Below are 72,089 nucleotides of genomic sequence, written 5' to 3' on the forward strand. Positions count from 1 at the left end.
AACTGGGTGTGGGTCCCAATCAGCCAGAGTTTCGGGTGAGTTCATTGTGAAACCTGGCCCCACCTTATCATGCGAATTCCTGAGGTCAGATGGCCCAGGGTGTGAGTGGGTGTTAAGGCGTCTGGGAAGGGATCTCAAAACTGGATTATAGATGGCAGAGAGTTGGTGTTGTAAACCACCGCCTCTGTTCAAAGATGGTCGCTCACAGTGGACATAGATGGCTTCTTTTCACTCCTCTTTGAAGTCCAACAAGTCCAGCTAGTTATGTCACACTTTGAAAAAGCAAGAATTTCTCGCTTCACTTACAAATAACCAAAGGCACAAGTCTTCAGTTACTTATTTGGACTCCAGCTGGTAAGGAGTCTGTTGCCTAGTTAGCCTACCATTCAGGGTGCGGTTAATACTGACTAAAAGAATACTGCTGCACAGTTAGACTCCCAAGAGGTAAGAGAAATTTTTATTTTTTTTATTTTTTAAATTCCGATATTAACACAAGTAAATGTTTAAAATTACAATTAATAAGGAATTAATTTACACCACCAACATCTAATTTCTTGTCAAGGTGTCATCATTCTGCACTGACAGCTCTGTATAACAATTACGAGAAAATGTTTTTGTACTTTTGCGTGTGTTTAATCCTTGTTTAAACAAAAACATATTTAACAAACACATATTTATATTTATTAAAGACTTAAATGATCATAATATGATCAAACCAATAATATACAAAACATTTAGACATTGCATGATATTATAATTAATAAATCAGATTAAGTCATTTTTAATGTTCTAGAGTAGCAGACAGCGTCTTAATAATAAAGTACGTGAGAGAAGACTTTTATTATATATTATATATGTATGTTTATTATTCATGATGTCACTAACACTGTGTTGAGTGTAAAAGCTGTAACATAGGGCTGAGACAAGACTTCTTACTGGTTATAAATACATTTTTCATATGACAATCATTTGAATTAGATTCAGAAAGAATCAATTTTTTTTATCACTAACTAAAATGCTGCTGCACAGTCAATTCTGATACACAAATACATGTTAAAAATACAATGAATGCATAATTAGTTTACACCAAAGAGGTCAACGTTTTGTATGTTCTAATTGATTTTATAAGTTTTGAGAAGTCTGTTAATAAGCTGTAGATTCATACATTCTTAATTAAATTGGGAGTTTTCATCATCACATTTCTAAATTTGGATTACTATTTTCTGAAAGTAGTTTCTCACAATGTTAGTTTTTCCTGTTCACATTCAGGTATTTTTCTCAAATTAATCAAATGCATTTTTGAATGCCATTGTTCATTTCACAATAGACTGTTAAATAACAAGGAAATGCCTGCCAACAATGAATTGATTCATTTTTAAAGCCGAAAAAGTTGTATGCTGAATGTGTAATTGAGTGGTTCTTTGTATTTTGAATAATAGATTGCCCTGTTTAGCTTGTCAAGGTGTGGCCACTCTGCACTGACAGCTGAATGTACAGTGAATATGAAAACAAAGTTCTTGTACCTTTGCTCTTTGGAATTTCAAATAATTCCAAGTAAAGAAAAAAGCTCAACTTAACAAATACATACTGATATTTATTAAATACTTAAATGGCTTCTAATTGCAAACAGTCTGATAGAATAGAAAGATGAAATTATATGATTATAAATTCATGATATATATATAGTTTTAATGTCAGAAAATGACAAATAGTAAGAATCTTGATCACAGAACACAGGAGAGAAGATTCATATTTTGTTATTATTTATTCAATTTCATTATACATGCTGTCACAACATATGCCTGAGACCACACTTCTTATAATTTGATTATTTCTTAGTAATATATAAGTATAAACATTTCAGATGAAAAGAAAAAGTATTTCTCAAACATGTCTTCTGTAATTTTAGTTTATTCAAATTGTGGCCATTTTGTAACTCTTTTCTACACCTGTTATGAGTGAATGAAAACTACTGCCAAACTGAGACATAGAATAGAAAACTGAACCAGAGTCAACAAGTAAAAAGTCATTTTGTTTTGTTCACACATTTTTGTAAGTGCAAATTTTACTTCTTTGGGAAAATTTAAACAACACAAAACAAACAAACAAACAAAAAACTACAAATATATTTATGGAGGGTTGTGTTTTACAGGAACCAGGCACAGGGAGGATGGAACCTCTCACATTCCTCCTCCTATTAGCAGGTATTTGTTGGATTGTATCTTTCTGTCATTTCACTCTCTTGATATTTGTGGTTTCATGTGTTTGCATGTATGTGTGTGTGTGAGAGAGGGAGAGAGAGTGCAAATAGAGTGATGATGCCAATAGCAATTTATATTTAAAATATATGAAAGTATAGACTGAATTTGTATAATTTAGCTTTTTGCGTAAATTCAGATGAGAATAATAATCCAATTAATATTCTACAGGACTAGTGGGAGCAGCATCCACTGACAATTCAACAACAGGTAACAAAAACAGAAGCTGAAGGAGCCTAGAGCTGAATGGGCTAAAAGATTTCCCCACCCCTCACTCCCATTCCTCTGTTCGACATCCCTCCACCCCCCACCACAATTTGATGTAACTAAAGAAACTTTAGTGTAATTAAACTAATGTACATGCTTTTAAGACAGTGTTCTTTTTAATGCACAACTATGTCAGCATTTTACTGTATTCAATGAGTAAAATACTGAACAGCTGAGGTGGAAGAACATGTGGGCATGGGGGACTCCCATTCTATTAACCCAAACCCACTAACACTTCTATTTTCAGTTAGCACAAGCCCATCAGACGTCAACATAACATCAGTACCAAGCAATGCAACCTCAAACGAAATCCTACCACCACTAAACTCATCTTTACAATCATCAAACACCACAAGTTCATCTACAGTTAATCATGCTTTTACTGCCTTATAACTTCTTTTTCATTTAACCTCACCACCAATCAACCCAGTCTCAATGGGAAATGCAACCTCACCAATGTCTTTTCTTTTTACAATAATTACCTTTTATTTAACACAGTCGCATCTCTGGTAAACATTACATCAGTACCAAGCAGTGCAACCTCACCACCACAAGGTACAACTCCACCAACAGTTTTTGGAACCTCAGCACCAATAAACTCAAACATAACCTCATTACAACCCACCACAACATCATCTTCAGGTAATCTAATACAAATCGTGCACATTCACTATATGAATGACAGTTAATTTATTATGTTCCATAATCCACTAAAAATATTTTAAGTAATGGACTTTAGAACAAAATCAAAGTGAAAATGAACTGCAGTATATATTCCTTTGTCTAAAATGCTTTTACTCGTGTCTAAATTATGCCTCAAAATAATCGATGCCTCTGTATTCAGTGTCATTATTTTATTTTAAGCAAAGATCCTGATGAGCAGATATTGTAAACACAGGAGTAATAAAAGTTGCTGTCCCTCAACAGAAAACATGACATCAGCACCACCCTCACCAACAGCAACAGTCAGCATGAACATGACCTCATTACCAGTTAACCCAACTTCATTGAGTAACGTGACGTCAGCATCACCCTCACAGACAACACCAGGCATCATGACCTCGCCGCCACTCAATGCAACTTCACCAGAAAACATCACATCAGCACCACCCTTACCATCGTCTCTCAATGCAACCTCACCTCAAGTCAGCATGACCACAATACCACTTAACTCAACCTCACCAGGTAATGTGACATCAGCACCCCCTGCAGCAACAACACCAGTCAGCATGACCTTAACACATCTAAATGCAAATTTACCAGGTAACATCACCTCAACATCATCCTCACCAACAACACCAGGCAGCATGACCTCGCCGCCACTCAATGCAACTTCACCAGAAAACATCACATCAGCACCACCCTTACCATCGTCTCTCAATGCAACTTCACCACAAGTCAACATGAACACAATACCACTTAACTCAACCTCACCAGGTAGCGTGACATCAGCACCCCCTGCAGCAACAACACCAGTCAGCATGACCTCAACACATCTAAACGCAACCTTACCAGGTAACATCAACTCAGCATTACCTTCACAAACAACACCAGGCAGCATGACCTCGCCGCCACTCAATGCTACATCACCAGAAAACGTGACATTAGCACCACCCTTACCATCATCTCTCAATGCAACCTCACCTCAAGTCAGCATGACCACAATACCACTTAACCCAACCTCACCAGGTAACATGACCTCAGTACCACCCTCACCAACAACACCAGTCAGCATGAGCTTCACACTACTCAATGCAACCTCACCACAAGTCAGTGTAACTTCGTTACCATTTAACCCAAATTCATCAGGTAACATCACCTCAACATCATCCTCACCAACAACACCAGGCGTCATGACCTCGCCGCCACTCAATGCAACTTCACCAGAAAACATGACATCAGCACCACCCTCACCATTGTCTCTCAATGCAACCTCACCTCAAGTCAACATGAACACAATACCACTTAATTCAACCTCACCAGGTAGCGTGACATCAGCACCACCTGCAGCAACAACACCAGTCAGCATGACCTCAACACATCTAAACGCAACCTTACCAGGTAACATCAACTCAGCATTACCTTCACAAACAACACCAGGCAGCATGACCTCGCTGCCACTCAATGCTACATCACCAGAAAACATGACATTAGCACCACCCTTACCATCATCTCTCAATGCAACCTCACCTCAAGTCAACATGACCACAATACCACTTAACCCAACCTCACCAGGTAACATGACCTCAGTACCACCCTCACCAACAACACCAGTCAGCATGAGCTTCACACTACTCAATGCAACCTCACCACAAGTCAGTGTAACTTCGTTACCATTTAACCCAAATTCATCAGGTAACATTACCTCAACATCATCCTCACCAACAACACCAGGCGTCATGACCTCGCCGCCACTCAATGCAACTTCACCAGAAAACATGACATCAGCACCACCCTCACCATTGTCTCTCAATGCAACCTCACCACAAGGCAACATGACCACAATTCCACATACTTCACCGGGTATAGTGACATCAGCACCACCCACAACACTAGTCAGCATGACCTCAGTGCATCTAAATGCAACCCTACCAGGTAACATCACCTCAGCACCACTCTCACCAACAACACCAGTCAGCATTACTTTATCACCACTCAACACAATTTAACAACAGATCAACTGTCCTCAATACCACTTAACCCAGTCTCGTCAAGATGACCTCTATGCGACTTAGCACTACCTCAATAACAATAAACACAACCTTGCCTATGAACATGTTGTCAACAACATTAAACCATAGAACAAGTTGATATGACCTTAACATTACTTTACCCATCCACAGAACCAGTCAACATGACCTCAGCATCACTCAGTACACCCAGCATGACCTCACCAACAGTCAAGCCATTATCTCCAGACCTAACTTCGCAAGGAACATCCATACTTTCAAATGTCACCTTTTTTAGCACTACAACTACAGCTGCAGCTCCAACCACAACTACAACTGCCACGCCAACACTAGCACCTAAAATCAATTTAGGATTTAAGCTGCAGGAAACCTTTTCACCAGAACTTGCAAACAAAAGCACATCAGCCTATAAACAGTTAGAATCAACAGTGACTAAACAGGTGAGTTCTTGGAATTTTTTTAACCTTCCCAAAAAGTCTACTTATCCAAACTTCTTTGTTCTTTCGATCTGAATGTACTTAATCAACAGATATATAAAAAATATGAATAGATACAATTCTAACTGGTTACTCCAAATAACTAAGAATTTTATGATGTGCAAGGGAACGTATACATGAAACATAAAATGTATGAAATCTTTGTGGCATGACTTATTTTAAATTTCATTTTTATATGAGATGTATTTATATATCTTTCAATACAATTTATTCCTAGCTCAACGACGTCTATAGTAAAAAATTTGGACCTAGTTTTAATCGAACTGTCATCAATAGTTTCAGGTAAGAAACACAGCTTAAGATTACTTTCTAAAACTAAACATTTATTAGCTACTAACCATTTAATGATCAAGGAACTGACCTCACAGACCATTGTGAGGTCAGTTGACTAGTTTCAGTTGTTGTGCAAAGGTACTGTTTATATGGCTGCAGAAACCTGCAATCAACTGAGACTGAAGAATTCACTTGGAACAGTGACAAAACATTTCTCCCACTGAAAACTTATGTCCAGATGAAAAGATTCAACTTTTTTACTATACTGGATGATTGAGCATGCATCCAGACAACTAACCATTTACCTTTTATTTTTAACAATAGATTTAATAAGTTCATTCTTGCCTTCTTGATGTAAGGCTAATCAGTGATAAAGAATTGACAAATAAAATGAAAGCATAGAAAATCACTACATTTTTGCTTTACAGTCAAGGATCCATTGTGGTTGATGCTGAGCTGATATTCAATGATGTCAGCACATTACCAAATATCAGCTCTGCAGTTGCAACTTTGACAGAAGCTGTTGCAAGCTCAACTTTTAACCTCTCAGTTAACACGTCATCTATTTCAGCAAAAGGTCGGTCCTCTTGTAATTTGTTGTTTCATCCTTCCTGATCATTTATTGTCATAAATTGTAATTTTGGATGTCGATATCAAATATATAATAACAAGGAAAATAGTCACAAGACTGTGCAATAACTTATTTAATATTGTGATTTCCAGCTGTGACAATAGCACCAACAGAACAAATCACAACATCATCTTCAACAATGAATCCAAGTACCACACCAGGTATTACCATGAAATAACTATGAATTTTTACATGTGATTATCACAAGCATGTAACACCATCATACAGCCTCACCCTTATAACCATTTTATCCAGCCTCACCACCACTCAACACGACCTCTGTGCTAACAACATTTTTGTTTTTTTTTTCATTTTAATGTATTTATTTATGCAAGTTTCAAAATTTTTACACATTCACAAACAGCGGGACAGAGGAACACAGACAATAATGACAATAACAACAAAAAAAATCAAAAACAAAACACAGGAACAAACAAACAAACAAAAAAACAAACAAAAAAAAAACACAGCAACAAACCCCACAACAGGGTACACGGCCAGCACTTATTAAGACAGCAGAGAGAGGAAAAAAAAGCAACTGGTATACATGTCAAACAACTCAAAATCCAGTGAGTCCAATCCACAAAATCAAATTCACAAGATCGCTAGGAGGAGCCGATAACAATTATGCAATAACAGTTATGGGCAACAGCTCAGAATGAAAGCAGTTAAAACACCGTGGTCAGGACCCAGGGCGTGAACTGTCCTTCTTAATGTGGTCTATAAAGGGCCCCCATATCTTCCTGAACTTCTCCATGGAATCAGATGTAGAGAACCGAATTTCTTCCAGGTATAAACAGGAGACCATCTCCTCGAGCCACCTCTTGAAGCAGGGAGGGGAGGCAGATTTCCACTCCCCCAGAATCAGACGTTTGGCAATCACCATACCAAACATGAGGGCCTGTTGAACAGCAAAGGGAAGTGCCAAGGAGTCGCTGGAGCAGCCCAGGATCACCATAAGACAGTTGGGATACAGTTGCCTATCATAAACAATGCTATAGAAACTAAAAATACTAGTCCAAAAGGCTGTAAGCGTAGAACAGGACCAAAAAAGATGGCCAAGAGTACCGTCCACAAGTTTACATTTATCACATTTGGGGGAAACGTTAGGAAAAATCTTGTTCAATTTGGTTTTGGAATAGTGCAGTCTATGGACAACCTTAAATTGAATTAACTGAAGCCAGGCGTTAACAGAGCATAGTTTTATCCGGCTTAACACTTCAGCCCATAAATCGTCAGTGATAACCAAACCAGTGTCCCTTGTCCAAGCCTCTTTAATATGGCAAGAGGGGGGAGCCGAAGAAAAAAGGTTAACAAACCGAGAAATTAAGTGTTTTGAGGTGGGAGGTTCGTTCATTATATTGTAAAAGACATGCTGTATGGGGATGGTATCTAAATTTGAGAATGCTTGCTTGACATAATTCCTAATTTGTAAATACCGAAAAAAATGACTTGTAGGGAGATTGTACTTTGTCTGAAGCTGAGCAAAAGAGGCAAAATGATTGTCAATATAAAGATCCTTTATAGCAATCAATCCTTTGACAGGCCATTGTTTGAAAGCAGCATCCATCGTAAAGCTAGGATTGTGGCAGATCGGGGCAAAAGTTGACACTACCGGGAGGTTCAAGATTCTCTTAATTTGATTCAATATTTTTATGGAGTTGCAAAGAATAAAGTCATCATGTGTACTTTTAATAACCGATTTTGAGAATAAGATAGCTGGCAAGGATGCTCCAGTGTGCTCGATAGCAGTGCTAAGCTCCAATTCGAGCCATTTAGGGCTGGACCCGCATCCCACAGCCTCACCAACTATAGGCAGATTCCAGAAGACCCAGGCTCTGGCATTACAGGCCCAGTAATAATGTCTGAAAACTGGAAGGCCCAGACCACCCTTGTCCGAGGGCTTTTGCAAGTGAGACTTCGAGATGCGAGGGGGCTTGTAGGCCCAAACAAAAGGCATGATAATGGCATCCAACGCTTTGAAAAAGGAAGACCTGAGAAAAATAGGAACGTTCTGGAATAGGTACGTGAATTTAGGGAGCACAACCATTTTGATTATATTGATACGGCCAATCATTGAAAGTGGGAGATGTTTCCATTTATCTATCATACACTTGAGCTCATCAGTTAGAACCAAATAATTAAGCCTGAAGAGGAGTTTTGAGTTTGTGCTAACAACATTTAATGTGATATTGATTCCACTGAACTCAACTAGAGATGGCACGATACCACTTTTTTATGTCCAATACCGATACCGATATCATAAATTTGGATACCTGCTGATACCGATAGGAATCCGATATAGTTTATTTTTTAATCAATAAAACAGTTTTTTTAATATCTTGCTGCATTTTGTATAGGTTCATACTCACGTTTTAAAAACAAAACACTAAAGCTATTCTGTTATACCTGTATGCAAAAAACACACTGCACACAAAATATTTCATAGTTCAGCAATACTGAGCTAATAAACTTAAACCTACACCATCCTCCCTATTCTGGTATTTTAAAGAGTACTTAGCAGAAATATTAAACAACCTAACTAATAGGGTTGCAAACTCCCGGCAAAAAAAATAAAATAAAATAGGGAACTACCCCCCACCCTCTGCCTCGTGATGCATATTTGACGTAATCAACCTTAATTTAATGCACGTGTAAAAAAAAATGCACAGAAATCAATTATTTTTCTACAATAATTAAATAGATTCAGCATCTTTCTTCAACAGAATTGCAGACTGCACAGATGGAAAAGGTACTATAGCTTACTAGGGTATATATTAGACTTAATAGTTACTATATACAGTAATGGACTTCTATACATTTTACCTCTGATTAAAACTTTGGTTGTAAGATTCAGATAATTGTTTATTAATAGCTAGACATTTTAAATGAGAATAAGAAAGAAACGTATTCTTTGAGCCCCCCTTTTCCCTGTTAATGCCCTACCTGCCCCCCTGGCAAAACCTTGCTAGACCCGCCCCTGCACAGTTACCAGCCGTCAGCTGCGTAGAAGGGGACCCTGGTGTAGAAAGTAATCTTAAATAAATTCTAAGAACAGCTTATCAAGCTTAAACGTGCTGCTGTTGTTCAGCCGCTGGTTTCCTCTTTCTGGTGCAAAGTGGGCGATAAATAAACAAGAGAAACGGGGTTCGCAACAGAAAAGCCGATCAGCTGATCATTGATCAGTTTCATGATTGAAGTAGTAACAGGAGAGGGAGGGAGGGAGAGAGAAGAGGCAGTCGCTCCATATATCGGTTGTTAAGCTTAAAGTGGGAATGCTTTACAAACATCCAGAGATGAACTTACACACTTGCTTTAATTCTCTCTGGGATAACTTTCTCGGAGATGAAATGCCGGTTTAGTAGCGAGGATCCAAATGCTGACCGCCAACAAGTCTTGCACGCCACAGCCGCCCTATCACGTGACGCATACTGCTCCGACACGCTAAGGTTATGAGCTGAGTTACGCCATGTTGCAAGTTTTGTGAAGTGCTTTTGTGATATTTAATTGATCAGATTACATTTTTTATTTCTCTCCAATATCCGATCCAGTAATTTAGGTCGGTATCGGACTGATACCGTAATATCGGATCGGTCCATCCCTAAACTCAACCTCAGCCACACCAGATAACATGCCCTCAGCACCACCCAAATCAATAGCACCAGTCAGCACAAGCCCATTGGCACTCAGTACAACCTCACTACAAGTCAACATGACTTGAACAGCAGTTAACCCAGTTACACCAATTAATGTGACCATAGTACCATTAGCACCAAAGGCACCATTCAACATGACCTTACCAGTAGTCTCTACAACCTCACCACAAGTCAACACACCTTTAACACCACTTAACCTGACCTCACCAAATCACCTCACTATAATGCTCACCAACAGCACCAGTCAGCATGCTCTCACCCCACTCAGCACAACTTCACTACAGGTAAACATGATTTCAACACCACTTATCCCAAACTCATTTGCAGTCAGCATAAACTCATCAACACTAAGTCTAACCACACAAGTAAAGAGGAGCCTCACCTTTAACCTCTATCGCCAGGAAAATCAGTGTCTGCTAAATCAATCCATGACTATGAGGAAACATGTTTTTCTTTAATAAAATACAGTATGTACCAGTTTATAATAAAAGTGAATGTCCTATCTGTGGCATGTTCATTAAATTCTTTAATTCTCCATTTGTAAAATTAATATATTGTAACTGACATTTGTTCCAACTATATCTATCGCCTCAGCTACTGCCAATGGCACGAATGCTTCCTCAAATGCAGCGACAACTCTGGGCTCCAATACAACTGCAACCACAACAGTGGGTTCCAATACAACTGCAGCCACAACAGTGGGTTCCAATACAACTACAGCTCCAAGTGTGGTTTTCAATGCAACTGCAGCCACAACAGTTGGTTCTAATACAACTACAGCTCCAAGTGTGGTTTTCAATACAACTGCAGCTCCAACAGTGGGTTCTAATACAACTGCAGCCACAACAGTCGGTTCCAACACAACTGCACCTCCAACTGTGGGTTCCAATACAACTACAGCTCCAAGTGTGGTTTTCAATGCAACTGCAGCCACAACAGTGGTTTCGAATACAACTGCAGCCACAACAGTGGTTTCGAATACAACTGCAGCTCCAACAGTGGGTTCCAATACAACGGCAGTTCCAACTGTGGTTTCTAATACAACTGCAGTTCCAACTGTGGTTTCCAATACAACTACAGCTCCAAGTGTGGTTTTCAATGCAACTGCAGCCACAACAGTGGTTTCGAATACAACTGCAGCTCCAACTGTGTCTCCAAATACAACAACTACTTCCACTACAGTGACAACATTACCCACAACAACTACCAGCACTGCATCAACAGATCCTCCTACTGCAAGTCAAGGAGCCCTTGGTCTTAAATTCAGTCTCAACGAACCCTTCATAACAGACCTCTCAGTCCCAAGCTCATCAGCTTTTCAGGCTTTAGCTCAAAAAGTGACCAATGAGGTAAGACGGCAACACTATGTGCTGATATTCTGTTGGCCTACATAAAACTCACTGAAAATTGGCAATGGTTAAAATGCTGAAATGCCTCTTTCCCTGGTCTTCCTCTTCTTCTTTTTTACATTAATTTATTCATATTTAGTTTGGTTATTAAATCTTCTAAGTCCTGTTTAGTTTTGTAAATCCATTTGATTTGCAAGATGATATTTATGAAAGCCTCAGATTCATACAGGCAATGGCATGTGCATCTGCTGTAAAAGTATAAAACTACATTTTATCTTTCAGGTAAATGCTGCGTGTAAACGTGTCTATGGTTTATTCTTCCTTCGTTCCTTTGTTAAATCATTCCGGTAAGGCCAAAATTTGATAATGTAGTTTTTCCAGATATTTACTAGTCACTTCCTGTCATAAAAGTATTTCTTTCTCTCTTTACCAATAAAGGTCAGGATCAGTGGTTACCGATATGACTCTTGTATTCCAAGACAAAGCCTCAGTTCCTACAGTAAACAATTTAACCTTAGAACTCACTGCAAATATTAACACTTCTTCCCTGAACATTATACCAGGCAGTCTTAATGCAAGTAAGTATTTAACCAAACTTATTTAATTCTTTATCTAAAATAAATTAGTAATTCTTTATTGATAAATCACTGGTACAGTTACAGTTTCCACTTTCTTTGCTTCCGCAGCTGTGCTCAATATTACAACAACCCCAACCACTGCTTCTAACATTACTATAGCTGCAACAACTGCAGCCACAACAGTGGGTTCCAATACAACTGCAGCTACAGCTGTGGTTTTCAATGCAACTGCAGCCACAACAGTGGTTTCGAATACAACTGCAGCTCCAACAGTGGGTTCCAATACAACAGCAGTTCCAACTGTGGTTTCCAATACAACTACAGCTCCCAGTGTGGTTTTCAATGCAACTACAGCCACAACAGTGGTTTCGAATACAACTGCAGCTCCAGCTGTGTCTCCAAATACAACAACTACTTCCACTACAGTGACAACATTACCCACAACAACTACCAGCACTGCATCAACAGATCCTCCTACTGCAAGTCAAGGAGCACTTGGTCTTAAATTCAGTCTCAACGAACCCTTTATAACAGACCTCTCAGTCCCAAGCTCATCAGCTTTTCAGGCTTTAGCTCAAAAAGTGACCAATGAGGTAAGACGGCAACACTATGTGCTGATATTCTGTTGGCCTACATAAAACTCACTGAAAATTGGCAATGGTTAAAATGCTGAAATGCCTCTTTCCCTGGTCTTCCTCTTCTTCTTTTTTACATTCATTTATTCATATTTAGTTTGGTTATTAAATCTTCTAAGTCCTGTTTAGTTTTGTAAATCCATTTGATTTGCAAGATGATATTTATGAAAGCCTCAGATTCATACAGGCAATGGCATGTGCATCTGCTGTAAAAGTATAAAACTACATTTTATCTTTCAGGTAAATGCTGTGTGTAAACGTGTCTATGGTTTATTCTTCCTTCGTTCCTTTGTTAAATCATTCCGGTAAGGCCAAAATTTGATAATGTAGTTTTTCCAGATATTTACTAGTCACTTCCTGTCATAAAAGTATTTCTTTCTCTCTTTACCAATAAAGGTCAGGATCAGTGGTTACCGATATGACTCTTGTATTCCAAGACAAAGCCTCAGTTCCTACAGTAAACAATTTAACCTTAGAACTCACTGCAAATATTAACACTTCTTCCCTGAACATTATACCAGGCAGTCTTAATGCAAGTAAGTATTTAACCAAACTTATTTAATTCTTTATCTAAAATAAATTAGTAATTCTTTATTGATAAATCACTGGTACAGTTACAGTTTCCACTTTCTTTGCTTCCGCAGCTGTGCTCAATATTACAACAACCCCAACCACTGCTTCTAACATTACTACAGCTGCAACAACTGCAGCCACAACAGTGGGTTCCAATACAACTGCAGCTACAGCTGTGGTTTTCAATGCAACTGCAGCCACAACAGTGGTTTCGAATACAACTGCAGCTCCAACAGTGGGTTCCAATACAACGGCAGTTCCAACTGTGGTTTCTAATACAACTGCAGTTCCAACTGTGGTTTCCAATACAACTACAGCTCCCAGTGTGGTTTTCAATGCAACTGCAGCCACAACAGTGGTTTCGAATACAACTGCAGCTCCAGCTGTGTCTCCAAATACAACAACTACTTCCACTACAGTGACAACATTACCCACAACAACTACCAGCACTGCATCAACAGATCCTCCTACTGCAAGTCAAGGAGCCCTTGGTCTTAAATTCAGTCTCAACGAACCCTTTATAACAGACCTCTCAGTCCCAAGCTCATCAGCTTTTCAGGCTTTAGCTCAAAAAGTGACCAATGAGGTAAGACAGCAACACTATGTGCTGATATTCTGTTGGCCTACATAAAACTCACTGAAAATTGGCAATGGTTAAAATGCTGAAATGCCTCTTTCCCTGGTCTTCCTCTTCTTCTTTTTTACATTCATTTATTCATATTTAGTTTGGTTATTAAATCTTCTAAGTCCTGTTTAGTTTTGTAAATCCATTTGATTTGCAAGATGATATTTATGAAAGCCTCAAATTCATACAGGCAATGGCATGTGCATCTGCTGTAAAAGTATAAAACTACATTTTATCTTTCAGGTAAATGCTGTGTGTAAACGTGTCTATGGTTTATTCTTCCTTCGTTCCTTTGTTAAATCATTCCGGTAAGGCCAAAATTTGATAATGTAGTTTTTCCAGATATTTACTAGTCACTTCCTGTCATAAAAGTATTTCTTTCTCTCTTTACCAATAAAGGTCAGGATCAGTGGTTACCGATATGACTCTTGTATTCCAAGACAAAGCCTCAGTTCCTACAGTAAACAATTTAACCTTAGAACTCACTGCAAATATTAACACTTCTTCCCTGAACATTATACCAGGCAGTCTTAATGCAAGTAAGTATTTAACCAAACTTATTTAATTCTTTATCTAAAATAAATTAGTAATTCTTTATTGATAAATCACTGGTACAGTTACAGTTTCCACTTTCTTTGCTTCCGCAGCTGTGCTCAATATTACAACAACCCCAACCACTGCTTCTAACATTACTACAGCTGCAACAACTGCAGCCACAACAGTGGGTTCCAATACAACTGCAGTTCCAACTGTGGTTTCTAATACAACTGCAGCCACAACAGTGGGTTCTAATACAACTGCAGCCACAACTGTGGGTTCCAATGCAACTGCAGCTGCAACAGTGGGTTCCAATACAACTGCAGCCACAACAGTGGGTTCCAATACAACTGCAGTTCCAACTGTGGTTTCTAATACAACTGCAGCCATAGCAGTGGGTTCTAATACAACTGCAGCCACAACTGTGGGTTCCAATGCAACTGCAGCTGCAACAGTGGGTTCCAATACAACTGCAGCCACAACAGTGGGTTCCAATACAACTGCAGTTCCAACTGTGGTTTCTAATACAACTGCAGCCATAGCAGTGGGTTCTAATACAACTGCAGCCACAACTGTGGGTTCCAATGCAACTGCAGCTGCAACAGTGGGTTCCAATACAACTGCAGCCACAACTGTGGTTTCCAATACAACTGCAGCTGCAACAGTGGGTTCCAATACAACTGCAGCCACAACAGTGGTTTCCAATACCACTGCAGCTACAACTGTGTCTCCAAATACAACAACCACTTCCACTACAGTGACAACATTGCCCACAACAACTACCAGCACTGCATCAACAGATCCTCCTTCTGCAAATGAAGGAACCCTTGGTCTACAATTCAGTCTCAACCAAACCTTTATAACAGACCTCTCAGTCCCAAGCTCATCAGCTTTTCAGACTTTGGCTCAAACAGTGATTAAAGAGGTAAGACACCAATACTATGTGCTAACAAACAAACCTAAATGTCGGCTAGCATAATAATGTAAAATATATATATTCTTGGAACTATATATGATTTAAGAGACTTTCATTTCTTTCTTTAACCTTTATTAAACACTTGTAAACGCTTCACAATAATGTTCTCTTTCAGATAAACAGACTGGTTAAAAATGTCTTTGCATCATTCCTACGCTCCAGGGTTAACAGCTTTAAGTAAGGCTAAATTTCTGTCCATGACTTGTGTTTTTCTTAGATATCTGTCCTTCAACTGCTTTTAAGAAGTATTGCTTCTGTCTTTGTCATTGTAGGAATGGATCAGTAGTTGTCAACATGACTCTTGTGTTCCGAGATCAAAACTCGGTTCCATCACTAACTAATGCAACTACAGCGCTGACAAAAGCACTCCAAAATACCACACTGGACATCATACAAGGCAGTATAAGTAAGTTTCTGGCCACATATTCTGCAGTTTGAATTTATTAATGTAAACTACCCTATATAATGTTGTATAATTTTGCTGTCAGTGTTACACATAAAAGCAAGATGAGAACTCAAGTTTATAAGTCCAGAGAATTTTATGGAGGTACTTTTTTTTTTCTCAATATTCCAGGAGTGTCATCATCAACCAGTCTTCAGTCTACAATTGGCATATGGGCGCTAACACTGTTGACTGTGGCACAAATCATGATCAACATGTAGGCAGCACTCAAGTTCACTCCAGTGACTTCACCAAAAGTTTTTACTGTGCTATAAAACCGGGTGTGCCGACCAAAGGAAAAACAAAAGATATAAGAAGCTAGCATTATGAAATTTACCAAGATGAAGTAATTTGGTGCTCAGATGTGTGCTGAGTGTAAAAGATTAATATATATATATATCTTATAGTATTTTCCAGACACAAATTTATGGTGCAAAATATCTAATACTTTTTGGCAACGTATTGGCAGTTACTTGTGAGTAACACATTAGCTTGTTAGTGCACTTGTTTTCGTTGCTATTGTGGCATTTAAAAAAAATATATAAAAAACATACATATTAATTTACAATGTGGATTGCAAGATGCGAATTAATATCCAAACATATTATTGAGTTAAATGGTGAAACAGAAGATGTGCATATTTAATGATGTGAGTTGAACTGAAATGATCTTGATGCAGCAGACAAGTGATTGATTCTGTCATAATCATACAGTATCAGGTGAATAGTTTGGAAGGTGGATTTTAAATGAGAATCAGCATACTAGTCTAGCAAAATATTTACATACTACTGTCTTAATAAAAATAAGTTTTTATTTATTCAACTAAGTACTAGAATCTTAGGCTTAATATGCTTCTTGTGATTTTTAAATGCCATCTCTTTTACTCTGTTTTTTCACTGCATTTTTTCCTTTTAATATCAGAAGAAGGAAAAACTACTGCAAATAATAATTATTAGTGGTGTGGTGAATGTGATTTGAAGATTTGTGAACTTTATATTTATAAAAATAAAGATGATGACAATTACCAGGTTTGTGTACTACAAAACAATTAATGCGTTAAGGAGCTATTTTGAGATTAAAGTCAGAGTGTTCTATGTCAAGCAAGTGCCTAAATCACCATGTGAACTTTAAACACGTGAACATTGATATAGCACAAGGTTCAGTTGGCTCTGCATAAAAATAGGTGGTCGAAATTGTCTTCAAGAAGCTACTTTTATGTAGTAATGTTGTCACTGTAGTGGAAGTAGTGTGAAGTATATTTCACAACCTGTACTTTTTTACTTTTACTTGAGTAAAGGAGTTGAATCAGTACTTCAACTTTTATTGCAGTATTCTTTAACACTGGTATCTGTACTTCTACTAAAGTACAGACTGTCTCTACTTTTGACACCTCAATGAACAGGTATGAAATCTTTAACTGGGGCTTAGGTTTTGTCAAGCCAACTAACACAAACAAAGTGTTGCTGTATTGAACTTCTTTACCAAAGATGTGTCATCTTATTACTAGACCTATTATTTTCAGAGCCGATATCTGAGGATAGTAGATTATAGATCAAACTGGGATTGTTTAGACTGGCTGTTAGCCATAGTCATGAATGTATCCCTAGCTACTACCAGAATCCAGGAAAAAACAACAGGAGCTACCAAGAAACAAACTGCTGTTTACAAACTACTCTACTACAGGTAGAGGACCACAGGCTTTGATGTACTTTCAAATGAAGGAGCAAAGTAGCAGACAACAATCCATTTACACAATATTGTTTTTTAATTCTCCGTGTATCACACCTGCAGCTCAACCTCAATAGATATACCTGCTCTCACTGTACTGTAATGTGGCATTTATTTTAATATTCTAAATGTCCAAATAAATTCAATAGTTGTAAATGGGCTCTTCTTGTGGAAGTGTAACTCTCAGACTCTGCTTGTGTTTAGGATGGAGACTTCATGTTGATCACACTAATGGTCACTCATTAGCTGTATCCATGATTTCCAAAGCAAACTTGAACTCTTATAGGTCTGATGGTGAGAGAGGTAGAAGTACATGAAAAGCTGTGAAATCTCTGGTTTATTAAGGAATATATATCTTTTCTAGTGCTTATTTTCTGTGTATTTTGTTTTATGTATTTAAAAAATAAAGGCCTGTATAAAGGAAGGCCAGCTTTGACTCACAAACCAATTGCTCAGCCAGACTGGAACTGTGCAGAACAGAAAAGCGGAACTAAGCAACACACACACACACACACACACACACACACACACACACACACATATCAAGTAAGGGCAGAGGTAAAGAAGTTGCTTTGATCGAAACTGTGTATGACGTGAGTACCAAAATAACAGACTATATTATACACATCTGGCTTCAGATCTGCAAGTGGCTTAGCGCTGTGCACATCTCTCTTCCGGAAGATGATTGAATAAAATGATTATAAATACTTTGACCACTCTGAGTCTGCATCTTCTCTGTCCAGTAGAAGAATAAAAAGAACTGGGTTCAATAGGTTGTGTACAAAATTGTTTTTATTTACAAGTCACACTGCACACCAAGCTCCACAACTTACATTCTTATCTGTTCTGGAAAATGGGCTATATCCATACACTCCTTTTCTTAAACTCCAACAGTCAACACAAAACTAAAAAGATGTTGTAAAAAAGTATTTTTACAGGACATTATCCTGAGCATTTACTTTAGGTATGTCATATAAAATACTGGTGACTGCAAGTGCTTCCCCTTAGCCTTCTAGTAGATGCACTTACAGCCTCACACACCAACACTATTCTAACGGGCAGTGGCGGTCCTAGCCTGTTTGGCGCCCTGGGCGAACACTCCCTCTGGCACCCCCCCCCCCCCCACACACACACACAAAACATATTAAAGGTTGTACATTAACATAAAACTGTTGTACACACACACACATGTGAAGAGAGAGAAAGTGTGCATAGTATGCAAACGGCTACCAAACAGCCATCATAATTCGTCATACAATGAGAACAGGACAAATCAACAATTAACAATGACTAATTAATATTAAAATCTGTAATATAATGTATTGTTTGGAGTTTAGTCTGTCACTGTTACTATTTTTACCATTTCTTCTTGGAGCAACTGTAACTCACATTATTTCCTTAGGGATTAATAAAGTATTTTGATTCTGATTCTGATTCTTCGGGATGACCTGCCATTATCCAGTGACACATCTGCTTACCTGTATCTTTTGCTCGTTTCTCCTCCTCTTCTTTTCTCTTTTTTCTAAACTGAGCACCTGATGGCTTTGAACTTTTCTTGTCCATCTTCCATTGATTTTAATTTTGCACTCCAGTATGAACACCCATCCCTCAACTCAAGGATCACCACAACATGACCTAATAGACCTACACCTTAGTTCACAGATTCGCTTTGTCTAAGGTGCATTTCTGAGATTTCACACAACCCAGGATTCAAATCATGAATACATAATGTGCTTGGATTTACAACATTATAAATGAAATGTGCTCTATTTGGAAGCAGCACCCCCCCCCCCCCCCTTTTCGATGGGTTGTGTGTGAGACTTTAAATCGTCAAACTGTAAATTTTAAATTTTAAACTGTTATTGATCCCTTTACCCCAAGTCCTAAAGTGTATATTTATTTTCTTACTCTTCTTATATATATTGTTTGTTTACTTGCACTGCTGTAACTCGAGCCTCGTCGTCTCGTCTCTCTATATACTGGACTGGATGTAGCGGAGATGACAATAAAGTTTACTTTGACTTCACCAGCAAGCAGGCGCACCGAGGGCTCTCGCACTCACTTTTCATGTACAGAATTACGAAAAAACATCGGTGCAAATTATAAGTCTGTATTATAATGTCTGGTGTTTTCGTGTTTGTTGGTTTGTTTTTACTTTGTTTTATTGTGAATGCTGAAAATTTGAAGATTTTGCCAAAAATGCTTAAAAATGTTTAAAATGTCAAAAGCTTATTATCTTTCTTTTAGTATTTAGGTATGACCACAAAGCTGACAGCACCAACCAAAGATGAAGACCAGCAGAAAGAGACAAAGAAATCATCACAGTGATTCTACTGTAGAAACATAAACAGAAAATAGAAATGGAGGCTGATCATCAGCTTGTTACTTGTTGAAATTCAGGGTCTGGCTGCTGGGCAGGGGCTTAGCTTAGCGTTAGCATGCTGTCTGTGCAGATGTTTGCAAAGAGCCAAACTTGTGTTGGTAGCATAATGTAGCTGTTTTTCGCCTGCATGCAGTTTGCCTTTCATCATTGTGCTCTCCTCCTTTTTTGCCAAAAAATAAAAGTAATATTCATATTCACGCTCTACACCACTACTTTCCTCCTCTGCCACAGCAACTGAAATCAGCAGATGAAAGCTCAAGTGCAAATGGAAAGCATAAGCAGTGAGCAGACTAAATATTCCAAAGGATTGGACGACTAGGTAATGGTTCTCTATAAGAATCAGTTCTCGATTCCCATCCCTACCCATGGTGTAAATTTGAAAACCATAGGTGATTTTCAGAAAAGTTCATTTCTGATCTTGAGTTTGGGATTTTTAGTAGATACACCTTTGGAATCAGTTTCAAAATCCTATATCATTTACTTCTTGAGATGTTGCATTCAAAAGATTATCAGAAAACTTGACCTTTGACCTTATTGTTAAGGTCAACAAAATTCTTACTTATCCAAGATTTTTAGTAGATGCACCTATGGTATGAATTTGACAAATGAAATTGACAAGCTTGGCTGTCCATGTCACTGCCCACTGTATATTTATAAATCATGTTCAGTTCCTTCTAATGAACTCTTTCCTTATTGAACTCTCACTTTTTAGTCATTGAGTATCAATATGAAAAAATGTTATAAAGCATCAAAACAAGCAGGCTTCTAACACTAGCAGTCTTTTCTTAGATTTAACAGGTAAGCTTCTGGGATACACATGTTTTTAGTAGTGCAATTAGCAAATTGTTACATGTGAATTTGTCTTGCCTTACCATTTGTGCAATATAAAAAATTAGGCTATTTCTCCACAGAAAATGGCCTTAATCTTAGAGGAGATTTGAGAGAACAGTTGATGAAAATATCAAACTGTTTCTAAGGACATTTTAAAACAAGAAACTTTTATAATGTTGCCATTTAAAGTTTGATTAGGATTGAGAGAAACTGGTAATACTACTACTACTAATAATAATAACGATTAATAATTTAGGATTGTAAATCCTTTTATCACTAATGAAAATAAATATGCTTACATTTATCTGAAGGAACTGCTTTAAAAAAACAGACAAATAAGCTACATGCATAAATGTGTTGTATGTTCCTCAGCAACTGTGGATTGCAGACCGTGGGAGGAATCCACTCACCAATTTACTGTTTGGGAAAAATATAGTTTATTTAAACAGTAATGACTTTGTTGTTTGTGCATACAAAATGCATATTACAATAATAATGTATAATTTAATGATTGTTGCATTTGATTTATGTTCTCATTGTCTATATGTAATAAGAATGGCATGCCAGAAGAGGGCTGCATTAACCCAAGAATTAGTCCCTGAAATTCAAGAGTTTTGGTGCTCTGTAAGACAAGGTTAAACTGCCCTTATATCAGCAGGCAGTGACCACAAGTTGAAAAGATTTTATAGAAAACAAAAATCAAATTATGTATACAGAGGAGTGCAGCATTTCTCACAATTCTGAAATATAATGTAATTACTTAAGAGTACCACTTTTTCAAAAACAGCAGTGGTCTGTGTGACCCATAACTATTTGGTAAATAACTTTTCATTTGGGGAAGATGGTGGAGCATGTCATCTACTAATCTAATCGTTGGCTCTTCCTGCCCACAAGTCAAAGTATTTGTGAGCAAAATACTGATCCTCCAGTTGCCCCCAAACCATCCATTGTGTGTGTATGAATGTTACTCAAAGTTCCAAGGTATAGATAAAAACACTGTATGAATGTGTGTGTGAATGCCTTAAGTTGAAAGCACCTTGGGAAGGTGCTATGTAAGTGCAAGTCCATTCCACATCCACATTTAAACGATATCAACCAACTCAAGTCAAATTCTGGCCAGTATTTCACCCACACTCTTTCGCTGTCATGTTTCTCATGATAAGAACACACAAAAGGACTAACAGTGATCCTGGAACCCATTGTCGGATGAGAACGTGTTGCATTGTCAGCTGTGGAGCACTGAGGCTGGTGAAATACAGGATGACAACAGGGGGTTGAAGGAAATGTTAACTTGACTTTCCCTGCCAAATGTAAATATGCTGACATCCTTTCTTTTCACATTCAAAAATACATTTTGAGATTGTTTTAGTTTTGAACCCAGCCACTGATGAAGAAGTTCTTGCCTCTGTGCAGTTCTCTTCATGGCATAGCCTAGGACGGTGAAATATGGTAAGGGTGAAGAAAAGCAAACATTTCTGTTAATCCTCCTCCACATTCTTTAGATGAAATGGAAGGATGGATTAGGACAATATGCAAGGTGAGCATATTCACCTTAAATGTACCAAGCAGTGGGGTGAAAACAGTGGATTCTCTCATAACACTTTGCCAACAGGAAAAAAGGAGAGGGAGAAGCAGTCACACCAAGACACTCTCAAGAACTATTCCCTTAATACACACACTACAGGGCTCGCAAAATCGCTAGCCCGACGTCCCGGGGCTAGCGATTTTTCCAGTCGGGCTACCAAAATCTAACTCAGCCCGGCTATCATAGGAAGGAAAATATATGTCTATGCTTTTGCATTCTTGCATGTAGCTGAGTAATTATGTCATTGGCATCGATGAGCCACTGTCAATATGTGACATATTGAAATCGCGTTTGAATTTGCGCTTGTTTTTTTTTTGCTTTCACTTTCATTTTGCGATCGCGCGAACGGTGTGTAGAGAGCAGCAGCACTGATTGGTGAGTGACGATTAATTGCGCACCAATTCCTCTGACATCGTCTTATCACTCATTAGCTTACTATTCAAACGCGACAAGTGAAATCTCTCGCAGCAAGCTTAAACATGTGAGAGGTTGAATGCGCAAAGAATCGCTGACCGTTATGTGAGTGTGTGTGTAAAAGCAGCAGGATTTAAGCCGGTATTTTAGTTCTGCTCAGCCAAATTAGACAGGTCATGGTGAAGAAGGGGCAGCCAAAGAAAAGCCTACCGCAAAACGGAAAAGTTATGACAAATCAGACTATGAGGCAAAAAGAAAGCGCAGCTTTTTTGGTTTCATGGACAAAAGAATTTCTGTGGCTGGAATATGACAAGCTAAATAACATGATGTTCTGCCAGGTGTGTTGTGAGTTTCATTTGATTTCTGAGTCGACAAGCGCCTTTGTTACTGGGACCAGTAATTTTAAGAAAGACCCCATCAGAACCCATGAGAAATGCATTATTGCCCAGTCTGCAGTATCTTTCCCAGAACAAACAGCAATTGCAAAAAAAATAAATAAATAAAAATAAACCAAGCACAACAAGAACTCCTGAAAAAGCTGTTTAGAACAGCGTGGAAATTTCAGATTCAGGATCTTACACAGACTGATTCATGTCCTACACAGTTCTTACCAGTTCATAGAAATTTCTGTTCAATTTGAACCAAGTATTTGAGTTGATGGTTGTAATTTTTATACAGTTGTTGTGATTTGTATTTTAACAATTTTTTTGATTAACTTTTGTTTCCGTTACAATATTATACTTTAATGTATAATATTGTAAAGGAAACAAAACATAAAAAATAGCTTTCTTTTTTATTCAGGCTACTTAAATTTATTTTGGGCTACCAAAAACTGAAGAATGCCTGCCCAAAGGGCTACCAGAGATTTTGAAATTTTGCGAGCCTTGCACTACCATGACAACCAATGCCACCGCACACATGGATGCAGCTGCAGCAAAACTTACTCAGCCATTCTTTTAGATTTTAAAAGTTTTCCATTTACCACAAAATTGCTCAAATTTTCACCAAAGAAAAATACCAAAACTATGAACACCAAACCTGCTTACTAATCTCCATCACCTTTTGGGCAGTCCACCAGCAATAATCCTACAATGTATGCTCTTAAATCACCAGCTGTCATCATTGTCAGCATTGCCATGCTGAAAAGCAGATGAAAATGAAAATCAGAAAATTGCCAATCAGATGCTTTTCTGAAGGTTTTGCATGGTGAATCTTAATTCTAACAAGAACATCTCCAATGTAATGTAACCCTAATGCATGATAGAACCTCCACTATGTTTTACAGATGGCTATGGGCACTGAGTGCCCCGCTTTCCTGATCCCCTGTGTTTCATACTGATGATGATTTGAATGAGAAATTTCAGATTTGACTTCATATGTCCCTATCTGTTGCATCTGATTATCAGTCCAGTTGTTGCATAATTTGGTATAGTTCGACCCCTTCTCCCTGTTTTCCTTCGTTAACAATGTTTCCTTGACAACCAATCTGATGAAGACCATTTGTGATAAAGGTTTTTGATAAAGTAGCTGTATCGCTCACAAAAAAGAAAAGAAAAAAATCTCTTTAAATATATTCACTATGGAAGAAGATAAACACACTTTTCAATTCTTCGAATTTAAATTTGTACAATTTGAAATGGTGATTATATAAATTAGGACAAATTTAAATGATCAAATAATAAACATATTGTCTAATTATTAAATATTACAGTATTGATAATGAAATGTGTAACCAAATAAGAAGGGTCATTTTATTTGCAGTCGAGTACAAGAAACAAAGCACTGGAATCACTGTCTCCTCACTTTACTCTCACAAACAAAGGAACAGATGTGTGGTAGTCTACCCTGCCTACAAAGAACACTTGCATTACACATATGAATGACTGGTAACGCCCCCCCCCCCCCCCCCCCCCCAAACTAATTATTGAGGCAATCTGCCTTTTATTGCACCCTTCATTAAAAATTCCCCCATGTTTAATTAGAACACGTCCGCCACACATGAAATACGCCTGTCACTGGCTGAGGCCCAAGGTATTCAAGCTCGGCAGGATTGGCTGTGGTCTACTGCGCGCTTAAACGCATGAAAGGGATGATGAGAGATGTTTGAAGGGTTTGTAGCAAATGGAGTTGCACAAATATGAAACTGATTTACAGTATGAAATCAGATAATTGAATAAATCCTTTGCTAATTATTTCATCAAATTGAATTTGTTTTCTTTTTTAATTATTATTTCACTGTTTCTAATAGCAAATTTGATTCTTAAAATTACTTTTATATTATTTTGAATGATCCTAACTTGCTTTGAAAACTTGCTGACCTCGTTTTTTTTAGTTGCAGACTAGTCACCCCTGATAAAGTTACAGCAGTCTTTCCTGAAGTGAAAATAAATAAATCCATTTAATAGTTTGGGTATTTTACAAAAATATCATTCACATATTTACCTCCTGTACTAGGAGCCAATGACTTTTAGATCTTTAAAATATGCTTTGACCTATCCATATGGAATTGCTTACTTTAAAAAAAAGAGGGTTTTTTTTATGTTTTACTGTATTACTTGGGTGTCAGATATGTTTTTTATTGTTCTAAACCACATAATGTCTTTTGTGCCGCTGTGCACAATCTTTTTAAAAAAAATCTAAAACAAAAAAAAATGGTTTCCTTTTTTACATTCATTTGAATTGTGTTAGCAGGGGAGTTGGCAAGGCAAGGCATTTAATTAGTGTGGTTATTGTTGCATATATTCATTACAGCCCGCTTCCTCTACTATCTCTCTCGTCGGTGTAAATCTAAGGCTGACAGAGCTGCAGTATGACACACACAAGAGCAGACGATCATTTTTCTTCATCACAGGTGAGTGTCATTTTTTAACCTGTTTTTCTATGAGCGCTAGTGAAGGAAAATTGTTATAATAAACAAAACGGTTTATTTGGTGAGCGCTAACCCTGACTGAAATGTTTACAGCTTTAAATAAGCTTAGTTAAACTGTAACCAAGTTGTTCTTTGTTCTGATAGAATCCCTATGATGTTGTGAGTTGAAGCATTTATATTCGAGATGAAAAATGGAGCTTCACCCCTATATAATTTGTAATTAAGATTGTGCAAAATAATGCAAGTGCTTTGTTTGATCATTATTGTCATGTATTGATATGGCTATGTCTTAATGTGATGACCTTTGAACCGGATGTTGTTGTCCGAAGGAGGCCCCGTTAAGTGGCTAGTTGTTAGATGGACAGTATTCAATAAAGCAAGATAAAGACCGTGCTTTATGTCCTGATTCAATTCAGAGTGCTCTACCTAATTTAGTAATAAGGTGGGCACACAACAATGGCGACGAGGATGACACGGACCTGGATTTGCTTTTGTGAGAAGTAGACCCAGCGGCGGCACGGTGTTAGCGAAAAACTTGTGGGCTAACATGGAAAAGTCGGGTATTCAACCGTTCGCCTGCTACACTGATCCAGCTACGCTCGGACCGAGATGGACACGGTGGTTAACATCCTTCGAGTTGTTTGCTGATGGGAAAGGTCTTATTTTGACGGATAATGCTACAGACGCAATCAGACAGCGGAGACGCGCTCTTCTACTGCACTTGGCCGGACAAGACGTGCAGGACGTCTTCTCCACTCTACCACAGACGGGAGAGGCAAAGGATTACACCGCTGCGGTGACTGCACTCAACACTTATTTTGTTCCTCAAGTGAATGCAGCATACGCACGCCAAACTTTCCACAAATTGTCCCAAACACCAGGTGAGACTGTGCAACAATTTTGTACACGTTTAAGGCGAGCTGCAAAAGACTGTGACTTTCAAGGTGACAATGATAACCAGATACGGGACGCTATCCTGAGTAAATGCACTTCTGAATATGTACGGAGAAAGCTGCTTGAGGAGGGTCCAGGCTTAACCCTAACTCGCACGTTGGAGGTGGCTTCACACTGTGAACGCGTGGAGGAGCGGATGGCGGCGATGAGCGTCGCCGGGGAAAAGAAAGGAGAGGACACGGTCAGCCGGATTTTTACAGCAAAGAAAGAGAAGAACAACAGACCAAAAGGAAAAATGAGAGATGATAATAAAACAGACAGACAATGTTACAGGTGTGGTTATACTGACCACATGGGCAAAGATCCCAAATGCCAAGCATGAGGACAAACATGTCACAAGTGTAATGGTAAGGACCACTTTTCAAAAATGTGTCGTACCAAAAGACAAAAGAAACAAAATGTGAATGCTGTTGAACAAGATGATTATGCATTTACTGTAAATGATGATAATGTACCTGAGAAACTTACCTTTTCTGTTGGGGGAATAGAGTTGAAAATGTTAGTTGACTCTGGAGCTACAAGTAATGTGATGGGAGACAACATATGGGAAAAGCTAAAAGCTGAAAAGATAAAATAGAATAGAATAGAATAGCCTTTATTGTCATTGTACAAAGTACAACGAAATTGGAGTGCCACTCCCTTGGTGCAAAAAGCAAAATAAATATAAATGTAAAATATAAAAAGTACAATAAAACAACTGTAGTGCTCAGACAATAAATAAGTACAATATATACAGGATAGCAGCATAATATAATGATAGTATGAATAGCAGCATAGTATAGTGACAATGGCAAGTATGGTTAAGCAGGTTTAATTGTTTTGTGCTTATTTACTACGGTGATAGCTCTGGGAAAGAAGCTATCCCTGAATCTGTTTGTCCTGGTTTTATGTGACCTGTACCGTCGGCCTGACGGTAATAGTTCAAACAGTTGATTACTGGGGTGAGAGTAGTCCTTAATGATATTGCCAGCTCTGCTGAGGTATCGGGAGTTCGCAATAGCCTCCAGGCTGGGCAGAGGGCAGCCAGTGATCTTCTGGGCTGTGTTGATGACCCTCTGCAGTCCATTCCTGTCTGCAACTGAGCACCCTGCATACCACGTTGTTATGCCGTACGTTAGGATGCTCTCTATGGTGGCTCTATAGAATGTCACCAGCAGCCTCTCCTCCAGGTTGTTCCTCCTGAGCACTCTCAAAAAATGGAGACGCTGCTGGGCCTTTTTTACCAACGCCGTGGTATTTGCAGTCCAGGAGAGATCAACAGAGATCTGCACGCCCAGAAACCTCATGGAGTGTACCCTCTCCACACAGTTCCCGTGAATGTAGAGTGGGGCCGGGTCTGCTCTGCCCTTCCTGAAGTCCAAAATAAGTTCTTTAGTTTTCGTGGTGTTCAGTTGGAGGTTATTAACTGAACACCACTCAGTCAGTCTGTTAACCTCATCTCTGTAGTCCGACTCATCCCCCCTTGAGATGAGTCCAACCACTGTGGTGTCATCCGCAAACTTTATGATGGTGTTTGAGAGATGGGTAGGGGAGCAGTCGGATGTGTAGAGCGTAAACAAGAGGGGACTCAGAACACATCCTTGTGGAGACCCGGTACTGAGTGTGATGGAGCTGGACAGGTGGGGGCCGAGTCTGACAGACTGTGGTCTATTTGTCAGGAAGTCCTTGATCCAGAGACAGATGGAGGTGGAGAGTCCCAGGTTAGACAGTTTCTCGACCAGGATCTCTGGGATGATGTGATTGAATGCTGAGCTGAAGTCCAGGAAGAGCATTCTCACATAGTTTCCTCGGTGCTCCAGGTGACTCAGCGCAGTGTGGAGCGCTATGGTGATGGCGTCCTCGGTGGATCGATTTGTCCTATAGGCAAATTGGTGGGGGTCCAGAGTGGAAGGCAGACCGGCCCTGATGTGCTGACAGACCAGTCTCTCAAAGCACTTCATCACTACAGGCGTAAGTGCAACAGGCCTGTAGTCATTTGGGCTGTCCACAGCCGTCTTCTTAGCGATGGGGATGATGATTGAGGTTTTGAGGCAGGGTGGGACGGTGTTTAATGACAAGGAAAGGTTGAAGATTTTAGTGAAGACTCCGGTCAGTTCGTCAGCACATGCTCTGAGAACCTTTCCATGTATTCCATCAGGACCTGCCGCCTTCCTGGGATTCACTGACCTTAGAACACGCCTCACTTGATGCTCTCCAAATGTTAGTGTGGCGGTGCTAGAGGCGGGTGGAAGTGGTGTAACAGCTGAGGGCCTGGACGTCTCAAAGCGGGCGAAGAAACGGTTTAGATCCTCAGCCAGCGAGGCATCAGTCCTAGATATCGCCTGGTTGTTTCTTCTGTAGTTGGTAATGTGATTGATCCCCTGCCACATTTTTCTGGGGTCGTTGTCGACAGCAAAGTGATCTTCAATCCTCCTCCTATAGGCAGCCTTGGCTTTCTTGATGCCTCTACTCAGGTCTGCCCTGGCCGCCCTATACGCAGCCCTGTCCCCTGACTTGAAGGCGGTGTTACGGTTTTTTAGGAGGGATTGCACTTCGCTATTCATCCAGGGTTTTTGATTTGGAAACACCCTGACCCTTTTGTTAACGGTGACATTGTCAACACAGTTCCTGATGTACGAGAGTACAGTGTCCGTGTACTCCTGGAGGTTGAGGCTGGAGAATAAATCCCATACAGTTGTTGAGAAGCAGTCCTGCAGTTGAGAGAGGGCTCCTTCAGGCCAGGTTTTTATTATCTTTGAATGGGGCTTTGTTTTTCTCAGCAGAGGGGTGTAGGTGGGGGTGAGAGACATGCAGAGGTGGTCAGATCCAGCCAGATGGGGGAGGGGTGTCGCTCTGAAGGCATGCCTGATGTTTGAATAGACATGGTCCAAAGTGTTTTCTCCTCTCGTAGCAAAGTCCACAAACTGGACAAATTTGGGAAGCACAGTCTTTAGGCACGCTTTGTTGAAGTCGCCGGCGACAATAAAAACCCCATTGGGGTGGGCAAGCTGTTGTTTATTTATGGTGTTGAGCAAGAGGCTGAGAGCCGTGCCCACGTTAGCATCCGGCGGTATATAAACAGCTATCACAATAACTACTGTAAACTCCCTCGGGATATAAAAAGGTCTGCACGAGACTGCCAGAACCTCCAAATCAGGAGAACAGTGTGTGTGAATGATCCTGCTGTTACAACACCATTCGTTATGCACGTAAACACATAGCCCCCCTCCTCTGCTTTTACCTGAGTTGCTGTTTCTGTCATGCCGGTGTAGCGTGCGGCCTGCTAACTCAACTGCAGCGTCGGGAATCAGCGGGTGAAGCCACGACTCCGTGATAAGAATAATGCTGCAGTTACGTGCAAAGCTCGTGGTGGCTATCTGTAGCTCCAGTTCGTCCAATTTGTGGGTGATGGATCTGGCGTTCGATAGGAAGAGGCTCGGAAGAGCTGGCCGGTATGGTTGTTTACGTAGCCTAGCATCTGGGCCCGACCGGCATCCTCTCTTTTGCTTTCTCTCCCTTCGTCGCCTCCTACGCTTGCTGGGCGGGCAGACCATCCACGGTGACCCTGGCGATCTCGTTATCTCCCCCGGGATGTTGTGTGTTCGTTGATAGTCGCCAGAGACAGACAAACTATATTTGAAACCTAGGTCCATTAGGTTCTGGCGACTGTAAGAGATGGCGGCGTTGCAAACATTCAAAAATATACACAGTAAAAGTAAAAACAAGCACCAAACTGGAGAGCTAAGAGCCGCTGCACCCGAGCGCGCCGCCATCTTGCTAACTGGTCTAAATGTCACTCATATGTACCCAAAGAGCAGAGGAATTTATATGCATATTCCTCAGCACAGGCACTCACAGTTAAAGGTGCATTCAGATGTCAAATCAAGATTGGTGACAGGACTGAAGAGGCTGAATTTATTGTGATTAGAGGTAATGGTGAACCACTCCTGGAGAAAAAGACTGCCATAAAGTTAGGAGTGTTGAAAATAGGTGAAAATGTAGCGGCTGTCACAGATTTAAAGCACACTCTTAAAGAAAAGTATCCAAAAGTGTTCAAAGGAGTAGGAAAGCTAAACACCAAACAGATCAGCCTGTACATTGATCCAAATGTGAAACCAGTAGCACAGCCACTGAGGCGCATACCTTATCATTTGAGGGATGCAGTAGAGAAAAAGATTAATGAACTAATCGACATGGACATTATAGAACGTGTAGAAGGACCTACACCTTGGGTAAATCCAGTAGTGGTACTCCCAAAGAAATGTGACAATGATATCAGAATGTGCTTAGACATGAGAAAAGCAAATGAAGCAATAATTAGGGAAAGATACCCCATACCCACTGTGGATGAAATCTTGCAAGAACTAAACGGCTCTGCAATCTTCACCAAACTCGATCTCAAGTGGGGATACCATCAGCTAGAGCTTACCCCGGAGTCAAGAGAGATAACTACATTTGCAGTGCACAACGGAGTATACCGGTACAAAAGGCTAATATTTGGAGTCTCATCAGCTAGTGAGCAATATCAGCATGAGATTGCCAATGCACTAGCTGGCATTGAAGGAGTTGAGAACATTTCAGATGATGTAATCATACACGCGCCAGACCAGGAAACCCATGATAAGCGCCTGCATGCTGTGATGAAGAGACTCTCTGACTGTGGCCTGACACTAAACTCAGAGAAGTGCCAGTTCAACATGGACAGACTCGTGTTCATGGGAATACTGCTGACACAGAAAGGCATCGGCCCAACTGAAGAAAGAGTGAGAGCTGTGGTGGAAGCCCGAGAACCAAAGAATGCTACTGAGGTGAGAAGCTTTCTGGGACTGGTAGGTTTCAGTAACAGGTTCATACCACAGTTTGCTACACTCTCTGAACCACTTAGACGTTTAACTCGAAAAGAAACTATGTTTACATTCGGGCCAGAACAAAAGCAAGCATTTGAAAGACTAAAGACTGAGTTAGCCAGAGCAGGTACCCTAGCCTATTTTGACAAAGAAGCCCCAACCAGAGTCATAGCAGATGCGAGCCCTGTAGGCTTGGGCGCAGTGCTAATACAAATACAGAACGGAGAAGAGGTACCAGTGTGCTACGTAAGTCGGAGTTTAACAGACTGTGAGCGAAGATATTCTCAAACAGAAAGAGAAGCCCTAGCACTGGTCTGGGCATGTGAGAGACTACATCCATATGTGTATGGTAGGAAGTTTGACCTCATCACAGACCACAAGCCATTAGAGGTCATATACAGCCAGAGATCTAAACCTTGTGCACGCATAGAAAGATGGGTTCTCAGACTGCAACCATATGACTTTAAAGTAGTGCACATTGCGGGAAAACAAAACATTGCGGATTCACTGTCAAGACTGCTGTCTGACACCACGTCAAAAGAGATACATAAGCATGAATCTGAAGAATATGTGAGATTTGTTGCAGTTAATGCTACTCCAAAAGCACTCACAACAAGAGAGGTTGAAGAAGCCTCTGCTACAGACTCAGAATTAACAGAAGTGCGAAGAGCTATTGGAAATGGACATTTTGAAAAATGCAAAACATATGCACCCATTGCAAATGAACTGTGTGTCATCGGCTACATAGTTTTGCGGGGAACTCGCATTGTATTGCCAGAAAACCTCAGAGCTCAAGCACTTTCATTAGCTCATGAAGGACATTTAGGAATTGTTGGAACCAAACAGCATCTCAGAACAAAAGTTTGGTGGCCAGGGATGGACAAAGCTGCAGAAAAGTTTTGTAAAGCTTGTCACGGATGTCAAATAGTAGCCAGACCAGATCCACCTGAACCACTGAGAAACACACTTTTACCGGATGGACCATGGCGAGATGTGGCGGTAGACTTACTGGGACCGCTACCTTCGAACCACTCAATACTTGTACTGATAGATTACTACAGTCGGTACTATGAGTATGATGTAATGTCATCTACAACGGCTGAAAAAGTCATTGACTCTATTGACTGCATATTTAGCAGACATGGGCTACCAGTTACCATCAAATCTGATAACGGCCCACAGTTCAAATCTGAGCTGTTCAGAGAATATTGTGAAACTAATGGAATCAAACATATAAGAACTACACCAAAATGGGCTCAAGCAAATGGAGAAGTGGAACGGCAAAATGCATCATTGATGAAAAGAATCAGGATCGCACAAGCCGAAGGACTTGACTGGAAGCGAGAGCTAAGAAAATATGTAACAGTGTATCGCAGCATTGAACATCCAACCACGGGCAAAAGTCCAGCAGAACTCCTGTTCAACCGCAAAATGAGAGGAAAGTTACCGAACATCAGTGAGGCAAAAACAACGGAGTTGGACGTGTGTGACAGAGACGCTGAACAGAAAGGAAAATCAAAAATTTATGCTGATGAACGAAGGGGAGCTGAGCATTCAAAAGTTGGCACGGGAGACACAGTGCTGGTTCAACAAGACAAAGTGGACAAGTTTACAACACCATTCAACGCAACACCACACAAAGTTGTAAGCAATACTGGAAACCAAGTCATTATTGAATCACCAACAGGAGCTCGCTATCACCGGAATACCACACAGGTGAAGAAATGCGAGACAAATGAGACCAGAGAAGGACACTACGAACAAAACACAATACCTGAAAGGGGGGAAGGTGAAACACCCACAACGACTGACACCTTCACTCCAACACCACAAGAGGGCTCCCAGGGGCCAGAGAGATCAAGTAGATCACAGAGGGCTAAAAAGATACCTGAGAGGTTTCGTGATTTTGTGGTGAAATAAACTATAATATGTTAAGGTGAAGAGGTAACTGAAAATGGGCAAGTTTCAAGTTCATATGTGTATGTCGACATGTATATATTGAGAAAAAAAAAAAGGGTACGTGTGGTGAGACAGTTAGAAAATATAATTGTTAGAAAGTAAGACAAGAAAAAATGTTCAATGTTGAAGAGAAAAAAAGACATCAAAGTTATTAAGACTAAAGTTTGAATCTAAGGAAAAGGGGGATGTCATGTATTGATATGGCTATGTCTTAATGTGATGACCTTTGAACCGGATGCTGTTGTCCGAAGGAGGCCCCGTTAAGTGGCTAGTTGTTAGATGGACAGTATTCAATAAAGCAAGATAAAGACCGTGCTTTATGTCCTGATTCAATTCAGAGTGCTCTACCTAATTTAGTAATAAGGTGGGCACACAACAATTATGACAGAAAGATGTGAAGAAGAGAGAGATAAAAAGTAAAAATACATAATCCTTCACCAGGAATAATATAAATCAACTGACAGATCATTTTGTGGTAGATAGGACTATTATCAGACCCAGATGCAAATATATAGCTGTTGCACAAATGATTATAGGCTGTACGTACAATAAATAGAATAATGAGAGAATGAAAAGATCAAATGATGTGTGCAGGGCCGTGAACATGACTCTTCCTACACCTTTTAGCTGAATGCTGAACTGCCTTCTATTTCTTTGATGAGGTAGGTGCTACAGTAAAACTGCTTTTCCAGAATAAATGGTCAACAGTGCAAATAAATAGACTTTCTGATACAGCAAAAACCAGTATGGACATAAAGGTATATAAAATTCCACTATAAAAAGTTGAGAAGTGTTTTTTTTAACCCACTAATTGCAGCAAACAAAAGAAGACAATCATTATCAAAATGGTCCAAGTAGTAGTAACTTTAAGTTAAAGCAGCTGAGTTATGTGTGGTATCACTTGTTGTGTTAATCTGTACAGTAATGTGCATAAAGACCAGGAACACACCTCATTGACCCTGTGCACGAGAAAATGCTAACTTCCTGGTTTGAGACCGGATTGTGGGGTTGTGCATTTCCGGTAGCTTTACTTTGCGGTCAATCGCTACTGCGAAGATATACTCCAAAATCATGTCCAAAACTCGGAAACGGAAAGATCGCGTTAAGTTACAAAGAGCAGAAGGTGGGAACACTCACCACTGTTGTGTCATAAAAAATCTAATGATCAACTTTGACGTTTAAAGAGTTTAGACCGATCAGTTGTTTACATCACTCAACACAAGCAGAACTGCATCACTGCAGCAGAAGACACATCGTCCACATTCAGAAGCACATCTCTGTATAGTGACTGGTCTTATGATTTAAACAGGTAAATATTCAGCATTCAAACTACAGGTGAAGAATAGTCAAACCAGATGTTTCCCGTTATGTCGATGTCAGCTAGTCAAGTACACACCTACACAGCATGTTAACAAACCGTGAAAAAAAAGCCACACAAAAAATGAATGATTGCTGGTAAGGGTTTCTATACATTAGTATTTACGAAGGGTATGTTGCGGCTTACCTTAAAAATTACAGTGGTCCCTCGTTAATAACGCGGTTCACCTTTCACCTCGCTGTTTCGCAGATTTTTTAGTGCAAGTTTGCATGCTTATTTTTTACATCACATTGTGTCCTGCGTCCTGATCGCTGCAGACGATCTCCTCCGTGACGTCTCTCCTGTACAGTACAGAATCGCTGCATCGATCGCTAGCAGTGTAACTCTGAAGTGCAGTACTGTATGTCCACGATGTCCACAAAACGTTTTGCACCGTCAAAAAATAAAATTGGCTACTTGATTTCACCTATTGCTGGTTATTTTTAGAACATAACACCGCGATAAATGAGGGACAGCTGAGAAATATAACATTTGAATCCCTTTTCTATTTTGCCCTGAGGCGCGGGGAAAAATATCGACAAGTCGATGAACATCATTTACAGATATATTGGGTAAATGCCCAAAACATCTATAGAAATGTAAATCGCCGCTTGATTCATTCATTTGCTTAACTTGTTTTGGACCGTAAACAGGGCGCGAATAGGACACCGGAAACAAAGCTCCCCACAGGAGTTTCCGCACCGGAAGTAGCATATGCTAACGTGCACATAGTCAATTAAGATAAGCTCTGTGACCTCAGCACTTATTCAAGAACTGCGTCCCAACTGTCTGAAGGACATCGCTTTCTAATTTTGTTTTGCGCCTCTTAACTTTTTTTGGTTCTGTCATAATTTAATAATAATTTAAATAATATATTTTCTAGTTATGATTATATTCTTCTTTTACTTATCATATTCTTTATCACAAATGCTAAAATACACAGTAAGTAACTTTTTCAGCAACTCAGGTTCAGATTTTCTCAATTTGTGTTAAGTCTAGTTATCATCATTTCAACTGAAACGTGACACTTTTTTTTTTCCCTTAAGAGCTGATGATTTGTAATTTTATAATGCACAATGGCCTTGTTCTATATAACAAGTAATTCAAGTTGCAGTATTTACAGTGTTGATGGGTGTAAAATGGTTTCAAAAAAGGTGTTTTGTTTAATTTTTAAAATGGGTTGGTCAAGAACCAGATAGAGGGGAGCATTGGACATAAGTATCAGTCCAAACAATGTCTTAATACCTCCTACCTCGACATGGATTACAAGACATGGTTGCACTGTAATATTGTAATTTTGCTTGTTTGTTTTCATAAAAGTGACTCTAAATCCACCTACTTTTGGAGAATTTGGAGAATTCACTTCCCTCTGAAGGTATTCAAACTACTGTCTGATGCATTAAGCCTTTTTTTTAATGTCCAGTCGTGATTTTGTAAATAAAATGTAATATAACCTTTCAATCATTATAACAACATCTGCGTTGATTAGAAGACCACCCGGTATTGTTAGCCACAGCAAGCAAAGAGATTGCGTGTTAGATACGCCCCTGCTCTGAGAACAAGTTTTTCAGGCCCATGGTCTCTTGTGATTTATATGGCAAACCAAAGTTCACTGTTCAAAGATTTACTGATAAAAAGTAGCCCCGGAGCTGCATTTCAGCCTGCAACAAACAGGATTCTGGGTGGTTTGTCCACTTTTTCATTGTTAATGTGCCATAGAGTGGTGCTATGAAATGTCTCAAAGTAATTATTTCCAATTCTCTCTCTATGTTTTGACAGGTTTGATTAGGCCATGGATAACAGCACCTTGGGATGGCTCGGAGATGATAACACATCTCTTCAACTTGAACTTCAGTCGTGTACTTTATTGAGGCATCGGGTCTCTCGCATTTTCCTGTATGCTTTCCTCTCGGTTGGCATCATCTGCACAGTTGTGGGCAACTTCCTGGTGGTCTTGTCCATTGCTTACTTCAAGCAGCTGCAGTCCCCCACAAACTGCTTCGTCATGTCCCTGGCGGTGGCTGACTGCCTAGTTGGCCTTGTAGTGATGCCTTATAGTATGATTCGAACTGTGGAGGGGTGCTGGTACTTTGGTTCTCTTTTTTGTCGGATACACTCTAGCCTAGATGTTATGCTTTGCACTGCCTCCATATTTCATCTCAGCTGCATCGCCTTCGACCGTTACTATGCTGTCTGTAACCCTCTAGTTTACTCTTTAAAGATGAGCCACAGGCGGGTAGCTCTCCTCATTGCTGTATGTTGGCTTGTCCCCATACTCATTTCCTTTGGCCCCATTATGCTAGACCTTCATGTTGCTGGTGTAGACATGCTGATTCCTAAAGATTTATGTGTATTCTTGGTCAGTCGCATTTATGCTGTCATGGCTTCTTTAGTAGCCTTTTACCTGCCCATGGCAATCATGCTAGTAGCCTACTGGAAGATCTTCAAAGCTGCCAAGCGGCAGGCCAGGCAGATCAGTGCCATGGAAAGCCAGATGGCTGCTGGAGTGGGTAAAGACTCAAGCAAGAAAAAAAGACACAGGAATGCCATGAAGAGGGAGAGAAAGGCAGCAAAAACTTTAGGTATCATCATGGGAGTTTTTCTCATCTTCTGGATGCCCTTCTTTACTGTCAACATCGTGGACCCGTTCATTGAATACAGCACAGAGGTGGCCCTCTGGGATCTCTTTCTGTGGTTAGGGTATATCAACTCATCCCTAAACCCTTTCCTGTATGGTTTGTTCAATCGCTCCTTTCGGAGGGCGTTCCTCATGTTTATGGGCTGCAGGGTATGCCTGCCCGGATCATCCCCAGGGATGGAATTATCACATACTCGAAAAGAGGCAAATGAATGTGCAGAGCAATCCTAAAATATAGATTATCTACAGTATCTATAAATGTAGGTGTAGATATTTCAACAAACAGTGAGGGCTACATTTTTTTAAATCAACAAATTACTCTCTGACTACTTCAGCCACAGTTTCTGTTAACAGCAAGGCAAAATATGCTTAAAACTGAAAGAATATCATTAACTGTGACCTGTCCACTAATGAGGGTGGGTTTAAAACTATGCCTTCAACCATTATGTAAGAATTTGTTCCCAGCCTATGGGTTCATTTTCATAAAAAATTACATTATTCATTTTTCTTGTTATTATTATTGCATTTGTTTCAAAAGGATTTACAAGAGGAAAAAGGAGCAGATCATAAAGTTAAGTAAGAGTGGGAACTGTGGGAAATAAGCAGTTAGAAGCTTTGGCTAACTTATGTGAATTGTTCTGTCCTTAGAAGGTCCTCAGTTAAGTGTAAGGAATGTGTAAATGCAGTAATAGTAAATGCAGTAGTTTAAAGGTCTAAAAAATAGGCCAAAGGTTTTAAATTTGTGGTAGTACTGTTTTTCATCTAATAAGAAAGAGAACCAAAATATACCTAAATTAGAGGTTTTATGTAAGAGTAAACAATTCCCAAGATCTAAATGGGGGAAAGTTTGGAAGATTTGTGAAGCAAGTTTAAAGGAACAGATGAAACTTCACTTCAGCAACATGCAGATTTAAACCTCAGGTAAAGGTAAAGCTTATTCATGTTTATAAATTTGCTCTTCTTTGCTCAAGAATTTGAAACTATAGTGATAAAATTCACTGATATTATAATAAACTCAAGATAAGACTGGCTAGCAAGGACTACAAAACACCCTGACTGAACTGACTGGCAGAGAAGCAGGAATTCACACCAGTTTGAATGTAAGCAGAAGCAAAAATAATATGAAAAACAAAGCGCACAGCACAAATTTGGATGTGTCTTTTGTTCCGCTTTTGCTGGTATTTGCAGTTTGTATAATTCTGCAGCACAATATTTACAATAGCTACTTACACTTACACCCTGAGAGTTTTGATATAAATACACATTACATGAGAAATAATCGAGAACGAAGAATAAATAAACCCTGTTTAAAAATATTTAAAGTTTAAACATGGTTCCCTATAAGAATAGTCATTTGCTAATTCCTACACAACCCAACGAAAACAGAGTTTGGATCTCATTGACATGGCATTACACACTATGATTAATTACACACACCCAGAAACATTCCCACAAAACAACATTTTGTGCGCACGCCTATGACTGTTGATAAATATTGCAAATTACTGAGTAAAGAGCAGCTCATGTGGATAAAAAAATTGAAATATTTAATATTTTGTAGATTTTATAGATTTGATGTTTATTAGATGTTGTGCTTGACTTTTTCTCACTGTGTGGTCCCTGTAGGACAGCTACAATATTAAACCTTTCCTGCTGATACAGCTTCAAGTGACACTTCAAGACATTTAGTCAGAAATATTGTTTCATAAAAAATGACTTTTTTATGATTAAAATAAATACTTTTACTTACCTTGTTTACTTACCTCCATCACTGATACAGATGCAGTGAAATCTGAGTTTAAGATGGGACAGGAAGAGAAACAGATTTAAGGTAATTAAATACACTATGTGAAAAAAAACCACTACTGAGCCACACCTCCTAATTATTATCATTAATGACATGTTTTCCTATGTGATACAAATGCTTTTAAGGAACTAAGTCTGCGTGCCCTGTCCCAAATACTTTCATCTTGTTTTATTTACTGGATGTGTTCAGTGATGTTAACACAGCTGTTGACGTCTATCACACCTCTGGATAGCACATTTTGTGAGAGCTAGAAAATGACAATATGACTTATGACAAAGGAACATTTGTAGTAAACCTTTAGTGTCATTATGTTAATTTCTAATCCTGTCAGTGTTTTTATTTGTGTTGCTCAGAAAGTGAATTGAAAGCACTCAATCATATGGTTTCATCACTGTATAACATTGGATGTGATGATGTGCTATGGCTTATCATTACAGCTGTTAATATGTTGATGGAAATATTAGGGTGTAGTAGTGTAACCCAGACCGATACATCAACCTTGCAGTAAATCCTGCACATAAAAAGTGACTACAGTGTACAGAGTTCATTCTGTGTGTGCTGTGTTAGGTCAGCCTGTGGAAATATATTGGTCGGGTAAACTTGAGACTTCATGTTGCTCGAAGGTCAGTGTGATTGATTATCGGTGCCTTAGGAGGGTATTATGAAGTGTATGCTCCCTCTCACCCACTGTATTTGGATAGGTTTTGGGACACTCTGTCCACAAAGACCTAAGCGGGGAGAGAAGATGAAAATGTAATAGTAACGACATTGACCGTGAAAAATATGTAGAATGTAAAATAAGATTTGAACTGTAATGCACATTTTTACCCAAGTTGTGCACTTTTGCTTTTTCCAAAGTGAAGAAATGTAACTTTGTGAACAACTTCTCTTCTAAGCCATATTAAGATTAAGATTTATTATACTGAGAAACACTGGATTGTATAAATCAAACCAAGTTATCAAATAATATACACATTTGTGAACACTTACATGAAATTTATTTAGATGCATCATAAATGACAAGATATTTTTTTTACTTTCTAATGTTAACATTATGTGAACAAATGGCAGATAAATACATAAGTAAACCCCTTCCTTTAAAGTAATGATACACAACCTGTAGTAGCCTGTGAACTACAATATACACAGCAGACTTTTCACAGTGTGTATAATAACCTCTTCTTCTTCACCCACCTCCACAGGCTGATGCAGACACAGATGGTCTTGAAACACACAGAAGAGACGTCACTGGACCACGGACTTGATGCTCCACAATGCAACAGCAGTGCAAAGCAAAAAAACTGTGTCCACTTAATCTCAGCTAAGTCAGCCGTTTTAAATGCTGGTTGTTTCTTTAGTTGTTATTCATTAGGAAACACAGTTTACTGCACCCATGTTTGATATTTGAAAATCCAAAGTTTAGCACATGAATTCCTATCTGATTGTAACATTATATTGTAGATAACAAGTGTTTAAACAGAGTCACCAAGTTTCCTGCAGTAAATAAATGTACAAATTTCCATTAATAAAGAGTTAGCAGATTGTACCACATTCAGTATGTGTTTTGAGGTGGTAGATTTCTGAGGATTTGAATGGTGGTTTGTAATGAACTCACAATGGAAACTAGAATTTTAATCTTAAGTGTGTATGCAATATTTTAATATACCCTAACTTTCCATTTATTATTACTTCCATGGATACAAGTGTAATGGAACCTAAACACGTTGTTTCCATTACCAAAAACTGCTTGCTGGGGTCTGGAGTCAATGTACATCTTAATTACTGTGTATGTTCTTGCAGACAGTTTACTCATTAAATATGTTAAACCTGTCATGTAAAAGGAATCCTTCTTCATTTCTTTGCTACAACCAAGTTCCTATCATGTTTAATCAACTTGCATCACATATTTCTGCACTGTTCGAGTACATCCTCACAGCAAGCTGTTCTGCAACTTACCGGCACCAGAAAGGTTTTGATAGATGACAGCAAATTCAAAAAACCTAATGAAGCACTTTTTTTGGCCAATAATGTTATTTAATTCACTGCTAATGTTACAGTAGCACAATCATAGTGGGAACTCAGCAAACTCCTTTTATAATTTGGGATACCTCAGCCTTTTCTCCTTGTTTCCCTTCTGGAAGATGGTTTATTGAGAGCCACGCTTACACTGAAGTCTACATGGATCAAATGATGGTCCAGATGTATCTCTCAGGTCCTGTGTCAGGTCTTTGTTGTATGGCTTTTTTTTTTTTTTTTATCAAGGTCTTTTTTTATTGAACAAAAATTATATTTAACAAATATCACAACAGTATTAATAAACAGTTTTTCTTCTTTTCCCCTCATACCTATCCAAAACAATGCAACCAAGGCACAACCAGTTATGCTGGATGGGTTTTTTTGTCTGTTTCTTAAGGACATGACTTTCAGATAAATTTCTTTTTTAAACACCATTTGTCCAGTTTCCTCACATTTCTTTTAAAAACACACTACACACCATGCTGACATGTGCGAAGTTTTAGGCAAATAGCCCCACTGACTCACTTCATTGATGGAAAATATTTTATATCTGCCAAACTCTGTCATCTTTATTATTTTTTGTAAACTCACAAAAATGAAAACAAAAGATATGTGTACCGCTGGTAATAAAGCACCTAAAGATATAATGAAATTATCTCTGGTTCTTTGCTAAATTGTCTTTTATGTGTAAACCCAACACTGGTTCATCCTGTGAATTAGGTGCCTTTTTGTACTTGAATGATTCATAGGTCAGTGCAGAGTGATTTATAGCTGTCAGCCTGTGTTTGTTACCTTTGGCATTTTTTGTAGATTCAGCTAAAATGGGAATGGGAATACATTTTGTGTTGTTTTTGATAGGCTGCTATTAACAAAGTCAAGACCAGTTTAAGAAATTACAAGAAACGTTTATATGACCACATAAAACAGGGGTGTCCAAACTGCGGCCCGCGGGCCAACTGCGGCCCGCCAACTGCGGCCCGCGGGCCAACTGCGGCCCCCATTTTTAATTGGCCCGCAAGTAATTTTATAAATAGAATAGAATATGGCACGCACTTCAACTTTTGCTTGAGTGTATTGCACTTCTTAGTTTTAACACCAGGGGGAGCCGCTGTTGATCAAGGCAGTTGCTCCACCAAAAAGGACAATCACAGAAGAAATTTACCCCCAAGTTACTAAACATGGCAGAACCAAAGAAGTGAAAGGTAGAAAGTGAGTGCAGAAAATTTCAGACACGGTGGGAGAGTGAATATTTCTTCAAAGGATTCAAGGGGAAGTGTATCTGTTTGATCTGCACCGAAACTGTGGCAATTATGAAAGAGTATAATGTACCACGTCATTATGAAACCAAACATCAGGCCTATGCATCCTACACTGGTGCTGAGCGAGAGCAGAAATTAAAGCAAATGGTAGCTCTCCTGCAGGGTCAGCAACAGTATTTTTTTCATGCTCAAATTGTCCAGGAAAAGGCTCCAATAGCCAGCTATGAGGTCGCCCAACTCATTGCAAGACATGGCAAGCCTTTTTCAGATGGAGACCTCATAAAACACGGCCTTGTTAAAGTCACCGAAATAATGTGCCCGGAAAAAGTGCAGGACTTCAACAATGTCAGCGTGTCCTGAAATCCAGTTGTGCGACGCACTGAAGACTTGTCAGCCAACATTAAACTGCAACTGTCTGATAAAGCTGTGCTTTTGATTTTTACTCCATCGCATGAGATGCCACAGACACTGCACAGCTGCAAATTTTTTTCCTCTCGTGCTCTCATCCAAAGTGGACGAGAGCACGAGCGCTTTAGGTGAGTAAAAAATATATTCCACAGTACCCGTGTGTTAATAAGCATGCACGTGCAGGTACACATGCTTCAAATATCAATAATGCGCATCAATTATGTCACTGCCCTGCTTTTGCGCACCACTTTCTTATATGCACAGTGCACGCACACGCAGAGTCAGCTGATCTCATCTGATGCAGATCTGCTCCTTGATCAAGTGACATTTGTCTGGATTTTTGCCACGAGTGGCGATCAGCACTGCAGCTGGATGGCCCAATTTACATACCCAGTGCAGCTGATACTCACCAGTCACCAGAATAATTTACTAAAATTATATGCACTCCTGTTATTAAGTCCAGTTCAGTCTGTTAATGTTGATAATCGTTTCAAACGGACGTTAATAGATGTTTTGCTAAGCCTAATAACTTAAATAACAAACTTGAAATGTACCCGTCCCATTTTCCCCTTCATTGTTTATTTTCTCTGTGCTGTAAATCTTCTGTCTAAGAAGAAATCTGAGGCTGCTGTTCTGAGAATGAGCTACCAAAGCTTTTTATGAATAAATCAATAAAGATCCATTTATAGAAAGCTGTGATGAAGGCAGTTTTGTCTTTAATTATATTCAACAATATAACACATTTGACCACTTTTAAGTGATTTTTCTAACTTTAATACAATAAAATTAAGGTTATATACCTAATTTCTAGTAAGGCTTCTAACAGGAATCAACTGTGGTTTATTGGTCTTCATGGAGTTGCTCCCTTTCTCTCTATTAATGTGCACTGCTTCCAATTCCAGATTTATGAAAGTGTGTTTGTGCTTTCCTGAAATCTTTTTGTATTTCTTTTTCTTTTTGTAATTTGTATTTTTCAGTCAGTAGACATATTCTTACTGCTGTTCTGACCGCTTTCATTAAATGCAGGTGTTAATTTATTTCCAACAGATTCACTTCTACTAAAAACAACTCATCCCAAAAGCATTTAGCTTTACTTAAAGATGAATAGGTGCACAAGGTAAAACAACCAAAGCAACAGTGACATCTTCTGGATGAAGGAGATATTTTTCTTTAATCATGAATCAAATAACGTAACGTAACTGAAAGACTTGAAGGCATAAAACAATAAAAAAATATTGTCTCCACATTTTTTCCTCTCCTACATATTTTGCCTTTCATCTGATAAACATAAAAAAAAAACAAAAACAAAAAACATAACTTGACATTACTGTTCACTTGGCAACGTTGGCCACTTGTCTTTACAATGCCTTGTCAAAAAAAGAAACAGAGGCGCAGATTAATGATCATAATTCAATATGAAATTTACATTTGATTAAACTGTGGCACCAACACAAAAATGCAATTGTGATTTTACTTTCGCGGAGATTGAAAACTTTGTTTCGGTACAGGTATTTGTTCTTTTGCTTCTTTGTCTTTTGTTAAATCACAAAACATGCCAACCAAAACCATTTACTCTCAGTCTTTATCACACAGTGTGAGCTGGCTAACATTTAAAGACATCAAAACTGCCTGATACAAAACTGTAAGAAAAACATACAACAATACTAATTATCCAGCCTTATGTTAACTGTCTTTCCCAAAATATTACATTCTTAAAACTTGCCAGCTGTCAACTGTAGGCTATGAAATCTTCACATTCAGTGCCTTCAAGCGAAAAAGCATTAAGTCCAAACTTACTGCTTATTCTGCACCCATGTCCCAAATGTGGCATTGAGCAGTTCACTAGAAGTTTCATTCAAATAAACATGGTGGGACCCAAGGGATTGGGATAAGGGTTTCTTTTTTTTGCCTGTTTGTGCAAGGATCCACCCATTATTCTCAGCTTTAATCGTGCCTTGATTCTTTGATATTATGCATTATCACAGTCTTTCTTACATGTCGGTCCAATATGGCCCTTTGAAAATAAATAAAAGCCTCTCTGATGACCGTCTAAATGTCAGTCTCTTTCAGGCCATAGCATTCTGCCAGATCATAAAACTGATAGCTACTCTGCTCACAAGAGTTGTAAATCCCCATAGACACTGTGTCCACCGTTTCAATTCGACCAACAGCAGGTGTGGTGCATTTTCCTGTCCCTCCCTTAATTTTATTTGACAGATTATTTACTTTCTCTTTGAGCTGGAAGGAGGACTTTCGCAGTGGTGGAAACAGACTCCATCTCTTGAAACCTAGTGCATGTCCTTTTCTTGTGTGTAGCAAAGAGCTGCCGCAGGATTCGTGCACAGCGTAGCCAGGCTTATAATCGCCTCTCTGATCCCTTGTCATTCCCTTGACAGCAGTCCGCCACCTCTGGTCATAGAAGCGGCGAAGGACCCTACGTTTCTGGTAACACTGGCACTTGAGGAGCCTGGTGAAAGCCCGCTGGAACTCTTTACTGGAGCAGGGGTAGATAATGGGGTTGATGCAGCTGTTGAAGTATCCCAACCAAAAGATCACCTTGAACACAGTTTCAGACGGTTTTAGAGCCGGGAAGAAGGAACCTAAAAGGAGATGAAGCCATCAGGAAGATGTGTGAGTTACCATAAAGTAAATGAGCAATATAGTACAAAGAGCCTACAAAGAGCCACTGAAGATAAAAGTTAGTACTGTCAGAGAATTTGTACATATGCAAAATATATTAATTTAATAAATATGAATGATTTTTACAGTTGGATGCTGTATATCATTTTGTCAGTCAGGTTGGATACTAAATAATAATAGGTAAGTAATAATAAAGCAAAATAATTATATGGAATAATCTTAATTTAACAAAGATATATATATACTGAAAGAAATGCACACGTCTATGCACAGCTGCGATGTACTATTATGTTATGTGTATATGTATTTGCACTCTGACGGCAGGATCTTTTTAATGATTTATTGTGCACCTGCTGGGGTTTTTTTTGCTTATGTTTGTTAATAGAAGCAAAGGAGGTTCTGACATTTTAAGGACAGATATTTATAGAACATGCTTCACACAAGCCTCAGGGCACAGAACTTTTTTTCTCTTTGCTTGAATACCATGCATGATGGAGGCAGATTTTCTGGTATTTACAGATTTCTTGAATGGATTTAACTGATGTTAACTGATTACATAAAATGTGCCAACACAATATTAGATGGGCATTTTCCTGTATGGAAGCTCTCGCTAAAGGGGTCAGGTAAAACATACACATTGCTATCAAAAAATGTTTTTTCCATGCTCCAAGGACACACACCAGGCTTAGCACAATGATTCATAAAAGCTTTGAAATGTTCCATTTAATGCAAGCACATTGTCTTTGTTTCTGCTGATGTTTCTGTCTGTGTTTGTTATTGGTTTTGCCTGATGTGAAATACTGGAATGGATAACCTCTAAATATTGAATTTATCAACTCTATTTAGAATAATGGAAAACGAAGGCAATTTTTATTATTTCTTGTAGTAGGGATTATAGATATTTAAGAAATATGGAATATATGGAAGTTTTCTAGCTTTTGTGCATATGACATTACACACTGTTAATTTAACAAATGAGAACATTAGAGTTTTTCATAATGGAAATTGCTTTTTGCACAGCTGACTAGCAGCAAAAGGCATTTTGCTTTGCTCATATACTCCCAATGCTATTTTTAGTACAATAGTCCGATGACACCCTTATTTTTCAGTGGAAGCTGCTTTTCTCTATTTCTTTACTGTTATTCTTCTTTCTCTCCAGGCCTGGGATTTAACATGGCATCGAGCCTGGACACAGAGGCAACATTTAACAATGCTATGATGTCAAGTCTGCACTGATATCCCAGAAATCCATTTTCTTTCTGCTTAGTACTGCACAGAGGCTTTTGCGTGTAATGCTCAGAGTTCATGCTCTGACATTACTGACCACTAAACAGAAAGAATGCACTTAGATTAAAAGAAGTGGATGATGAAACAAAGTTGAGACTTTCTTCATAGTCTCATTTTGCTTTCATCACTACCCACCCAAATTCACTCAGGATTAAAGACTAAGATTAATAAATTAATAAGAGGAAGGGATGTTCTTTTTTTTTATTTATGTCCCTAAAATGACATCACCTTTAGAGGCAGGCAGCAAGTGATTCACCGCTCTGACGCACAGCCAAAACACCATGACAACAGGTATATTTTTTATGTATTTGTTTTACTGCTTCTGAGATGGCATTCTTTTTTAATTCGTGTATTTTGTATATTAGTGTATTTTGTTTTAGGCTTTTCTAAAGCTTACCCTCAACATATGGCCACCAACAGCTAAAGCAGACACTGAAAAACTCAAAACCTTAAAAGTGAGGGGATGGAGGCGCCGTGCTATGCTGTGTGGATGTTGGGCAAAGGCATTTTGTTGGCATAGTTGATTTTTGTCCACTTGTGCCCTCGGATTCATTGCAAAAAACACAGCTGCTCATAATGATCACCTTTATTTGTTCCAGTATGACCATTCCTCCATCAATAAGGGTTGCCTGAATGTTTTGACAAGAAAACAATGTGAATTGTATCTGTGCAGGCTCTCAGTCAGCCAGATCAAGATAGTCTTGGGAGCTTGAAAACGAAGGTAACTGGATTTAATTAGGTTTGTGAAGAGCTTGTTCAGTTCTAAAAACAAATGTTGGCAAGCCCCAGATATTTAACCTCCAGTGGGGGTCGTGGCCTTTGGAGATGGTTCTGAGGGTCATGAGGTCATTACTTGAGCTGAGGTGTGAAAAAAGGCGTGGGTCATTGCCATACTGGGGGTCAAGGGTGAAACTAATATGAGACCTTGCCCCACCACGCGAGGTGATCTTCTGAGGTCAGCTGAAGAAAGGTGTGAATGGGGGTTGAAATGCCTGGGAGGGGATCTCTAGAATGCATTGGAGTTGGCTGACAGTGGGAGAGTACAGCCAAAGAAACTGAACACTTATGAGAGATTTTAAACAATTTATCACCACGGTCAGAACATCAAATGAAGGAATACCCTTTGTCAAAATAGTTTTTGTACTAAGGTATACTGCCAGTGGTCTGCAAAGTCAATTTCAAAGAGTGATATAGTTTTGTTCTGGAAAAACATGGCCGCCCAACAACTTATTAAGACACTCGATAAGTTATATGGTTCAAGTATAACCACTGAAAAACTATTTGGCTACTTTACGCTCAGGTCAAATAAGAGCTTCAGCTTCACTGACAGAAAAAAAACAAAACCAAATAAAGACGATTGCATATGGACTCAAAGCCCCTGTCCACACATACTTGGATATTCTGGAAGAAATAAATTTTCTTTGCATTTGTGACCTTTCCTCTACTTTTAAACAGTGTTTTAGGTCACTGAAAATAGGCCTTTTGAAAACCTCTTCCAGCCTGAAGATTTTCAACAACGACGTTTCTGTATTAATATGTCAACAAGGAAAGCAAGGATGTTATCTTGGAACATCAAAGATGTGCGCCTTTATTTCAGTTTTTGATGTCAGACTGCTCGGTTTTACTGTTTTTCCGTGTGTTCTCATGTCGATGAGATAGTTTTGAAAACAAAAGTGGAAAATCCCTGTATTAAAACGTACCTGTGTACATGAGGGTGTGACCTGTAGTCCTTATAAAGATGTGACGAACACAAAATAACTCTGGATCAAATACCAGCCACTGTTGGCAATCTACCAACACCAGTGGCATGAATAACAACAAATAGAGGATGCCCTCTGCACTTACTTACTTAGTTTCATTGTAATATCTAAAACGTTTTTCTGGACTTTGTTCTTTGGACTTCTGTCAGAATAATTGAGTGCTTCCTTTTTTTGTACACATTTCTAACAACTAGCAGTCATTTCTGTTATGATATTAATGAAATGACAAATGACATATTATCATAATAAAAAACTGCAAATATTACAGACTGTAGTAATAGTAAATGTTTACTAGTAATTAACATTAGTTGTAAAATTTTAGATTTTATGATTGCTCATCTCCTGTTACTTTCCTGCTTAATCAAATCTGCTTCTGAATCACGCCCGGAGTACACAACTAATTTAAATATTTTAAAATGGGTCATCACTATCAAATGCCCCCCACAATAACGACTATCACAAGAGGGGCTAATAATAAGGTGTAGTTGAGTATTTACAGCAGCATGACTGTGTGTATGTGGTTAATACAATATCTTCATGATGATGAAGGGGCCAGTCACACAGCATAACAATGGGGTTTTGTTAATGTGTTACTGAGGTGTTTTAACAGATTTTGGACAGTAGAGGTCTCTAGCTCAGATAATTTATTGGTCAGAATCGCAGACAGTAAAAGTAGCTAATGTTGTGTCACATTTTGAAGACCTGAGATGAGCATTTACCCCATCGCTATCTTGGTTGCAAAAAAAAATGTATGTGACTAAGATTGGTGGGTCTGACTGGTAAACCACATGCCTAATGACATGCGGTTTTTGTTGTTAGCCAATAAATATGCAGTCTCATACCACAAATTAGCTACTATTTTTAAAAAATGGCATGACCAAGAATTATGAAACAATTACAAAACATTTTTTCAAATCCAAAATGAGTGACTGAGTCCATAAACTCAACAAGAAAGTCTTTACAGAGGTCAAACCAGAAGGCTGTCCTCACATAGTTTTCAGTAGGACCAGAAGTCCTTTTGCAGCCACAGCTATCGCCACCTGTTGGCTTTCAGAGAGACTGCAGATGTTTTGTGCACTTCCTCATTGGCTTCCTTTTTCTGACCCAGAAGCTTCAGTCAACTCTCGAAAAACAATTAGGAAACCAAACTCATTACTTATATTAACATTACTTATATTCATAAAAAACACATTTACAACAACCAATTTCAGTCTATTAAACAATAGTGGGTGAACATGTTTAAAATCAGTTGTGCATTTTTGAAAAACAAAAAAAAGCATTCCCTGCTAAGCCTGAAAGAAGAACCAGTTAATTATACCACCTCAGTGGTCGTGGTTGGCTTTTACAGAGGGAAAGAAACAGCCTTAAACAGAAATCTGACAGGCCATTCCTCTTTATTTCATCAGTTTCTGGCAATATAAAATGGGTCTGGTGTGCTAATATAGGTTGAAATGAGTCAGAGGATTCCATCTAGATTTGGATCATCACACAGAAAAGTCCTGATTGGTATAAGATGAGCTGAACGTACAGCTCTGCCTTTTGGCAAAAAGTTACCTATTAATGTCTGTCTCTGCGATGGTCCAACATCACCGTGTCTGACTGATCGAGTGTAGGTTAGCAAGCGGTGCTAAGGCCCCACACTCATCTGTGAATGTTTGGGAAATAAAAGGCAGCCACCCATGGGGATAAATTGACAGTGTAGAACTTTATTGATCCCTGGTGGAACTTAATGTTTAAAAATACTTCCTTTGAGGAGGCCTGAGGTCATCTCTCAAAGGGTTTTTGCAAACCAGATGGCTTACAGCACGATGACTAGATTCTTAGAGTTCAGAGTTTTATTATGCTATAAAAACCAAATTGCAGGTCATCCATTAATCTACAGCAAACGTTAGTTTAGATAATAGTGTTTTGATAGTCTGACTTCCTTTATCATGCAAATTAGAGGCCTTTCTGACATTCACCAGGCATCATAAATAAAAAATAAAACAACTCAAGATAACACCAGACATAATTAATGATCCCTTTTGGCTGAGCTGCCTTTGAATGCAGATTTTTAGTGTCACCATTTTAGTTTTAAGAGTCTGTATGACCTTTCCTAAAAGCAATAACGTGATCACAAAGTCAAATTATTACAATCATTACAGTAATGTTAATTAAAACTATTATTAGAGACTGCCTTGAGGTGCACAAATTGATTAATAATGTGTGTAATGAAATGTGTTAACATTTTAAACCTTTAAATCTCATTCCTGTCATTTTTAATCACATGCTGAGGATGGAGTCTGTCTGACTTAGGCATACAAATAAACTTGCCCTTTTCTTTCCCATTAAGTGAATAAAATGATAAGTAGCACCAATTTCATTTCATGCACCCCGTGTGTCCCTGCAGGCTTTGCTCTAATAATTCCAGTCTGTAAAAGGAGAGGTACAGCAAGAATCAGAGTGCTGTGTTAGTGCTATGCCCAGTAAGATACTGGCCATTTGTTCTGAATGGCTCTCACAATCAATTATGTGAAATATATGCAAAATGAAAATCCGTGGTGCCACCATTAACATGTGGCACCAGAGCTCTATTAGTCTAGTCTAGCCTGGATCCTACTACGTAGGCACTCTTTATTTATTCAGTTTTGCATTTCAATCATTCTTTTTGTTGCTAATATCCATATCGCCTCTTTTTGTGTTTTAAGGTGTGCCTTTATGTCCAGTTTTGTCTTTAAATTTAAAGCTATTTCCATTTGATTCCACTCTAAAATGTGTTTGTTCGGTTTGATTTATGTGTTGTCATAAGGACTGAATTGGTCACCCTCAGCGGAGGGCCTTTTCAACCATCTGCAGGGGGAAGAGAAGATCTCTTTGCCTGATTTGAATCTTACATCCCACTCTCTTAGTACTGTAGTCAACTTAATGAATATGCTCAACAATAAAACATAAATGTTTATTCTTGAAAATCATGCCTGTCTGAGTTTGTACCAAGGTAAGTAGCCGCTGGAACTGGTCATCAGTGAAGAATGTCAGTCTGTTATGACTGCTCTTTGAAAAATGTGATATTACCCATATGAAGGAATAATTACAGTCATGAAAAAATTACAGGCATGAAAACAAACCACTTTAATGGTCATGTTGCAGAGCTGACCTTTCCTGACAAAAGAATTTGTTTTAGTAGCATTATAGCATCTTAATTTTGATCACTTCCTGGCATAGCTCCCAAAATAAACTGCGCATGAAATCCAGAACACGCACTTTTGTTATGCCAAACGCTGATTTTACAGAGTTTATTAACAGCTTAAAAGGGTTTTCTTAAATTAAAATTCACGGAATTTCATACGTTTAGGCTTCCTTTGCGACCAGAATTTCGAGTCTTTTATAAAAGTCTGCGCAGCTTTCAAGAGGAGCCTCTTAGACGCAAACGTTTTCAATCACAGCGTCAATTTCTTATACTGAACACGACCCATTTATTCAGAACACATGATCAATTCAGGAGTAAAATCATAAATCATAGCAGGCCCGAAACAGGTGTGTTTGTTGCTCTTAAAGATGGAAACTTTTTAAAAGCGCATTTAGGAGAGGAACATTTATAAGAAGTATAACATAACATTTATAAGTCATATTCTCCGTCTTTGGCAGGAGTCTGGTGGAAATGCAACAGAATGAATCCTATTTTACGCAGGACCCAGCTCATGACCCAGCATGAAATGCTGAGAAACGATTATATAAAAACAAAAGAGATCAATAAATAAAACATACCCATTGGCAGAAAGAAGAAAAAGGGCAGCCAGCAGAGGATGAACATCCCCACCACTATGGCCAGGGTTTTCGCAGCCTTTTTCTCCCTGGAGAACTTCATCAGCCGCACGGAGAGCGAACTTCGAAACGGGTGGTTTTTGCTGCTTTTTGAGCTCGCCGGACGCGCGTCCTCCAGCACGCTGCGACAGTGTATCCGCAGGACCACTTCCATCGACTTATTTCTCTCCCGTTTGACTCCCGCTTCCAGGCTCCGAGTAGTCCTGCGGGCCACCACGTACACCCTAAAATACATGATGAGAATGACCATAAGCGGGAGGTAGAAAGAGAAAAGCGAGGAGAAGAGCGCGTATCCCGGCTCCTCTGTGATCCTGCAGATGCTTTCGTCCACAGGCGGCGGTTCCTTCCATCCCAGGAGCGGACCGACCGAGATCACAACAGATGATACCCACACCAGGACTAAAATAGCGACTGCCTTTCTCTCAGTCATAATACTTGGGTATTTAAGGCAGTATTTCACGCCAATATAACGGTCGATGGAGATCATACAGAGGCTGAGGATTGATGCCGTGCAGCAGAGCACATCCACCGCTGCCCAGATGTTACAGAAAACCCGGCCAAACACCCAGCATCCCAGCACCTCTAGAGATGCAGAGAAGGGCAGCACAATAATGCCCAACAGGAGGTCTGCTATGGCTAAGTTGACAATGAAGAAGTTGGTGACGGTCTGTAACTGTTTGTTGCACACCACAGACAGGATAACCAAAATATTCCCAACAATTGCCACCAAAATAAAAACGGAGAGAAAGATCCCAACACCGACAACCTGTGAGTCCATTGTGAAGTTCCTGCATGTGGTGATGCTGTCATTTGGTAACATCTGGTCCGAAACAGATCCATTAAAAGAAGTGATAAACGGCCCATGGTTGCTTTCGTTCCTCAAGTTAGAGTCTGTCATTTTGAAACGCCATAAAGAGAAGTAAGGGAGTAAGTTTTCTGAAGAAAGCAGTGTGACGCGTCGTTCTCAGTCTCCTTTCATTCTGTCTTTCCAGGAAGGTTGCCAAGCAGCAACTGTCACACTGTCAGTATTTATCACGGGTCAAGCGAAGGGAAAGTAAAAGGCAACAAAACTAAATAAAAATAAAAATAAAAAATAAAACCGATGGGAAAAAAAGAAGCCCCTGCAAAAACTACATCCACAAAGACTGACTAGTGTTAAACTCACTTAAACGTGTATGTACACAATGTTTAATAAACTATAAAGTTTGGATGCCATTTTTAAAGATCATTACAAAAAACAAATTAGGTAAATGTAAACATATTTCTTCCATGCACGGGTTTCCACTGCTGGCATCCTTCATAACAAATCCCAGAGTCAGAGCTGGTACAGCAGGTCTGAACCTACTGCACAGCTCCACCCACACCACAAAAAACATAAGGATGGGCTCACAGTCTCCACCAGAGAGCGTATATGTGGTCACGAATTCTGCATGACTGCTGCAAAAAAAAGCACTGGAGCATTTAAGGCTTGTACACTTAAATGCTCCAGTGCTTTTTTTATCACCAGGGTGATGATGATGCGCTTATGGGCAAATAAAGTTTGACCAAAGAAACAAACAAAACAAAGCAAAAGGACACATGTTGGAGGTAGGGGGATAAAAACTATGTTGTTTATTCATTTATTACAGAATAAGCCTCTGTTTCATGCTATAAGCCTAAAACAGTGCCACATCACTGAGAATATCCAAACTGCCACCAGGCACCGACAAACCATACTGACCCCTGGTGTGAAAATCCGAGTGCCTTCAGGCAAAGTGGTAAAGCTTCCCAGTGACACTGCAGCTGCTTTCTCCAGGCCTGGTGTGCATAGCTGAAGTAGAAAGACGGGCCTGCACAAACCACTAGGGAGCCCAGAGGAGAGGAAAGGTCAAGAGGCAGGGTCACAGAGAGGCCAAACAAATGCTGCATGGAAAACGATCAACCCCAAACTACCGGTCTGTTTAGTGTAGCAACAGAGCCTGTTGTGACACATAGTTAATACATGTCTCCAGGATGAATCTCAAACATGTCTTGGCGAAAAGTAATCAGCAACACCTAAACACACCACACCAGGATGCTGTGGTGTGCGGATTCACATGCATATTTATAGAAGACAGTATCTAGTTTTGCTGGTACTGGACTACTGCTCTCCTGCATGATGAAAGCTTCCTGCTCATAGTGGTATCTACATCATCTTAGATTGAAACAAATGATTGATTGAAGTGTCCATCCTGCAGGTGCGTGCAAATTCAGTAGCACTTTCTTTCTTTCACATTTTGTAATAAGAAGTACTGAATCGTGCATTGAATGAAAAGCAACTTAGGAGAAATTCACTAGTTTTCATATCACACAAGGCAGCCGACCACTCTCAGAGGCCCATAATTACAGCTGAGGCCTCTTCAGATTGGTTGGTTTCCACCTCTTTCTTCTTATTAGTTTGAGTGCTCGCAATAGGGCTAAGAGTCCGTACCCATGCTGGAGAAAGGCCATGTGTGTCTGCGTAGCTCAAAAAGCATTAGAGCCTTACCCCCACACCCCCAAAAGACCCTAATGATGATTACACACCAGATAACAAAATTGCTGGATGGATGGATAAAAACTGAAGAGACAACTTTTCTATTCTTAGATCCTTTGTGCTGCAAGAAAAGTGTCAAATTTACCCTAATAACTAATAAGTCAGTTGGTGAGTGTTGGTGAAAGTTCTCAATGCTTTTAAATTTTTTGCTTCTAAAATACATGTTCATAGAAAAAAACACAAAAAAACAAGCTGTAAATTAGGTACGGCATGCTTCAGACATGACACATGCCCACCCGTCCCCTCATTCGACCCTACAACACTGAGACACTGTACTTCCTGTTTTCATACTGAACAGTGGCTCTGGACCAAAATTCGAGGTATGCAGTGTCCAGTATGATGAGTTCAGTTCATTTCATTTCAATTTATATATACAGCGCTTAATCACAACAACAGTCGCCTCAAGGCACTTTATATTATAAGGTAGACGCTACAATAACACAAATACAGAGAAAAACCCAATAATTATTTGACCCTCTATGAGCGAGCACTTTGGCGACATTGAGAAGGAAAGGAAAGGACTAGTCAGAGTTTATAGCTGCTTCAAATTAGATTTCTTCTTTCTCGACGTCATCCCTGCACTCAGCTATAGTTTGAGCTAAGTAGCAGAAATGCTCACCAGAGTTAGTATCACCGTCACCATCAGAATTTCATCATCATCATCATCGTTGTTTATTTATATAGCACTTTAAAAACACACAAGGCTGACCAAAGTGCTGAACAATAGAAACATAATAGATACCATAAGAATAATAAATACGATAAAATAATAAACATAGCAAAAACAATAAAATACAAGTCAGTCAACCACTGAGTCAAAAGCCAGTGAATAAAAATGCGTTTTCAATCTGGATTTAAAAACCAGCACTGATGTCGATCGCCTAATGTGAAGAGGAAGATTATTCCAGACCTTAGGAGCCACGATAGAGAACGCTCGGTCTCCTCTCAGTTTCAGCCGTGATTTGGGGACTGAGAGCCACAGCTGGTCAGCTGACCGGAGCGAACCAGTGGGGACATAGGGCTTCAGCAAATCAGACAAATATGCAGGTGCCAGACCATTTAAAAAAATTTATTTGAATTTGTTCACCATTTCCACGCTAAGGCACTGAATGTGATCACAGAAAATATGGCGGTTGGCATTGAGCAGTGAGACTGACTGTCCATCAAACCAAGTAGCTGAGCAGTTTAGATAAAAAAGCCCCAAAGCTATATTAGCAACTTGGGTCTAATATTGACTCAGGAGTCTGGCTATGGGCAGCAGCATTTCTGTTTCTAGTCACGGTGAGTCTGCTCAGCTGTCAGAGCACATCCTTTATTATTAAATTTATAAAAAAGAAAAGCTACAACCTCATCCAGCCCACCTGCTCCTCCTTATAAGAGAGCTAAATCCGCAGTCATGCAGAACCGACTTTAGATCACACTAACGCAGGAGATATTTGGAGCATGTTAGAGAATGTTTGAGGTAATGATACATGGGATGAACTGCAGGTCACTAAAAGTAATGTCATTACCAACCCGCTCAAGACAGTTGAAATAAGAGAATTTCACATCCACATTTGGATAAGTGGGTAAGATTTATAGTCCCTACTTTATGGAGTGAACCCACTATAGCCAAATTTTTTATTCCTCACTAAATTCTCAAAGTTTAAATATTGATTATTGTGTTTAAAAGTCAGTATAAGTGCAGCTCTATTGATCTGATGTCACTGTTCGACCAACAAATTGGAGAATAAAGCCAACAGTCAAACCTCAGAGTCAGAGTTTTGTTTCATATTCAGTGTACAAACTGAAAAATTTACTTTGATCTTTTTTTCACCCTTTTTTTTGTTCAGACTACAAAGGAATATATTTTACTGTCTGATACACAGTGCCAAAAGATTTTGTTCACTTACAGTAGCAGTGGGAATTTTGCATTATGTGGCAAAAAACAAACAAATGTACTGCACGCAGAATGAGAGTTTGCAGTTTTTGTGTTTTCCTATTCAGTTTTATGTCATTTGAATTTTGTTTTTACTTATATAATGACTTTTATTTTGTAAAGTGCCTCCAGGCATTTAATATTGTAAGGCAAAGACGCTACACTATTTCAGAAAAAACTTTAACCATCATCAACCTGATTTCCTGTGAGTAAGCACTCGGCGACAGTGGGGAGGAAAAACCTCCCTTTAACAGGAACATTTAATGGCTTCTAAAGACACAGCGCTTGCTGTGAGGGATAATCCTAACGTTTCCTGCTTTTCATTTTTTATGTGTATGTGATGATGCTTGATCTCTATAAATCTATTGTGAGTTATTGTGTGCGTTTCTGTGTTGTTCTCTCTACCCTGACTCAGGTACCGCCCTGCTTCCTGTGGAGCCAGTGGTTTGCGCTCATATCTCAGGAACGCAACTGATGATCAAAGTCAATTTTTCACAACCTCTGCCCTGCTCCACTCACCCTCAGAGGCTTTTGACCTCTATCAAAATTCCTGGTATTTCCTGTGATAACGTACTGTATGTTTCCAGTGAGAAAAATGCCATTGTAGCCTTTACAGCCTAAATCATTTCTTAAGCAGTCCGCCATCGGCGTGTTAAAAGTAAAACATCACTTGTGTGATTTATCTATTTGTCTCTGCGTTGTACTGAATGTTTGAAATGATGTTTCAAGCTGTCAGAGACTGGAAGAACGAGTAATCTGTTGCCTGCTCATATCTTCGGTTCCATTTGTTATGGTGCTAACCCAGATTTTTGCACATTTAGACATTACACACGCACACAGACACACAAACACATTCCTCTTTCCTCTCAATATGGCAAGCTGCACTAGACTTTGAATGTGTGCCATCTTATCAGTTCTCAGCAGAGTGCTTGGATTCAGTCGGCCACAAGTCATGCTTTGATTTCAGCTCATACACAACTGTTCAAAGACTAAAATGTTTTAATAGGTCAAACGGTCAGAGGTTTGTTATACTGCTTCTCGAATTGCAATATTTTGTATCTTGGAAGGTAACTGGCCTGCAAGTGTGTTATTTAAAAAACATCATCAAAGACAATGCAGACTTTACATATTTTTAAGAATTAGTTAAAGAAAATAAAGAAAAATTTGTGGACTTCCTAATACGGCTTTCAAAAACATATTTGCTGTAAATCAAAGCTATTTTGCATCAGAGTCAAAGAGTTGCTCTTTTCACCCAGGCTTCACTGTAAATCCAGCAGCAACAACAACATATGGCTCTCTGCTTGTATTCAAAAGTGTTGATTTACACCTTGGAAATGTTCCTCAAAGAGCTCTGTGAGCAGATGGGAAAATTTGTTGCCTGTTTTCATTTAACAGGATCTAAATTGGGGCATTTTTCACACTTTTCCAATGCTTAATTAGTGCCATTACAAAAAGAACACATAGCTGCAAGTGGAAATGGGTGAACAGAGAAGCAGTGTCATTATGTTTTCACCATTTATCATGTCCATTCTGCCTTTGACGATGCAGATAGTTCTCCATTTTACCCTTAACCTTCCAGGCAAGATGTATTTATAGAAAATTTTTTTTTAATCTATTCAATTTATATTTTGAATGTCTAGATATATAGATTTTTATCCAATATCTAAAATTATATCATTATGCGACTCAAAATTTAGACTTTTTAAATGTATTCTTATTTCATTTTTCCCCGTATTTATGTATGTCTAATTCTGGATCCAATCAGTGACATCATAATACTTTTAGTTCATAAAGACAGGGCTTACAAATAGGCCAGCTAAAGGATAAGCAGGATTTTCTGAGTCTAAGTCAAACATCTTAACTTAAATTAAGATGTTTGAAACCAGTCTCAAATATGGACTGCTATTATGGCAGCTGTGGAATGCAAATCATATTGTGATTGTCAGTTTGGATTGGCATGTTATGAGATTATTCTGTTTGTATAAAAGTTATAGGGGCCATGGCACAGGACCTGAAACAGACCAGAGTACCAGCATGCATGGAGGGGAGAATCTGAATCACTGGGAATGATATGCTCTAAGAATTAGAAATGAGCTGTTTCAGATTCTCTCACAAAGAAAGTCTCAGGACAGATGTGGTCTTTTTAGGCCTAATTTGGGGCACTGAGCATACTATGGTATGAGAAACACTGAGATTACTGGAAACAGGAAAAAAGATATTTTTGGTTACATTTTCATTAGTGGTAACTCTTTTTTTCATGTTCGAGAAACTGATTTCAGATGATCGGAGCTTTTTAGCATATTATCCTGCTTGATGAAGCCATCAGCAGATGGGTGCAGATGTGGTCATAAAGGGATGGACACGGTCAGTATTCGGATAGGCTGCTCAGTTGTTACTAAGGGGCAAAAAGTGTGCCAAGAAAATATCCTTTACAAAAGAGAATGGATCTGTGCTTTCATGTTGACTGCACCATAGTCTGTTCCTACTATCCACATGTCACAATGTTATTTACTGTTATAGCCTCAGTTACCTGCTCTTAGCTCATAGGAGTGGCACTCAGTGTGGTCTCCTGCTGCTGTAGTCCACCTGCTTTCACATGTTGTGCATTCAGAGATGCTCGTCTGCATACCTTGGTTGTGACTTGTGGTTATTTAAGTTACTGTTGCCTTCCTATCAGATCAAAGTAGCCTGGCCATTTTTCTGTAACCCCTGACCTCAGCAAGGCATTTTCTCCCAGAGAACCGACGCTCACTGGATATCTCCAGTTCATTCTCTGTGAACCCCAGAGACAGAGATGGGTGTATGGGGAAAATCCCAGCAGTTTTTGAGACTGTTCTCAGATCAACACCAACAAGCACAAACTAACGTAAATCACCTGTCTTCCCCCTTCTGATGCTCTGTTTGAACTTCAGCAGCTCATCTTGACCACGTCTGCATGCATGCGGTCATTGAGTTGCTGCCATGTAATTGGCTGATTAGCTTTACTTTAACAAGTAGTTGAAAATGTGTACCTAATAAAGTGACCAAACAATGCAAACTTCCATTTGTACATCTGTTGTTTCACATAACATCCCAGGGCTGATTGCTGTCTTCTTCACATGTGGTCACTGAATGTGTGCTCACAAACTGAGCATTTGTACTACAATAAAGAACAGTAGATTAATGAGACAAGTCCAAATGACAAAGCATCTGTTTTGTAGTCCCCTGCTGTTAGGCCATATTTGTAGGCTGCCCATTGTTCCACAGTCAGAGGATATATGAAACCGCATTTAGTCAATACCTGGTAGTAGTCTACCCTTCATCAGGGCTTAATTGTGGGGTTACCAAGCTGCTTCCTCAGAACCTGAGTGGCTTAAAAGTAGGTTTTGTAGTGACAAATAGAAAAAGAAGTACCATTCAACATCTTTCACTCCCAACTCTTGATGTACTGATGCTTGGTCAGCACGCTTTCTCATTACATTTTATCACACATAGCACATGTATACATAAGGAGCATGTTTGGACACTGGGTAATGACAGGACCTCCAATAAGAAAGATGTTTGAGTCTCATCTAGGACTGCTGTCTTCACACGTCCAATTTACTCTTGTTTTTGACCTCTTTTTAAAGAAATGCACCAGCACTAAGTTGCATTACATTTAGAAAAGGCGATTTGGGCCAAAAAATAAATAAATCTCGAACCTGCAACAACTTTTTTTCACTATTCCCACTCTGACCTGGACATAAATGGCCTGTTTATATATCCTTGAGCCATGTGTGAAAAAGTAATTGCCTTCTAAACCTAATAACTGGTTGTGCCACCAAGAATCAAGCAATCAAGTGTGTGGAATAACTGGAAATGAGTTTTTCACTTTGCTGTGAAAGAACTTTGGACCGCTCGTCTTTGCAAAATTGCTGAAATTCAGATTTATTGGAAAGTTTTCGAGCATTAATGGCCTGTTTGAGATCACGATTCTTGATTCACTGATTTGAGTCCAGACTTTGAATATGTCACTCCATAACTTTAAAAGTCTTGGGGATAAACCAAGAGATATTTTGCCAAATGTGAGACAAGCCTTTGTATTCTTTCTGGTCAGTAGTGCTTTTCTGTTTGAGACTCTTTCATAGAGAGAGTCTGACCTCTCACTGACCTCAACTGGGACAAGTGAGGCCTAAAGATCTTCAGATTTTGTTCTGGCTTCTTTTGTGACCTCCTGGATGAGTTGCTAATGTGTTCCTGGAGTAGTTTTGGTAAGCTGCCCGCTCCTGGGAAGGTTCACCACTGTTCCAGGTTCTCTCCATTTGTGGATAATGGCTCTCACCGTAGTTAACTGCAGTCCCAAAGCATTAGAAGGTTTTGTAATCCTTTCCACACTGACAGATGTCAATGAGTTTGTTTCTCAGCTGTTCTTGAGTTTCTTCAAATCGTCGGATTGTGTGTTGTTTATTGAGATCTTTCAGCCTACTTTGTCAGAGAGGCTCTATTTAAGTGATTTCTTAATTCAACGGGTCTGAAGTAATCAGGCCTGGTGTGGTTGGTGAAATTAAATTCAGTTTTCCAAACAATGTGTTTAATCAGAGTTAATTAATGATTCAACAAGGAGGGGCAATTACTTTTTCACATAGAGCCACTTGCGTTTAAATATATAAACATTGTTTAAAAACTGCATTTGTGTTTCCTCTGGTTAATTTAATCTGAAATTAAAGTTTGTTTGATGATCTGAAATATTTAAGTGTGAGAAATGTGCAAAAACCTAAGATCAGGAAGGGAAATATATATATCTTCCAAAAATATAGAAAAAGCTAGTGGTGCTTATAGGAAGAATAAAATGCTAAAACAGCTTAACAAACTGTCTTTACTAGTTAACATGAATATTTTTGTTGTGTGGGTTTGAAGGCAGAGACAATTTCTGTAAAATTGTTGGCACACAGACATTTGAAATGTTTACTTTTTGTTCTGATTCTGGTATCTTGTTGACAGCATGACACACCTCCGGCAATATGAGATTGGTCTCTTTGCATTTTAATGGAAAGAGACTTTTAGGACTCTGATTGCTCCACAATTTGCTAAAATAAATGAATAAATGCAGTTTTCTTAAAATGCTGTAGTCAGTTCTTTTGCATGCCCATAATTTTGAAGGCCGAGACATATTTGTCTGCTTTTTCTCAGAGACAGAGCTTTTAATATGCACCCTGGAGTTGTGCAAATTGAGTAAGAAAATTCAAAACAATTATATTTCGAGGTCAGGATTCAGCAGTGTTGTCCAAATAAGCAGAAATTCATGTTTCAATATCCCCAAGGTAAAGTGTCTGATGGGAAGCAGATATATATATATATATATAATGACAATAAAGGATTCTTCTTCTTCTTCTTCCTCCTCCTCCTCCAAAGGCTTCAATAAAATTATTTCACCGGACAAATATCATACAGTATATACATATATTAAACTAACAGGTCAATTGCATGCTATGTTTAAATTGTTTGAGTGCAGAAAGATGCCAAGTGAACACAAAAAGTATTTTAAAGCTGAACTTAAAGCTGTAAAGTAATAAAAAGGCCCATAAGGGGTTAAAGTCTCATGAGTACAAAGGACAACATCAAGTGGGATGTTGAACATGATCCCTGAGTTTAAACTGGAAACACTGGAAAAACAGAGAGACAACAGAGCAGTGGAGCAGAGGAAAGAGGCATTTGTGGTATGACAGTGGAGACATGGCATGATTTTCTTTAGGCTCTCAACTTGAATTCTAATGTTAAACCAGATTTTTTATTTTTTTATTTATTTTTTGCTGCTCACAGAAAGACGCCACCAACAGTCATTGAAACCGTCATTGAATTTTGGATATTTGGAGATATGCAGTGAATCACTACACTCTGTAAATTACAGTTTGTGGAATGTGTAGGCGATTCAGTGCAGCGTGACACTAGCAAAATAGCTAGTGCCTGCTCCAAATAACTGTAACTGTGAGCTATAGAGTATATATATATATATATATATATATATATATATATATATATATATATATAAGCAGAAATTCATGCTTATATAATTTCTGCTATATATATATAAATGACAAGGTGTTTTATTCTGACAAAAATGGAATTCTTAAAAAAAAGTAACACACACACAATTTAAAACTCACAACATTTATACTCATTAAACAGAAAATACACCCACAAATACTAACTACTAACTTGTAGTGCATTGCTTTGGGCCCGCGGGTACAATACATTACAAATATGGTAAATGGTAAATGGCCTGTATTTGTATAGTGCTTTACAAATACCATAAATAAAAAGGAAAACCAATGGCCTTCATCCCTTTAGGCCTGCAGGGCCATTTGGCCATCAACTAAATCAATAAGCCTGCGGATATTGCACAAAGACTTTTAAATCATTGGTAAATACAATGCTGGACAACCCATCATCCATCCATCCATTCTCTTCTGCTTCTCCATTGTAGGGTCGCAGGGGGACTGGAACCAATCCACATGAAACGTATACAATTACATCAACTTGAAGCTACATAGATGCATTTTTCATGGTATACCTAAACTGGCTTTATACTCAAAAGCCTCAGGTGTGCCCCTCGTCCTTGGCCCGATTCAGCAGAACAAAAGGACTTCCTGTTTCGTGTCCATTTATTTGTGGTTTTTCCTCCCCCTTCAGTTGCTCCCTACTAAACCCACAGAAGATGCTGAGAACATGTCACCCCCCCACTAGTGGAAACAAAAATCATCTTCCCCCATTTTTCCACCTGGTTTACAAAAGCATCAAAACTCAAATGATGGAAAATACACTTGATAGATTTTTTTAAATGTCTGGTGTTTTAAGACGCCACTCCTTGTCATCCTTGTCAATATACACAATATGTGAACGTGTCCTCTTCTGTACCTGATTTAGGGTGGGGATGTGTTTAACTGAACAAGTAACAGCTCATTCCTCCCTAGTCTTCAGCAGCAGACACCTTGGTTAGCTTTCATTGACACTTCTAAGCAGGAGCACAGCTACATGGCTAGTGGTGGCTATGTCTGTCATGGTCCGGGTGAGTACCGGGTTTTTTCACTCCGCTGGGCTCCACCTTCAGGCAGAGACTCCAATCAGCTTCCACACCTGGTTCCAATCAAGTCACCAGCATATAAGACCAGCATTCACAACAGCCTTCTGCCTGATCTTCTGCTAACTCACATTAGTGCTAGGCCGCCAAGCCCTTGTGTGAGCCCTTAACTACTGCTTTTCTCCTCACCGTGTTTTCTTTGTCATAGGACCCACCTGGCAGTCGCACTTCCCAAGCTAAATTACTCACATCTCCGCCTGGACGCTGGTTCTGTCATCTGGTTGCTTCCTTTCCATCATTGGACTACACCTGCCTGCCTCCCTGCCAAGTCCCTCCCTCAAAGTATATTCTGGATCCTCTCTGGACACTCCTCACCCAGAACCCCTTGGACACCCCCTCCTCGCATGACACTTTAACCTGCAACACTGACTGTGTACCTCCATCCAAGCCGCTGCCCCTTTTTCCATTCCCAGGATCCATCCATGAAATCTAGCACCTAGTCATAGCACTCAGAGTTTCCTGTTCATAGTTTGGCCTCATAGTTCTCAGTTCATAGCTTCCACAGTTCATAGCATTCTCCGTTCATAGCATTCATAGTTTCCTGCTTTGTAAGCTAACTAGGCACTGTAAATAAAGTACTGTGTTCACGCCCGTTTTGCCTCCCTCTGTGTCTGCATTTGAGTCCACACCCACAGCCTGGCCCTCTCGGCCGTAACAATGTCTTCCCATTCCCTACTGTTAGTTTTCAATGATTTAATTCAATTTTCAGTAAAATAAATAAATAAAATAAAATCACATTTAAAATACTTTGAAACATGGTTTTGTTAATATATATCTCCTATGTAAAGTCTCATATATCAGCATATAGTGTCTGAAGTAATGTAACTAAGTGGCCACACAGGAATTTACAGATAGTGTCTTGCCCATCCGGTGTAGTGATAAGACCTTCAAAAACCCAAGACAAGAAAGGCAAGCAAGTAAGGTCAAGGGGCTCGTGATAAGCAAGCAGATTCAAAGGCTGGACTGATAAAGCTATAACACATAGCCTTGGCATCTCATCTGGCATCTGTCATCTGGGAGCGTGAGTTCGTTTGGGAGCTACTATGATATACATGTATAACACCCATTTATTTCTTGACAGCTATTGATTGTTGGTGAGACATATTTGATGTTTTTATAAAGAATATTTCTGCAAGTTGATGATAGGACTTCGAGGTAATTCTGGTCTCGACAGTTGTAAAAAATAAAAAGTTTTTTAAAACAAACCTTATATGTAACCACTCAGACAGACTCACCAACTTCAGAATCCAAAAGTCCCATATTGTAAAACTGAGACTGTCATATGGAGACTGTGAACGAAGGTTAATTGATTCAAAACTCAACAAAGAAAAATGTGTTTTGAGGCAAGTCTTGCAGAACAAAGTCTGCTAATTAGACTATGGGTTCAGCACTGCTACAAACAAAAATCTTCCTTCTCCAGTTTAGACTGCTGAGACCTCGGGCTGACTGGCACTGCTCGTTAGCTGAGTCAGAGGGGGCCCAAACAAGATAATAAGATTAATACTAGGCTGTGATTATGGACACAGGATTATTGACTTACTGAATCACAGCATTATCTTACCTGAGGACTAAAAAGATTGTGTTTCATATCGAATACTTAATATTCATACGTTTCAGTATGTGCTTTGTCCTTTCATCGTGCAGAAATACAAATTCATGAAAAGCTAAAACTAACATCTATTGAATATTGATAACAGTGCCATTGATTTCCGTGGTTGCTCCTTTCACTCCCACACACGTGAAGAAACACTGCGTGGAATGACATTTCACAGACGTATAGTACACGCACTGTAAACGCCAACACTCGCTGCTTTTTATCTACATGCTCATTCTGTCGGCCCCACTTTGACACTGTGTAAATCTCACTTAATTGCAAGCCGCTGACTGAGTTTACTGAGACAACTCTCCTGGGATCTGCTCTGTGTACTCTGAGTGTCCTCCAAAACGCGGGGACCCTGCAGTGCCTTTCTCACGCTACAAGCACTTTGTTGAGTATGCGTGTGTGGAGATAGATGAAATCAGCGCTGATGTCTCCTGGATGTTTCTTAGGTGAGGTGTTCAGGGCATGACCAAATGGAAAGAGATCCCAGGGCAGACCCAGGATGAGCAGGACAGGTTAACACTCTGAGCTAGTCTGATGTCCTCCCAGAGAAGCTACAGGCGGTCACTGAGGAGAGGGAGACCTGAGCTTCTCTGCTGCCCTCTGACCCCAGCCTACACAAGGGACAGATATTGGATGGATGGCATTCTGTTCGAGCACCAGTAACTGAAAAAGTATTGCATGAAGTATAAAGTAGAAAATAAAGTGTCAAATAGGGATATTTAGGCAGCTCTTTACAACCCACGCTGGCAGGGAAATGTTTGTCTGGAAGAAAAAAAAATTATTAAGTTGTATGTTTTAGTCCAAGCTGAGTCTCCTGGACTGGAAAGAAAAAAACAAAACAGCTTTTTATACTCACGTCAGCTCACACTGGATACTGTGAACTGCTTACTTTGTTGCAGTGTACTATCCCTCAGGGGGACAGCTACACAGGATTTGTTAAGATACTCCAGGGAACACAGGAGAGGATGTCAGCAGCAATGCAGAGGGTGAGAAACAAAAGAGCAAAGATATCGGTGCAAAGTTGACAGCTGCAACCATAATGCTTCAATAATTTCAGAGGATAAGAAAATATGCCGTCGCTCCCTCGAGAAAAGTGCTCCCATCACCTCTTCCCTGTGAGTCCCATCAATTAGATTACACAATAAAACAACAAAGGTTGTAGGAATGTGCTGTGGTCCCTTTTCGCCCTCCACTCCTGTTCAGTTTTGAACATTGCGTGTTACCATATACAGAGTTCTTTATTTTCACACACTATCTTTAGTTACTTCTTATCAACTTACATTCCAGCCAGGCTAGAAAACAACAGTGAGGACTCAGCGTTGAGCTGGACAGGAATAGTTGCACCCAGTGTCGGCCAGGTGCTAACACAGATTTCCATGTAACAGTGTTTTATAATCTCAGTTAGCTCGTCAGCAGCACAGATACAACGGCGTGGCATTTTAGATTGTCTATAATTATGCTTTTTGTAGTAACATGTTGATCTTTATGATATTTTCTCTGGCCGGGACAGCCAAAGAACAAACCTGGCTGATTCCAAATTTTTCCTTTGAGGGAAACAACAGCAGATATACACTGAAACTGCATGTCTAGTGCAAAAAGCAACTGGACTGTAACAAAGACATTCATGTTGCATTATTACAGGACAAAGAGAACAAAGGTAAGAGAAAGAGAGTACAGAATCAATGTGTAGTGTGTGAAAATATGAGAAAAAAAAAAACACATGTTCATGAAAGCAGGGAGACTGAGAAGGTAGGACAGTCACAAGAAACAGTACTGTGCAAAAATCTTCACCCTCTTATTTCTTTATATATTCTTATGAAAATGGGAAATAGGTGCAGAAATTTCCTGAAGCATGTGTAAACATACACGGAAATACAGTATTAAAGGCAAACACAAAGTCTGTACAATTGTAATGAATTTGAAAGTCAGTATTTGGTATGGTCTCCAGAATCTGCTGATACTGAGTGGAATCCATGTGTCCCTCAACTCTGACAAGATTCCCAGTCCCTGCACTGGCCACACAGCCCCACAGCATGATGGAACCACCACCATATTTTACTGTAGGTAGCAGGTGTTTTTCTTGGAATGCTGTGTTCTTTTCACTCCATGCATAACGCCCCTTGTTATGCCCAAATAACTCAATTTTAGTTTCATCAGTCCACAGCACCTTATTCCAGAATGAAGCTGGCTTGTCCAAATGTGCTTTAGCATACCTCAAGCTGCATCACTCTCGCATACCGCATCTCCTTGTGTAAAGTGAGCCGAATGGTTGAACGATGCACAGTGACTCCATCTGCTGCAAGATGATGTTGTAGGTCTTTGGTGCTGGTCTGTGGGTTGACTCTGACTGTTCTCACCATTCGTCGCTTATGTCTATCCGAGATTTTTTTTGGTCTGCCACTTCAAGCCTTAACTTGAACTGAGCCTGTGATCTTCCATTTTCTCAATATGTTCCTACCTGTGGAAACAGACAGCTTGAATCTCTGAGACAGCTTTCTGTATCCTTCCCCTAAACCACGATGGTGAACAATCTTTGTCTTCAGGTTATTTGAGAGTTGTTTTGAGACCCCCATGTTGCTACTCTTCAGAGAAAATGAAAAGAGGAGGGAAACTTACAATTGACCACCTTAAATACTCTTTCTCATTATTGGATTCACCTGTGTATGTAGGTCAGGGGTCACTGAGCTTACCAAGCCAATTTGGGTTCCAATAATTAGTTTTTGAATCAATAAAATGACAACAGTGCCCAAATTTATGCACCTGCCTGATTTTGTTTAAACAATTATTGCAGACTTTCTGCAAATCCAATAAACTTCATTTCACTTCTCAAATATCACTGTGTGTGTGTCTCCTATATGATATATTTAACTGATATTTCTTATTGTAACAACCAACGATTTATACAGGGAAATAATGACTATTAACAAGATTGTCCAAACTTTTGCATCCCACTGTATCTGCAAGTATACAGGTCATTAAGATCTTTTGCTCATTTACTAAATGCAGAATTTCTTCATCTAAGTTTGTTGTATCCACGAAAACATACTGGCACCATTTAAGTTGATTCAGGATACACACCCTGACAAATGAAGTGAAATTAAAGTTTTAAATACTTTTTACTCCTCAGTTTTGTGATGTAACCCATCACCCGTGTCAGTCATGTGTACATATACTTTCACAGCCTAAGGATCTTTGGAAATGCTAACGGCAAAACTCTCTGCATGTGTGCATTATACATTCAGTCTATGTTAAAATGCATAGACTCTTAAGCCAGATCACAGCCTGGAGTCACAAACAATTATATCGATGGGAAGCCTTTGTGTCAGCTTGTCAGTGAAGCTTATGGAAATTTAATCTGCAATGATTTATTTTTTTATAGCTCTAAACCTTTTACATCTTCCTATAGTTTAGATTATCTAACTCCTGTGAGAACAGCTGCAAAGCTAACTTACTTGTTTGGCATGTTGAATACAGTGTTTGAACAAGTCCTTGGCTGTCCTAGTGCGCACGATAAAGCATAAACTTAAAGCCTAGAGAAGATCTGCGGTGACCGTTTTAGATGGTATTTCACAGATACTTCATAGAGCTTGAGAGGATGTGCCGATTCCAGGTGTGGAAAGCTTGCAGAGACTTACCAAAGAGCTGTGATTCCTGCTAAACTACATACATACATATAATCCATCATTTATATAGTTAAATGCTATACTCCCCCATCAACAAATCATTAACTTCAGCAGCTAATATAAAAAATATAATATAATAATGGTCAGACGTATTTAAAATGCCAGACACAAGAATCATGCCAGCAGTGGCTGCTACTAATAACATAATGCTGTTTCCAAACTGCTGAGTGTTGAAGTGCTGCTGACAGAATAAAGGGTTTTCAGTCAAAGCAAACTCACAAAGGCAAACATTAGTCCCTAACAGCAGGATGCACAGCACTGGTAGGACTAAAGACTTTGTTGAAATAATGCTTTGTTGTTTGTTTATGAAACAGGGCAGATGCTTTTTTCCTCCTTTATCTTTGCTATAAAACAGGTGGGAAAAAAAATACAGAACCATATAATAGGAAGGTCATGCTAAACTTAGAAATATGTCACTACAATGATATCTAATTATTTGGTAGAAAAGCAGGAGGTGAAAAGCCCTCCTGATAGTCCCCTGATAAGTGACAGGGTCATCTCATTATTCCTGAAGACCAGAAAGTGACTGGGGAGCTGAAATCTGAGCTCTGTCATCTGAAAACATTTATTTAACGCTGTAACTTTAATCGTAGATGTTTTCGGTACATTTTAGAGCCTCCGGGTGGACAGGTGCATGGTCTCATGTTAATGATTAAAATCCTCCTTGACACTTGCTAACTGCCTGCTTGGTTCTGGCAATTTGCAGTAATTACTCAAATTAATTTTCACTCTCCCTCTCTCATAGTTGACTGGGGAAGAGTGACAGGTGCGAGAAGCCATGGCAGTTAAGTGATTTGAAGTGTATCCAGTAAACTATTAAACCTCTCCATGTTGCTGTCAAGTTAGAACTCACGCATTTTCCCAAATGGCGCTCTGAAAGCAGATGTAAAAAAGCAACTGACGGGTTCAACAAGCATTACATCTTTTGTGAAATATCCAAATTAATTAATTGCCTGATCATGTGTATCCCCCCCCCCCCCCCCCCCCCCCCAAAAAAAAGAAGAAAAAAACCATAAATAAATGTCCGGCCTGTTTTATATGGGTATAAATTTGTTTAATTTAGACATTCACATTCAAGTACTGTGCCTGATGGCAAACCGGTGTGCTTTCAGGGTTTAGTTACACGGTTGATAATAGTTAAGAGGATCAGTTCATTGTTGGTTTTGGGCTTTTCACTGGATGTATTGACCATGAAAAATAAAGAATACCATCAGCCTAATCCTATAGCAAATATTATTTGTTATTTGATCTTGAACTGTTGGACCTGGACAGTTTAATATTGTTAGCGGCAGGTTTATTTGAAGAAACATGTTTGATATTGTTTCATTAACAGCACAGCTGTTGTGGATTGATCCACAGGGAGGCATTTCTTAGGAAATCACAGCTGGTCCTTCCAGGTTAGCTGTGACACACAGATAAACGCTCCACTCAATGTATGGGAAATAATCGCTTTTCTCTTTTTTTTTGCCTTTCTAGCTTTTATCTTCTGAGTAACATTTACAATAACAAACACACTAATTAGCCACTGTAACCTCAGCCTACAGAGGAAGACAGAAAGCCTCTGCGGTTGCTGATTCTTGGCCTCAGAGTATTCGTGCAGGTCGGTTCACATAACCTCCACTTTGTACAGAGGAACTTGACAGTACTGTTTTTCTTCCTTTCATAGCCTCATGCGGCTGCTGAGCTGAGCAGTTATCTATGTTTGCATTTGTTTGGCACTTAGCAGCTTTAGAAATCTCAGCACAGTGGATACAGCGATTCTTCACTGAGAGACGGCGCATAGATAACAAGGAGCCGTTGCCCTGTTAACATCTGCAGCAAATTTCACCTTCCCATTATAATACCCATACATCTTTTCACTGAGGAGAATTGCACAGATTCATTTGTCTGCTTGCTTTGAGACACTAGTGTCCTCTGGCTTCAGTTAAATTCAGTTAGTAGCCCATAGTAGAGGAAGATTAAAGGGCTAATAAATACAAATCTGCAAGACAGATTCTTTTATGTGCCATGTGACTAACTGACTCCAGCTACTTTACAAGTCTCGACAGGTAAAAGACAATGCAGGATGATGCCTCATATCTGCAGATTAGTGGACGTGTGTGCCCGCTCGCATGCGTGTGTGCTTTTATAATTCGTCAGTGTTATACTTAAGTGGTTAAGACAAATTGGACAAAGTGTAACTAAAAATAGCTCAGGATATTCATTGACATTCCACGCGGCACAGCTCCCCTCGTAATGGAAGCAAAATCTCTCCACCAAGACTCCATTTCATTTCTGCATCAGAAACTGTAATGAAGCAGCACTTTGTATAATCAGGTATCCCAAAAAGCTATACTGAAACACTACACTTTCAATTTCCTCACTACTCCCGCTGAATAATGAGATGTTGTTTTCGAAAAATAAATAAATCAGCATTTGGCACCCTTCTGATTGCTGCTGAACAGCGACTGAATCTTTTATCAAAGAGCAAAAAACAGAATGTGTCAGTTTATATGGAGTGAAGCAGACAAGAGTTTGCACAAAGTGATGGATTCTGAGGTAATAGACACATAAATGTAATTGGGGTTTTTTTTGGGTTTTTTTTGTTGTTGTTGTTGTTTTTTAAAGACTGCACAGAAGTCAGTTTAAATTCAAGGATTTGCTGACAAGATTAAAGAACACGACCACTCTGAGGAGGTGGAAAATAAATTTTGAGTGCGTGTCTAAAGGGAAGACAGAGATCGAAA

The 72,089-nt window shown here is 39.2% G+C and overlaps 3 protein-coding genes across 5 annotated transcripts; 2 read left to right on the forward strand and 1 right to left on the reverse strand.

Annotated features, from left to right (window-relative positions):
* Positions 1-307: 307 nt before the first annotated feature.
* LOC146516920 (uncharacterized) lies at positions 308-17,876 on the forward strand. Of its 3 annotated transcripts, XM_085163472.1 has the most exons (23): positions 1,910-2,204; positions 2,430-2,468; positions 3,024-3,167; positions 3,453-3,710; positions 3,789-4,586; positions 5,369-5,655; positions 5,930-5,994; positions 6,414-6,562; positions 6,709-6,777; positions 10,867-11,621; positions 11,904-11,968; positions 12,060-12,199; positions 12,308-12,792; positions 13,075-13,139; positions 13,231-13,370; positions 13,479-13,556; positions 13,695-13,993; positions 14,276-14,340; positions 14,432-14,571; positions 14,680-15,494; positions 15,661-15,722; positions 15,818-15,951; positions 16,120-17,876. In XM_085163472.1, exons 1-23 carry the CDS (start codon positions 2,132-2,134, stop codon positions 16,206-16,208), a joined length of 5,214 nt encoding a protein of 1,737 aa, XP_085019598.1. In that variant the 5' UTR covers positions 1,910-2,131; the 3' UTR covers positions 16,209-17,876. The 3 variants fall into 3 exon arrangements, with proteins under 3 accessions (XP_085019600.1, XP_085019598.1, XP_085019599.1); XM_085163474.1 differs by lacking the exons at positions 3,024-3,167; positions 3,453-3,710; positions 3,789-4,586 and adding an exon at positions 308-444 and having other exon boundaries at positions 2,153-2,204; XM_085163473.1 differs by lacking the exons at positions 1,910-2,204; positions 2,430-2,468; positions 3,024-3,167; positions 3,453-3,710; positions 3,789-4,586 and adding an exon at positions 4,597-5,120.
* Positions 17,877-34,033: 16,157 nt separating this feature from the next.
* On the forward strand, positions 34,034-42,607 carry LOC146516921 (5-hydroxytryptamine receptor 4). Its single transcript, XM_085163494.1, has 2 exons — positions 34,034-39,362; positions 40,541-42,607. The coding sequence occupies exon 1, from the start codon at positions 36,686-36,688 to the stop codon at positions 37,760-37,762; it is 1,077 nt and encodes a 358-aa protein (XP_085019620.1). The 5' UTR covers positions 34,034-36,685; the 3' UTR covers positions 37,763-39,362; positions 40,541-42,607.
* Positions 42,608-43,129: 522 nt separating this feature from the next.
* On the reverse strand, positions 43,130-53,915 carry adra1d (adrenoceptor alpha 1D). Its single transcript, XM_085163810.1, has 2 exons — positions 52,453-53,915; positions 43,130-45,621 (listed from the first exon to the last, which is right to left on the reverse strand). Exons 1-2 carry the CDS (start codon positions 53,405-53,407, stop codon positions 45,071-45,073), a joined length of 1,506 nt encoding a protein of 501 aa, XP_085019936.1. The 5' UTR covers positions 53,408-53,915; the 3' UTR covers positions 43,130-45,070.
* Positions 53,916-72,089: the final 18,174 nt, after the last annotated feature.

This window comes from Neolamprologus multifasciatus, chromosome 6, assembly GCF_963576455.1.
Source record: "Neolamprologus multifasciatus chromosome 6, fNeoMul1.2, whole genome shotgun sequence".
NCBI lineage: Eukaryota > Metazoa > Chordata > Actinopteri > Cichliformes > Cichlidae > Neolamprologus > Neolamprologus multifasciatus.

What these genes read in the sequence shown, in the direction of transcription:
- LOC146516920 (XM_085163472.1), top strand. Translation starts at nt 2,132, where the DNA reads ATGGAGGGTTGTGTTTTACAGGAACCAGGCACAGGGAGGATGGAACCT. An exon ending in GTCATCTATTTCAGCAAAAG is followed by an intron (nt 6,563 to 6,708) that starts GTCGGTCCTCTT and finishes TGTGATTTCCAG; the next exon opens with CTGTGACAATAGCACCAACA. An exon ending in ACCAGGCAGTCTTAATGCAA is followed by an intron (nt 13,371 to 13,478) that starts GTAAGTATTTAA and finishes TTGCTTCCGCAG; the next exon opens with CTGTGCTCAATATTACAACA.
- LOC146516921 (XM_085163494.1), top strand. Translation starts at nt 36,686, where the DNA reads ATGGATAACAGCACCTTGGGATGGCTCGGAGATGATAACACATCTCTT.
- adra1d (XM_085163810.1), bottom strand. Translation starts at nt 53,407, where the DNA reads ATGACAGACTCTAACTTGAGGAACGAAAGCAACCATGGGCCGTTTATC. An exon ending in TTTCTTCTTTCTGCCAATGG is followed by an intron (nt 45,622 to 52,452) that starts GTATGTTTTATT and finishes ATCTCCTTTTAG; the next exon opens with GTTCCTTCTTCCCGGCTCTA.